General features: G+C 41.5%; 1 protein-coding gene across 1 annotated transcript; it reads right to left on the bottom strand.

Moving 5' to 3' along the window:
* Window positions 1-33,683: 33,683 nt before the first annotated feature.
* On the bottom strand, window positions 33,684-46,188 carry SPRY4 (sprouty RTK signaling antagonist 4). Its single transcript, XM_073620646.1, has 2 exons — window positions 45,753-46,188; window positions 33,684-36,626 (listed from the first exon to the last, which is right to left on the bottom strand). Exon 2 carries the CDS (start codon window positions 36,586-36,588, stop codon window positions 35,695-35,697), a length of 894 nt encoding a protein of 297 aa, XP_073476747.1. The 5' UTR covers window positions 36,589-36,626; window positions 45,753-46,188; the 3' UTR covers window positions 33,684-35,694.
* Window positions 46,189-72,089: the final 25,901 nt, after the last annotated feature.

Here is a 72,089-nt window from a genome sequence, read left to right as displayed (position 1 = left end):
GTATAAATTTAATCAAAATGATCCTACTGCCCAAAATACTTTATGTTCTATGGCATACTCCCGTTTACTTACCCTTGAAACACTTTAAATCTCTAGAGTCCCTCCTAAAGTCATTTGTGTGGGGTAATAATAGGCACAAATTGGCGTGGCAAGCTCTCAAAAATCCAACTGATCTAGGTGGCACTGCTCTACCCGATTTTAATCTATACTACATCGCAGCACAGCTGTCCCAGTTTTTTCATCTAGACAAAACTGACAGTGAGAGATTTCTTACGCTCCTATGTCCGAAGTGGGCGCAGTACACCAAAGACCCGATAGAGATCTGGGATAGATGGCTTCAAGAATCTTCTACCTGTGTCTAATGTAACCATAGGATTACAGAGTGATTTAATAGATATAATTATGGATGGATGGTCCATATAAACCAAATATGTATACCTTGAATAGCATTACACGTCAGATATGTTTGTACTTAATGTCATTTTTATTCAAGTTATGATAATTGTTATACTGTTACAATGACAACATACTAACGTAACCATTTTATGTATGCACCAATTATTTAATAAAACCCTGTTTGATAAAAAAAAAAAATCCAAGGTCCAGAAAGTTCCCTTTTTGGTGGCACCTAGCCCTTTAAACTAAAAAAATAAAAATTCTTTAATAAGGGCCTCTTACTTTCTTGTTCACACTTTTCTTTTGAATGTACACTGAGCTGCACACCAGCAGCTTAGTGTACAGTCCTGGCATCTCCTCATATTGCTAAAGAGGAGGTTAATATAGTTGCTGATATGCAAATGTTGACTAAAGTCAGCAGCTAAGCCCTTATCTCCATCTCTAACTACTCCACCTGCCACTGACAAATTCGGGTAGCCTTGACAGATGCTTGCCATAAGAAGGGCAGAAGGGCAGAGGTATTATTGATATGCAAGCTGTGATTTGCAGCTTGCCAGAGATGTCCCCCAGTTTTTTTGTTACAAGATGTCTCTCAACCCGGAACAATGTGAACTATACTGAGAACGCATTGTGTTACAGGCCAACCCTCTGAGGGGGCATTACCACACCACTCTTTATTCATAGTGTATAGAGGCGAAGAGTGGCAATATTGTCAAAAAATGTCATTAGAGGACCGCCCTTCCCCACAAGAAGGTTAAAGAGAACCCACTGTCACGTGACTTGCCTGAAAATTTCATAAACAAATACATATTAAGTCTTATATTATAATCTATATACAGTATATACAGTATATGTACTGTGCATATATATATATATATATATATATATATATATATATATATAGTATCTCACAAAGGTGAGTACACACCTCACATTTTTGTAAATATTTGATTATAATTTTTCATGTGGCAACACTGAAGAAATTACACTTTGCTACAATGTAAAGTAGTGAGTGTACAACTTGTATAACAGTGTAAATTTGCTGTCCCCTCAAATTAACTCAACACACAGCCATTAATGTCTAAACCGCTGGCAACAAAAGTGAGTACACCCCTAAGTGAAAATGTCCAAACTGGGCCCAATTAGCCATTTTCCCTCCCAAGTATCATGTTACAAGGTCTCAGGTGTGAATGGGGAGCAGGTGTGTTAAATTTGGTGTTATCGCTCTCACGCTCTCATACTGGTCACTGGAAGTTCAACATGGCACCTCTTGGCAAAGAACTCTCTGACGATCTGAAAAAAAGAATTGTTGCTCTACATAAAGATGGCCTAGGCTAGAAGAAAATTGCCAATAACCTGAAACTGAGCTGCAGCATGGTGGTGAAGACCATACAGCAGTTTAATAGGACAGGTTCCACTCAGAACAGGCCTCTCCATGGTCGACCAAAAAAGTTGAGTGCACATGCTCAGCGTCATATCCAAAGGTTGTCTTTGGGAAATAGACGTATGAGTGCTGCCAGCATTGCTGTAGAGGTTGAAGGGGTGGGGGGTCAGCCTGTCAGTGCTCATTCCATACGCAGCACACTGCATCAAATTGGTCTGCATGGCTGTCATCCCAGAAGGAGGCCTCTTTTAAAGATGATACACAAGAAAGCCTGCAAACAGTTTGTTGAAGACAAGCAGACTAAGGACATGGATTACTGGAACCATGTCCTGTGGTCTGATGAGACCAAGATAAACTTATTTGGTTCAGATGGTGTCAAGCGTATGTGGCGTCAACCAGGTGAGGAGTACAAAGACGAGCGTGTCTTGCCTACAGTCAAGCATGGTGGTGGGAGTGTCATGGTCTGGGGCTGCATGAGTGCTGCCGTCACTGGGGAGCTACAGTTCATTGAGGGAACCATGAATGCCAACATGTACTGTGACATACTGAAGCAGAGCATAATCCCCTCCCTTCAGAGACTGGGCCGCAGGGCCCATATTGACACTTTGGGCCCAGTTTGGACATCCTCAAACGGAAGGTGGAGGAGCGCAAAGTTTTTAACTTCCACCAGCTCTGTGATGTTGTCATGGAAGAGTAGAAGAGAACTCCAGTGGCAACCTGTGAAGCTCTGGTAAACTCCATGTCCAAGAGGGTTAAGGCAGTGCTGGAAAATAATGGTGGCCACACAAAATATTGACACTTTGTCCCCATTTTGGACATTTTAACTTAGGGGTGTACTCACTTTTGTTGCCAGTGGTTTAGACATTAAACGCAGTGTGTTGAGTTATTTTGAGGGGACAGCAAATTTACACTGTTATACAAGCTGTACACTCACTACTTTACATTGTAGCAAAGTGTCATTTCTTCAGTGTTGTCACATGAAAAGATATAATAAAATATTTACAAAAATGTGAGGGGTGTACTCAGTTTTGTGAGATACTGTATATACTGTAGATACAAATATATGTATATACACACAGTTGTGTTCATAAGTTTACATACCCTGGCAGAATTTATGATTTCTTGGCCATTTTTCAGAATATGAATGCTAACACAAAAACATTTCTTTCACTCATGGTTAGTGTTTGGCTGAAGCCATTTATTATCAAGCAACATTTTTTTTCCTTTTTTAAAATCATAATTACAACAGAAACTACCCAAATGACCCTGATCAAAAGTTTACATACCCTGGTGATTTTGTCCTGATAACATGCACACGACGCTGAGTGTAATGGCGGGTCCTGCAGACTCAATGTCCGCGGGGATACCCGCGATCGTCTCACGGAGAGGAAGAACGGGGAAATGCTGATGTAAACAAGCATTTCCCCGTTCTGCCTAGTGACACTGACACTGATCACAGCTCCTTGTGATCGGGATCGGTGATCAGTGTTGTGACACACGTAGCCCAGCCCCCCCACAGTTAGAATCACTTCCTAGGACACACTTAACCACTGCAGCGCCCCCCTCCTGGTTAACCCCTTCACTGCCAGTCACATTTACACAGTAATCAATGCATTTTTAATCGCACTGATCACTGTATAAATGTAAAATAAAAGTCGCTGATCGCCGCCATTACTAGTAAAAATAAAATTATTAATAAAAATGCCATAAAACTATCCCCTATATTGTAGACACTATAACTTTTGCGCAAACTAATCAATAAACGCTTATTGCAATTTTTTTTACCAAAAATATGTAGTAGAATACGTATCGGCCTAAACTAAGGAAAAAAATGTTTTTTATATTTTTTTGGGGGGATATTTATTATAGCAAAAATTAAAAAGTATTGTTTTTTTTTCAAATTTTTTTCAAATTTTTTTGTTTATAGTGCAAAAAATGAAAACCGCAGAGATGATCAAACACCACCAAAAGAAAGCTCTATTTTTGGGGAAAAAAGGACGTCAATTTTGTTTGGGAGCAACGTTGCATGACCGTGCAATTGTCAGTTAAAGCGACACAGTGCCGAATTGCAAAAAGTGCTCTGGTCTTTGGCCAGCCAAATGGTCCGGGGCTTAAGTGGTTAAAGGTAACATCCTCACCTGTGATCTGTTTGTAATTAGTGTGTGTGCGTGTAAAAGGTCAATGAGTTTCTGGACTCCTGACAGACCCTTGCATCTTTCATTCAGTGCTGCACTGATGTTTCTGGATTCTGAGTCATGGGGGAAGCAAATTATTTGTCAAAGGATCTGCAGGAAAAGGTAGTTGAACTGTATAAAATAGGAAAGGGATTTAAAAAGATATCCAAGGAATTGAGAATGCCAATCAGCAGTGTTCAAACTCTAATCAAGAAGTGGAAAACGAGGGGTTCTGTTGAAACCAAATCACAGTCAGGTAGACCAACTAAAATTTCAGCCACAACTGCCAGGAAAATTGTTGGGGATGCAAAGAAAAGCCCACAAAAAACTTCAGGTGAAATACAGGACTCTCTGAAAACATGTGGTGTGGCTGTTTCAAGATGCACAATAAGGAGGCACTTGTAAAAAGATTTCCTGCATGGTCGAGTCACCAGAAGAAAGCCGTTACTACGCAAATGCCACAAAGTATCCCGCTTACAATATGCCAAACAGCACATAGACAAGTCTCAAACCTTATGGCACGAAGTCATTTGGAGTGATGAGACCAAAATTTAGCTTTTTGGCCACAAACATAAACACTACATTTGGAGAGGAGTCAACAAGGCCTATGATGAAAGCTATACAATTCCTACTGTGAAACACGGAAGTGGATTGCTGATGTTTTGGGGATGTGTGAGCTACAGAGGCACAGGAAATTTGGTCAAAATTGATGGCAAGATGAATGCAGTATGTTATCAAAAAATACTGGAGGAACATTTGCTTTCATCAGCCAGGAAGCTGCGCATGGGACGTACTTGGACATTCCAACATGACAATAATCTAAAACACAAAGCCAAGTCGACCTGTCATTGGATACAGCAGAATAAAGTGAAGGTTCTGGTGTGGCAATCTCAGTCTCCTGACTTCAATATCAAATCTCAAACGTGCAGTTCATGCAAGACAGCCCAAGAATTTACAGGAACTGGAGGCTTTTCACCAAGAGGAATGAGCAGCTTTACCATCCGAGAAGATAAAGAGCCTCATCCACAAATACCACAAAAGACTTCTAGCTGTCATTGATGTTAAAGGAGGCAATACACGGTATTAAGAACTGGGGTATGTAAAATTTTGATCAGGGTCATTTGGGTAGTTTCTGTTTTGATTATGATTTAAAAAGAGTAAACACAGTTGATTGATAATAAATGGCTTCAGCCAAACACTAAGCATGAGTGAAAGAAAAGTTTTTGTGTTATCATTTATATTCTCTGAAAAATGGCTAATAAATCATAAATTCTGCCAGGGTATGTAAACTTATGAGCACAACTATACAGTATCTCACAAAAGTGAGTACACTCCTCACATTTTTGTAAATATTTTATTATATTTTTTCATGTGACAACACTGAAGAAATTACACTTTGCTATAATGTAAAGTAGTGTATGTACAGCTTGTATAACAATGTAAATTTGCTGTCACCTCAAAATAACTCAAAACACAGCCATTAATGTCTAAACTGCTGGCAACAAAAGTGAGTACACCCCTAAGTGAAAATGTCCAAATTGGGCACAAAGTGTCAATATTTTGTGTGGCCACAATTATTTTCCAGCACTGCCTTAACCCTCTTGGGCATGGAGTTTACCAGAGCTTCACAGGTTGCCACTGGAGTCCTCTTCTACTCTTCCATGACAACATCACAGAGCCGGTGGATGTTAAAAACCTTGCACTCTTCCACCTTCCGTTTGAGGATGTCCCACAGATGCTCAATAGGGTTTAGGTCTGGAGACATGCTTGGCCAGTCCATCACCTTTACCCTCAGCTTCGTTAGCAAGGTAGTGGTCACCTTGCAGGTGTGTTTGGGTTCGTTATCATGTTGGAATCCTGCCCTGCGGCCCAGTCTCCGAAGGGAGGGGTGCATGCATTGCTTCAATATGTCACAGTACATGTTGGCATTCATGGTTCCCTCAATGAACTGTAGCTCCGCAGTGCCGGCAGCACTCATGCAGCCCCAGACCATGACACTCCCACCACCATGCTTGACTGTAGGCAAGACACACTTGTCTTTGTACTCCTCACCTGGTTCCGCCACACACGCTTGACACCATCTGAACCAAATAAGTTTATCTTGGTCTCATCAGACCACAGGACATGGTTCCAATAATCTATGTCCTTAGTCTGCTTGTCTTCAGCAAACTGCGGGCTTTCTTGTGCATCATCTTTAGAAGAGGATTCCTTCTGGGACGACATCAATGCAGATCAATTTGATGCAGTGTGCGATGTATGGTTTGAGCACTGACAGGCTGTCCCCCCACCCCTTCAACCTATGCAGCAATGCTGGCAGCACCCATACGTCTATTTCCCAAAGACGACCTTAGGATATGACGCTGAGCATGTGCACTCAACTTCTTTGGTCAGCCATGGCGAGGCCTGTTCTGAGTGGAACCTGTCCTGTTAAAACGCTGTATGGTCTTGGCCACCATGCTGCAGCTCAGTTTCAGGTTATTGGCAATCTTCTTCTAGCCTAGGCCATCTTTATGTAGAGCAACAATTCTTTTTTTTGGATCCTCAGAGAGTTCTTTGCCATGAGGTGCCATGTTGAACTTCCAGTGACCAGTATGAGAGCGTGAGAGCGATAACACCAAATTTAACACACCTGCTCCCCATTCACACCTGAGACCTTGTAACATGATACCGGGGAGGGAAAATGGCTATTTGGGCCCAATTTGGACATTTTCACTTAGGGGTGTACTCACTTTTGTTGCCAGCGGTTTAGACATCAATGGCTGTGTGTTGAGTTATTTTGAGGGGGCAGCACATTTACACTGTTATACAAGTTGTACACTCACTACTTTACATTGTAGCAAAGTGTAATTTCTTCAGTGTTGTCACGTGAAAAGATATAATACAATATTTACAAAAATGTGAGGGGTGTGCCTCACTTTTGTGAGGTACCGTATATATATATATATATATATATATATATATATATATATATATATATATTCAATCCAGCTCTGTTCTAAGGAGTCTCATCTTAGCTGTCAATAATATGTAGTATATCTTTTATAGCACGGTGTATTATGAGTTCACCATATAACTACATGTAAGACACAACTTCTAGGCTTCCAATTACATTTTACGAACGATGGGAATGCTGACAGGGATCGTATACTCAAAAGGAATGCTGTACCGTTCATTACTTTACTGTATTTTGCCCCACATACCTGTCAGTAAAATACTATTTTATTATATGTCTCCTAAAATGGATGCTAGCCTTCAGGACTAGAAACACGATCTTCTGTCCTGCATTCCACCCATAGTTTTGCCATTGTTTAGCATTTTAACTTGTATTCTTCATTACAGATATGAGGTAAATAAAATAGGTATGAAATTCCAACTTGAGAATGAAAGAAATTAGATTGTATTTGTTTTGAAATACATAAAGCAAAAAGGGACTTTCCAAAAGCTATTCATATTAACTAACCAAAAAAAAAAGAACATTAAAATCAAAATTGCGTCAAGAATATTTATCATATCAAACAAAGGTTCTTTTATGTCTAAAACCAAGTTTAAAAGACCATATTAGAAATACATAGTGTGAGGTATACAATGTTCCCATTTTGAAAGCAGTGGTACACATCAGGAGGAGGATAAATAAGGAAGGCATGGGGTTCATTCCCTATACCCTCAGGCCAGGGAATTTGGAGGATGTGAGTAGATTGAGTGCCCCTATGCTGACTATCATCTAAGGCAAACTCATATGGCACCCTCTTTGGTCATCCCATCTTGCCCTCCTTTTCCCCTTCCCTGTTTCTCTGACCTATAGGGATGTTTATCCTGCACTGCACCCCACTTCACATGCATACCTGCATATACAACATCTATAGATACTTGCTAATAATTCCACAGCTTACAGATAAACCAGGTTCTATCCTGCTAAACTTGTTGATTATTCCAGTGTTTCAAACGCCCTTACCCCAGACCTGGATCATTGTACTTTAAATGTATAATTTAATGCCTTAAAAATCATGTACTGTAATTCTGGCGTTCTGCATGGGCAAATGTCTGTGGTATAACAATATACACTGTGCGCAATGTATTATAATTGGGTTACATCCCAGACTATGTATCTCTAGTATGAGCCTTTAACCTTGATTTTAGACATAACAGAATCTTTTTTTGTTATAAAAAATACGACTGATGCAATAAAGGTATTTTAAGGTAATGTTAATTCGTTTTTTGGTTAGGTAATAAGAATAGCACTTGGAAAGTCCCATTTTTTCTCAACTTTTTCCTGTATAAATATAGGAATTTGGTGCTTTTAATGATGTGACCACCACCCCCTCCCTTTCTATTTTGAATAGATTTTGTTTGTTTTCTCTTTGCTCTATCTATCTATTTATATATCTATATGTGACTATAAACTTGTTTTTTTAATAGGGAAATTTTAAATGACATACATTTCAGCAAAACAAATATGATTAACCTAATGACAATTAACCTAACATGTAAGGCTCCGTTTACATCTCCGCGTTCTGAATCGCGCAATTCGAAAGAGTGTCAAATCACTGGAACCACCTGTGCATTCCCTGTGACTTCCCACGGCACCCCAAACGCGCCACAATTTTACAGCGATTCGGCGGGCGTTAATCGCGGTAAAATCACGCAAAACAGAGTCACAGGACAGAGGACACCTGTTGCCCAAAAGAAGTACAAAGAGCGGTAAAATCATGCCGCGATTGGAGTGCCATTGGAAGTCACAGGAAATGCACGGGTGTCCCGCGATTTGCCGCTATTTTGAATCGCGCTATTCAGAACGCTGAGATGTGAACGGAGCCTAATGCCCCGTACACACGAGCGGAATTTCCATCGGAAAAATTTTGGATGGTTTTTCTGACTGAATTCCGCTCAAGCTTGGCTTGCATACACACGGTCACACAAAAGTTCTCTGAACTTTCGACTGTCAAAAATGCGGTGACGTAGAACACTATGACGAGCCGAGAAAATGAAGTTCAATGCTTCCGAGCATGCGTCGAATTGTTTCCGAGCATGCGTAGGAATTTTGCGCGTCAGAATTGGCACAGACGAAGGGAATTTCTGATTGGAACTTTTTCCGACCGAAAAATAGAGAACCTGCTCTCAATCTTTTGCTGGCGGGAATTCCGCCAGCAAAAGTCCAATGGAGCATACACATGGTCGGAATTTCCACCCAAAAGCTCACATTGGACTTTTGCTGGTGGAATTTCCGATCGTGTGTATGGGGCATTAGCCCCGGTTCACACAGGGGCGGCACGACTTGCAGGTCGCCTCACCAAGGCGACCTGCACACGACTTTCACGGCGACTTGCAAAACGACTTCTGTATAGAAGTCTATGCAAGTCGCCTCAAGTCGCCCCCAAAGTAGTACAGGAACCTTTTTCTAAGTCGGAGCGACTTGCGTCGCTCCTGTTAGAACGGTTCCATTGTACAGAACGGGAGGCGACTTGTCAGGCGGCTAGGTCGCCTGACAAGTCACCCCTGTGTGAACCGGCACTTAGAGTTACTTTATTTACAAATTAAAAAATAACATTTACTAACTGTAAAGTTTGTGCACTTTTATTATCATCATATTTAGCTTAGCTGTACAACATATTTCATGGACTGTGCCACATTAAAGTTAGGGTGTTTTACTTTACATTTTAAGATTTTAGTAGTCTTGGAATTACCGTATTTATCGACGTATAACACGCACCCCAAGTTTAGGAGGGAATTTTAAGGAAAAAAAACTTTTAGGAGGGAAGTTGAAGGGAAAAAAACTTACATTTAAATGCCCATCATTGCAGCCTTCTCAGTGCAGCCTTGCCCCAGTGCAGCCATGTCAGTGCAGCCTTGTCAGTGCAGCCTTGTCAGTGCAGCCTTGTTAGTGCAGCCTTGTCAGTGCAGCCTTCCCCAGTGCAGCCTTGTTTGTGCAGCCTTGTCAGTGCAGCCTTCCCCAGTGCAGCCTTGTTAGTGCAGCCTTGTCAGTGCAGCCTTCCCCAGTGCAGCCTTCCCCAGTGCAGCCTTGTCAGTGCAGCCTTCCCCAGTGCAGCCTTCCCCAGTGCAGCCTTGTCAGTGCAGCCTACCCCAGTGCAGCCTTGCCCCAGTGCAGCCTTGCTCCAGTGCAGCCTTGCTCGAGTGATCCCCTGCCATCCTGGGCTTCAAAATCGCAGACCGCGATTTGAAAATGGCGCCGCCGGCACCGAAATACACAGAGCCGGTCCTCGGCTCTTCTCGGCAGCTCTCGTTCACTTTCGGCTCCACTCGTAGTCCCGCCCAGGATGGGCGTGACTGTGAGCGGAGCTATCCGAACCTAGGCGAGTACACTCGGCTAGGTTCGGGCGGCGTCGAGTGAAGCCGAAAGTGGCCGAGAAGAGCCGAGGACTGGCGATTTTTTAGATCTGTCAGCTCAGGATCGCAGGGGATAGGTGTATAACACGCACCCGCAATTTTCCCCTGATTTTAAGGGGAAAAAAGTGCGTGTTATACGCCGATAAATACGGTAAGTTGGCCATAGACTTTATATAGCGCTCAGGCTCAGGACCACCTTAAAGTGTATGTAAACTCTAAAAATGACCTTAACCACTTACCGACTGGTTCACGCTAATATACGTCTGCAAAGTGGCACGGGTGCACAAAACTACGTACCTGTACATCGCTGCGACATCTGCGGCCAGCGGGCATGCGCCGCTGGAGCGTGCCCGCGGGTCCCTCGGACTCTATGTCCACCGGAGGCCCGCGATTGTGGCACAGAGATGCCTATGTAAACAAGGCATTTCCACGTTCTGCCTAGCAACATGACAGGGATCTACTGCTCCCAGTGTTCGGGAGCAGTGATCTCTGTCATGTTCTAGTGAGTCCATCCCCCTTACAGTTAGAACATGCTGAGGGAACACAGTTAACCCCTTGAACCACTAGTGTTTAACCCCTTCCCTGCCAGTGACATTTACACAGTAATCAGTGCATTTTTATAGCACTGATCGCAGTATAAATGCCAATTGTCCCAAAATAGTGTTAAAAGTGTCAGATCTATCCGCCGCAATGTCCACATCCTGTGAAATCTAATTAGCCATCCTAGTTCTTATCTGGATCTACAGAATAATTAGTGTCTATGTTCTGGAAAATAGGAAGGGGGAAGTTGACAGCACTAAAGCTGAGTATACACTGTAAGAATTTTGCTTGACATTTTTTACACATTTGTTTTTCTAATCATTAGTGAGGTCAAACTGACTTTCATTTTCGACTGCAGTGACAAGAAAATTTGGAGGAGCGGGACTGAAAATTTCTCTTGAATGTATGAGATTCTAATGCCATGTACAAACGGTCGGATTTTCCGACGGAAAAAGTGCGATCGGATTGTGTTGTCGGAAATTCAGATTGTGTGTGGGCTCCATCGACACACAAAGTTTGAGAGCAGGATATAAAATTTTCCGCCAACAAAATCTGATCGGTTAAATTCCGATCGTGTGTACACAAATCCGACGCACAAAGTGCCACGCATGCTCAGAATAAATTAAGAGATGAAAGCTATTGGCTACTGCCCCATTTATAGTCCCGGCATATGTGTTTTACGTCACCACGTTCAGAACGATCTCATTTTCCGACAACTTTGTGCGACCGTGTGTATGCAAGACAAGTTTGAGCCAACATCTGTCGGAAAAAATCCATGGATTTTGTTTGCGGAATGTCCGATCAATGTCCGACCGTGTGTACAGGGCATAACAGCGTATGTGGGTTTCTTGAACAACATTCGATTGTTCAGAGAATTTCATACTAATTTTGCTAAGAATTCTTATAGGAATTTTTGTTTGAACCCAGCTTAAATCTGCACGAATACACTCTGTTGTCAGTTCACAACAGGATTTAGGAGCTGGGTGTATTTCTGGTAGATCAGCACTTTTTTTTTGTATTTGCAGAGACTTTAAAGTGATATACAGTAACATAGAGAATGTTCATGTTTTTAAAAGATGAACAGCATATACGTACTGTTTATTTACATATTCTGTAGGTTAATCTAAGATTGCATTTTTATATCTATGAAGTAATCATATAAACAGCCAGAAACCTCTGTCTCAAGGCTAGACCCCGGAAAACAACAGTGGACTGACAATAATACCCAACCTCTCTAATTGCTGGGCCAGGGGATCTTGCTGCTGTATGTTGCTATCCATTTGCATGAGGATCACGACCCACCTTGTAACCTTTATTCCAGTCTATATAAAATCAGGACAAACTTTCACATGATTACCCATAAATGCTTCCAGTTTAGATTTTCTAGGTCTAAAATATAGTACTTGGTGCTCCTGTTGTAGAAGCTATATCCTTTGTTCAATCCTAAAAACTAAAAACTCACAACTATGGCTTTTTTGGGAGCAAACCTTAAGTCTGTATAAAATTCTAAAAGCTGTCAGCAAACAGAATATCATGACATACTGGGCAATGAATCAACATGTAAAACAGCTTGCCAACTTATAGGGTAATATTTTTTTTACTCAGTATGGGCCCATTCACACAACAACACATAACTTTACCATGTGTTGACATGTGCTGTCACACATTTTTTTTTACAGTGCTGTGCTGCATTTTACTTGTGTTGCAATGCAGATTTTAGCTGCTTTTTTCTTAAAGTGGATGTAAACCCGAAAATATTTTTTTTTTTATGTCATAATGTAGAGTATAAGATTCCCTATCATTTGAGCCCAGTCTTGCCACAAAGAGTTAATCCATCTCTGAGCAATCCTCTTTTATTGTTCAGTGAGATAAATCTTGACAAACAGATAAAAACTTTGTCAAATATTCCCCCTTGCTGTGAGTGACAGGTGATTTACATATCTCGTGCAGTAGCCTAAGACACATGCATTAGTTTTTAATTCCCTCCCACTCCTTTCTTCTGCTGCTCTGCAAGGATTGGATGTTCCACACCTCAGCATAATTGGGCATGCTGAAGTCATGTGGTTACTTTCCTGTCTTTTCACTGGATGTTAGTGATCATAGCAGAAGTTCAGTGTAAGAAATACACAGGAGAAAATGCATATTGACAAGGGGAGTGTAGAGGTGGGCGGGGAGTCTACTGACATCACGACTCCACCCACCGAGCTCAAGACAACAGACCCACCCACAGAATCTGCAGTTTTTCGGCTCTCATAACAGACAGAGGGGAGACATTTGACAGGTAAAGATACATGCAGGAGGCATGTACAGTATATCCTTATAGATAACCCCTATGGCAGTAGTTTAGAAAGGATAGCATTGGGTTTGCATCCATTTTAAACTTTATTTAAAAAAACAGTCTTCATTTGAAGTAGCATTTCCTGTGAGGTCACTTCCTTATCTACCAGGCTTCTCATTGCTAGCTGTGTGTAATCCCCTTGGAGAATCTTCTTTGTTCATTTACAATGTCTGCTTTTGCGTTTGATGCATTTATCAGAGACATTGTTCCTGGGTTCATCCCTTGATAACGGAATGGGAAAGGAAGGGGCAATTTTAGACCCTGTACATTGATCTTGGATCACATCCAAACAAGTTTTATTTTAAATACACCGAGATGTTAATTAAAAGGAAATGTATTGTTTGCAAACAAATAGTGAATTTCTTGCTTCCATGTTTTTATGTGGGTTACACAATTGCCAAATGCTTCAAAATGCATTTAAGTCAGTTCAAAAATACAAAGTATGGTGCCAAGGGGCTTTGGCCTGAAGTGAATTGTATTGCTTGTATAACACCTTCTTGCCTGAAGAAGCTCCAAAAAAGGTTGCAGGAAATCCATTTGGTGATAAAAACTACTACTTTTGGTTTTGCAGCTCTCGCCTAAAGTTTTCAGTAAAGTGTTACTAAACCCACAACAGTAAAATCAGTCTGTATATGCAGTAACGCATGCTTGTTATACTTACTGTGAAACCTAAGGGGTTAATCCTTTGCATTGTATATAAAGGCTGTTTGATCCTGTCTCTCTGATCCTCCTCTTCTTCCGCTGTAAAATAATAACCTGATATTTACAGAGCCAGGGGACGGGCTGTACATGCTCAGTTTAGTGTGTATTGCTAGAGCTTGTTTTTTTTTCTTGGGAGGGTGCATGTGATCAGCACACGGCCAATCAGCACTGTCCAGGCAGAGGGTCAGGGGAGAATGAAAACTCATCCTACAAGCTTTACTAGGAACTGATACAAGTCACAAGATTGCTATATATTGCTGATGAGAAAAGGTATTTGTCAGTTTATATTTACTAAAATAATTGCATTTTCATGTTCTGTGTACTGTGGGAGACAGATATGCCAAACTATCTTTACAGATTTCTTGCTACTGGGCATTCATATGCACCCATGCATTTTAAGTTCTGTTAGGGTAAATCAACCATATATTGTATTGTACAATATGCAAGGTAACCTGGTAAACTTTGTGGAAATTGGTGACCGACTTCCACACAAGAAAGATGGAAAGAATTGATGATTTATATTGGCAAAGATATTACTTTCAAAACTGATTGGACGTGACAGATGGAAAGCATATCAGAATAGTGATGACAATCTGTAGTGAAAGCAAATACTTCAACCATAAGATATAATTTTCCTTGGTACTGTTGGAGGTTTTGGATAAAGATTACCACCCACCTCCATAGATGTTGGGTTTTCCGGAACAGCAGTGATTCCTCCGTCTTTAATTATTTCAAATTTGGGCAGTAATTGAGGAATAATCAACTAAATATTCCAGAGGACAGATCATGGCCTGGAACAACTGAACCAGCATACCTTTTTATTTTTGTGGGTGATGAGGCACTGGGGCTAGACGAACATTTATTATGGCCTGATTCCCAAAAGAGCCTAATCCATCTGAAGCTTATCTTTTATTACAGAGCCAGCTCTCTGAGGAGCGGCCGCCGGTGCCCTACCACTATTTTATTATTTTATCTTTTTATCTGAAAAACTTTTAACCCCTGAATCCCTGACATCACAATGGACTAATGATATTGAGATATTGAGTATTAATGATATAGTTGTGATTATTCATATCTGCACTGTATTTGCGCTGATAGTTACTGTTACCTTTTTATCTTTTATTACAGACTGTGCTTTGCCTGGAGAATGGTTGCATGAGTGCATGTTTGTTACCCTATCAAGTAAATGACAGACATTGAACTCAACCATCCAAATGACACTGGGAAAATGCTATTGTCATTAAGGTGACCTGTGTTCTCCATAACTATGTAAAGGAGAGAGGTGGCCACATCTTTGAGGACTCGTTCCAACATAACCTTGAACAATGACAAAAACAATTAAGTACAACCTGTGTATACCAAAATAAAACATTATGAAATAAACATATATACTTTATTTCAAGAAACCCTAATCCATAATTGCAATAATTATATTCTGTGCAATAAAAAAAATGTGTTTACTACAGGAAAAACTTGTATTTCAGTTCTTTAAAGTGAATCCTACCTTCTTTTTTCAAACACCATTCAGTGAAGATGATTCCAAAACAAAATAGTTATGTTAGCCCAGATGAGTGCTCTCATGGGTGACTCACCAAAGGTAAATGAGCTTTATGTTAAGAAAGATCTGTAGCAGTCTGTGCTCTACTTTCTCCACAACCAGGGAATTTCAGCAGTGCAATAAAAGAAATTAGAATTAAAAGGCTCCATATAGTGTGATATTGTTTAAAAACAACTCTTTAATTAAAGCCAGAAAACCTTGCACTCACTTGTATCTGTGCTACTCAAAGCACTAGTTCATAACATTTAATCACATATAATCCACCCGCCTCTGCTTGCTCTTGCTTTTAGGGACTGCTCAGTGTTTCTCCAACTAGAGCTTCCATGCAATTGAACAGAGTGAAAAGCCCGTGTGTGCCTAAGCTTTTCTCAGCTCATGTCGTCCTATGGACTTTGCCAAGGGACCAAACTCAATAGAGCAGTGCTAGGAGACCATATTGTGCCCTTACCATCAGAGAGAATGTAGCCAAGTATTATATGTTCATTGCAGGTGGGGAACTGTTTGCCATGCTTTTGAATGTTGTGCAATGCTTTTTCCTAAGCTAATGAATGTTTCTGGGGTTGTGTTTTTTGATGTGTTAATTCTAGAAAATGCTAATTTTTAGACACGTGCAGAATGGAAAAAAAAATGTGTTTAATTTGGAATAGATTTGTTATGTTACTAATTTTATTTTGTTGATTTCCGAATTAGTTTTGTATTGTTTTGTTTCATTTAATTTAGTTATATTTATATTTATATATAGTTATATTAGTTAATATAGTTTATTAATTTTCTAATGAATTCAAAATTTTTGGAATGATTCGAATTCAGATCGGTCGAAAAATAATCGACCTATGCATACTAGCTCATTATGCCTTTGTCCTGCAGGGTGTTTTTTTTGTTTTTTTTAGAGAGGGTCTGCTTCCTCTTTAACAACCGATGACTCATCAGCTGTCAGCGGGCTTCCCCACTGACAGCTGAAATGTAAGCAAAAGAATGCCGGCAATTAAAAATTAAGAAAAAAATATAGCGTGGGTTTCTCCCCAATCCATACCAGACCCTTATCTGAACATGCAACCCGGCAAGCCAGGAAAGGGGGAAGACGAGCAAGCGCCCCCCCCCTCCTGAACCATACCAGGCCACATGCCCTCAACATGGGGGCATATATAATATATACAGTATATCACAAAAGTGTGTACACTCCTCACATTTTTGTAAATGTTTTATTATATTTTTTCATGTGACAACACTGAAGAAATGACACTTTGCTACAATGTAAAGTAGTGAGTGTACAGCTTGTATAACAGTGTAAATTTGTTGTCCCTCAAAATAACTCAACACACAGCCATTAATGTCTAAACCGCTGGCAACAACCAACGTTTACCATCCAACCTGACAGAACTGGAGAGAATCTGCAAGGAGGAATGGCAGAGGATCCCCAAATCCAGGTGTGAAAAACTTGTTGCATCTTTCCCAAAAAGACTCATGGCTGTATTAGATCAAAAGGGTGCTTCTACTAAATACTGAGCAAAGGGTCTGAATACTTAGGACCATGTGATATTTCAGTTTTTCTTTTTTGATAAATCTGCAAAAATGTCAACAATTCTGTGTTTTTCTGTCAGATGCACAGACCTTTGGGTCTCCTAAAGTGATTTTTCCATTTTTGAAATACTGGCCTAGAGCATTACACATCTATACAGATTCTGAGTTTTTTTTTTTTCTAACACTGGGACTACTGTGTGTAATTATAGCTTGCAGACCCTCCCACTTAGCATTCTTTTTGATGTGCTCTGGGCTGTGTCTGTATCTACAGAATAGAACTACTTTGATGTTTTCTATAAATCCTTGTTTTGTACTCTATATAATTGTGCTGAGGAATATTGCTTTTTTTCTCTCTACAAAAGTGGAGTTTCCCTTTAAACTTTATGGTTAAATGTCATTACTAGTGAAATACATAGTTATAATGAGGAGCCAATGAATCACCCTCAGGAGCGGAAAACCACAAATGCATTTGTGTTCACAGCTGGAAACAGCACTTCATTCACAACGTGGAAGAATAAGACTCAGGAAATTTTACTTCCCAGGTAAGAATAGCTATTATGTAAACCGTAGTCAATCCTCTTTAAAGGAAACGTATAATGTTATTCTATATATTTTTGTTAAAGTGATACTAAAGGATCGTTTTTTTATTTTTTTTTTAAATAACAAACATGTCATACTTACCTCCACTGTGCAGCTCGTTTTGCACAGAGTGGCCCTGAACATCCATTTCTGGGGTCCCTCGGCGGCTCTTGCGGCTCCTCCCCGCATTAGATAACCCCCCTGGAGAAGCGCTCTCCCGAGGGGGTTACCTTGTGGGCGGGTCTCCCGAGTCCAGCATTCGGTATCCATAGAGGCTGAATGCAGGACTTGGCCCCGCCCCCCACATCATTGGATTTGATTGACAGCAGCGGGAGCCAATGGCTGCGCTGCTATTAATCTATCCAACCAAGAGCCAGGAACCCATGGAGAGAGGGACGGCAAGGACACGCCAACAGAAATTCGGGGCTCAGGTAAGTAAAACGGGGGCTAGGGGGCCAGGGACTGCAAGGTGTTTTTTCACTTTAATGCATAGGATGCACTAAGGTGAAAAAACACGAGCCTTTACAACCCCTTTAAGTTCAGGTCTAAAAATTCATCAGGTCAGCAGACTGGTTGGTGAGTTGAGCTATGGAATTGTCTTTTTCTTGTATGTATATGCCCTCCATGTGCTCCTTACTGTGAAGGCCAGTTATGGGTGTGGGCGGTGACCAGTGTCTTGTTACCGTTTGTATATTTGGGTCGGGGACACACTGGACGCCTCTGCTGCTACTGCTGGGTGTCCAGTGTGTGTCCTGTCCCTTTAAGGGGGCTAGGGCGGCCTCCTGGCTCACCTGTCTCACACCTATCCATTCAATGCATGTGCTTCCACTGTGGAGACACTTATAAATTTAGTGTTAGGACTGCAAGTAATACAGGGTGCCTTGACGAGGCCTTGCAGCTTTCACATGCGTTTGCAAATGTGTGCTAACTAAACCCCTGCTTTTAACATACGGTTAGACAGGTAAATTTGGTTGGTCAGCAGACTGGTTGGTGAGTTGAGCTATGGAATTGTCTTTTTCTTCTAAAAATTCATCATTCTGCCTTTATTTATGTTTAGTTAGTTAGGTATTCACAATGCAGGTGAATATTTCATATTTACCATTTGTAGTCAGGAGGTGGCACAATAGTCTTTGTATGTTCAGGATTTTCTGCACAGTAATTTACTAGTATGTGCAGTTTGATACCGCCTCCCCCATTCTGATTGCATGTAAAATGCACAGAAAAATACAGACAGAGACACCCAACCTATACTAACACATACAGACAAATTTAGTTATTTATTAGGCCAAAGTAGTCAAAAAGTGAAAAGGTAGTGTTAGAAAAAATGATGACTTAGCACCACAGACCAGAAAATAAAATAAATCAGTAAGTGCAAGTCTAGTGGCCAACCAGTTGCGGTGTAAACATTAACTCAATGGCAAAACATCAGTGATATATATAAATATGCACCGTGCTAGGTGTTTAACATTTTCCAACCATTAGTCCATAATTTGAATATATTTAGAGAATTGTTATACAAGTCCCATAGTGCTATATTAGATAAAGTGCTCGTGCTCGTGACATTTAATGAAGGACAAGTGCTCCACATGTGCTCAGATCAGGTGCCCCACATAGATGTAAACTCATCCTGAATATTCATCACCTATCCCAAGTGTGGCCGCTTGTACTTGTTGGGGAATCCTCCCCTGGGTAGTGTCTTTACTGGCAAGCTCCTCAATGGGTTAATCCTCACATATAAATGGAGAAAGAAATAGTGCGGACGCGATCAAGCCTCATCACGACAACACTTCCACCCACATCACGCCCAGGACTGTGCTGAGCCACGAATTGCGGTATTCATTATACGCCGTCCGGAGTCTTTCCCACACACATATGCTGCATATACTGGGTGCCAGGATATAGGCACCTTAAAATGTGAGTTGATATACTTCTGTTTTTATTCTGAATAAATCTTACGGTTTTACGCTGGTGTGGTATCCCACTATTTTTTTCTCCATTTATATGTGAGGATTGACCAATTGAGGAGCTTGCCAGTAAAGACACCACCCAGGGGAGGATTCCCCAACAAGGGCAAGTGACCACACCTGTCTCTCATTGAATGTCAAGAGCACAAGCATTTTATCTAATATAGCACTATGGGACTTACCGGTATATAACAATTCTCTAAGTTTCTTCCAATTATGGACTAATAGTTTATATTTATATATATATATCTATATATATATAGATATATCTATATATATATAGATATATATAGATATATCTATATATATATATAGATATATCTATATATATATATATATATCTCACAAAAGGTAGTTTTAGACTTTATAATAGGAAAGCCCAGTAAAAAAGTAATTAAACAAAATGGTACATTAAACATCATAGTTTATCTTAATATTATAGCTATGATACGGAATACGGATTTGTTTCCCTCTACAGTGGAAAGGATAAAAATATTTGTTTGAAGGCAGAAGTGCTGACTTTGGCTGTACTTCTCCTGCAGATCACAGGAGTGAAGTTTGTTCTGCATTCCTGTGACCCATTTACAGCAGAGAGCGGGCTGACCTCACAGAGCCCATCCAGCCTGGGGCAAGATTATGACAATAAACTTGCCATCCGCCCACATGCCTGGACCGGCACCCGGCTCAGCCTCTCAGTGAGCCGCTGAGAACCTGAGCTGGACGTTCCCGCCCCCTCCACAGCCCAGCGGTCCAGTGAGCGCAAAGCTGAGAGCAGTGACTGACAGTGACCAGCTCTCTGCTCAGTCAGCTCTGAGAACCAAGCGATCAGCAGTCTTTGATCGCTCAGTCTTATGGCCCGTACACACGATCTGAAAATGGGATGACAGATCGTCCATTTTTTTTTTTGCATGCTAGTCGCATATCGAAAATGAAGAGTTTACTAAAGTTATGAAAATTCTCGTACGACAGAATAAGAATTCAGAAGTGATGTCATGTGTTGTAATGTATTTGTATTGCATTTTCAAATGACAACTGTACTCATTAACCTAAAATCGTACGATTTGGTATCGTACTAGAAAAATGTTCGTGCTTGTCCCATCAGATAATATCGGATGAACTGTCGTGATCGGCTCTTGAAAGCTGTGTACTAATGATCAGATTATCGTACAATCTCTTTGAAAGCGGTATTTTTTGTTCGATTTTTGCATTGTGTGTACAGGCCAATAGAGCTGGCGGGGGACCGATGCTGAATCCACCTAGGTAAGTATGATTTTTGAAAAAAAAAAGCCCTACTTCTCTTTTAAATTAACCTGGAGTTTTTTTACAGTGATCTACAAGGAAACAAGGCATGTCAAAAATGTAATTTTAGGGTGAATCTTCAGGCAAATCTAAATACACAACTTATTGGTTTTACCTGACAAAAGATCTGTAATTCTTCACAGCCTGTATTGTGATTTACTCACACTTTCCATACCAGACAAGTAAGGACCATGTATGGATAGCATCATCTCTGTATGTACTGTATACCGTGCTTATTTTTAAGTCTGTTGATCAGTGATAAAGGTGTACATTACTTATGTACATTATGAATGTCTATAATGTTATGTACATTAAAGACTGGGTTACCATGGGTACTCTGTTTTCCTCTTACACTCCAGAGACATGCTAAGAAGTTAATTTGCTGCTGTCTAAGTTGCCCCTATTATGTATATGTATGCATGTGAGGCACAGACCTTAGATTGTAACTTTCTTGAGGGCATTGTTGGCGCTCTAAAAATACCTGTAATAAATAAACAGCATCATTATTTCCTGTGCCTTGAATCTTATTGTTGTATATCTGAAGTATGAGATCATCAAAGGCACTGCTGGCACTTACTGCTACTCTCAGGAGATTTGGAGTGATTTGTTGAGGTCACTACTTATGTCATAGTTCCTAGCTGTAAAGAAAGATGTAGCTGTGGGCTTGCAAACAAGTATTTCCCTGTTTCTGCTTCATTTATTCTGTTCTTCCTGAACTTCTGCGTGATCATTCAATCATCAGATTATCATGTATCATGGGGGCAGCACTGACATGAGTAAGCAAAGCTCTTCTTTTACCAAAAAAGGCTGCCTTCAGGCTCCATGCACTCTAGCGTTTTTTTTTTTTAAGCTCCTAGAAGCTATTATGAGCATTTTTTCTATTCCTAGAAACTCTAGAAGCATTTTTAAAGCTTTAGCGTATAGGAGCATACAACAAATTGTTTGTTGTAGAGTGTTTGGGAGTGTTTTCCCGACAGAAAAAAAAACGCTAAATGCTCCTAAATGCTTTTAACTGCTACAAAAACGCTCCTAACAGCTTTTTTACAAGCTTTTTTTTTCTTCATGTACTGTAAAAACGCTAATAAAACGCTAACGCTCCTAAAAGCAACTAAAATGCTACTACAAGCCAGCACAAAAACGCTATTATCAGCGTTTTTTTCTTGCGTTTTTTTAAAGCTTATAAAAAAATGCTAGTGTGCATGGAGGCTCACAGTGTGGGACCAGGCATGGTAAGTGCAGAAGTGGAGAAGAGTTCTGATACAGAGAGGCCCTAGTCAATACTAGTCCTATGTCCTCTGCTTGCCTGTCTTCAGGCACAGCTTCCACAGTTAAAGCCCTCTTTGATGCACCAGTCCATGTGAAAAATGCCAGACATGCAAGATTCACTCCATTCCTGGAAATATACATAAGATTCAAAACTTTCAAAAGAAGGTTAGCATGAGAAGACTGAAGACATCAGGCAATGGCAACCATGACTTCCACTTAACTTGTTTGTTAAGCCACTATATACACGTTACACTATCCTCTCTGTTTAGTTATGTAAGGTGCCCCAGTATCTGTGCTTTGTAAAAATAAGCTGCTATATACCTGATTTGCGACAGCTGATGGCGCTGACGTGACCTGCCGCCTCTCTCCTCTCGTCATGTGAACGCCCATCAGCGCTAGCAAATCAGGTATATAGCAGCTTATTTTTACAAAGCACAGACACTGGGGCACCTTACATGATTAAACAGCGAGGATAATGTCAAAAATGAACTGTAATTTGAGCATCAGGAGGGGGGCGGTCACGGACACAGAGCTGACAGGCAGGGAGGGAGAGGAGAGAGGAGCACAGAGAAGGACAGAGGAGAGCTGCGGATGATGGAGGCATGTAAACTGACCACGGTGTCAGGGCTCAGCAGCCATGATATACCGTGGTCAGTTTACATAGGGAGAGGCAGAAACTGGCAGGATCAGCCAGGTATTTCAGGTGATAGAAGGGCCAGATTTCACAGCACAAGCACTGTGCTGTGCTGTTATTCATGCTTTAAAGGAGCAGGATCAATTTTTTTTTTCTTTTAGGTTAACAAATGCTTAAAGTCTTATATATATTGCCTTCAGCTTGTATACGAACTTTGTGCACTGCCGGCACACATTTGCACAGCTTTCTTAAAGCTTTAAAAAAGAAGTATGGGTTGTTTTTTTTTGTTTTTTTTTTGCATATTCATACTTATGGTGGATGCAGCATTAGACTGATGCTGCATCTGTCCCCCGGCATCTCTGTACTGAGAACCGAGCATCGCCGATGGCTCGGTTCTCTTACCTCCCCGAGTGGAGAGCTGCTTAGCATCTTACCTGCTCTGCTCCTCCAGGCTCCTTGGAGCGCTGAACTGTGGACGGGCAAGGAGCAGCCATCTCAGCGTCTCCCTGAGAGACTAAGACTGCCATCAGTCCAGGCAGCTGGAGGATCCAGGCTTCCTAAGTTGAAATGACGAGGTGCCTGGACTGATCCTGGTGACATCAGCGGAGAGGGAACTTCAGTTGAAAACGGGTCACACGGGGTGTGGGGGGGGGGGGGGGGAATGGGGGCTGCTGCACACAGACGGTTTCTTATCTTAATGCATGTAATGCATTAATATAAAAAAAACCTTCTGACTTTACAACCCCTTTTAAAGTGTCATTAAACTTAAAAATTCTTTTAAGCGCCAGTCTTAACCTCTTGCCAACCGCCTCACGCCGATATACGTCGGCAGAATGGCACGGGCAGGCAGAATCACGTACCCGTACGTGATCTGCCTCCCGCGGGCAGGGGGTCCCATTGGACCCCCCCCCCCCGGTGCCGAAGGCGGTCGGCTTGTGACTGGGAGCGATGAGAGGTGAGGGGGAGACCATCCGTTCCTGGCCCCCCCCTCGAGATCGCTCCCAGTCAATGAGAATCTTCCTTTGCTGCTGTATGCTAAACAGCAGCAAAGGAAATGATGTCATCTCTCCTCGGCTCGGTATTTTCCGTTCCGGCGCCGAGGAGAGAAGACATCACTGTGAGTGTAAAACACAAACACACTCAGTAGAACATGCCAGGCACATTACACCCCTGATCCCCCCCCGATCGCCCCCCGATCACCCCCCAATCACACCCCCCCCTGTCACACTGACACCAAGCAGTTTTTTTTTTTTTTTTCTGATTACTGCATGGTGTCAGTTTGTAACAGTTACTGTGTTAGGGCAGTTAGGGTTAGCCCCCTTTAGGTCTAGGATACCCCTCTAACTCCCCCTAATAAAGCTTTAACCCCTTGATCACCCCCCGTCGCCAGTGTCGCTAAGCAATCATTTTTCTGATCGCTGTATTAGTGTCGCTGGTGACGCTAGTTAGGGAGCTAAATATTTAGGTTCGCCGTCAGCGTTTTATAGCGACAGGGACCCCCCATATACTATCTAATAAATGTTTTAACCCCTTGATTGCCCCCTAGTTAACCCTTTCACCACTGAAACCACCACTGAGACGCTGGTTAGTTTGTTTATTTTTTATAGTGTCAGGGCACCCGCCATTTATTACCGAATAAAGGTTTAGCCCCCTGATCGCCCGGCGGTGATATGCGTCGCCCCAGGCAGCGTCAGATTAGCGCCAGTACCGCTAACACCCACGCACGCAGCATACGCCTCCCTTAGTGGTATAGTATCTGAACGGATCAATATCTGATCCGATCGGATCTATACTAGCGTCCCCAGCAGTTTAGGGATCCCAAAAACGCAGTGTTAGCGGGATCAGCCCAGATACCTGCTAGCACCTGCGTTTTGCCCCTCCGTCCAAGTGCAGTATCGATCGATCACTGTCACTTACAAAACACTAAACGCATAACTGCAGCGTTCGCAGAGTCAGGCCTGATCCCTGCGATCGCTAACAGTTTTTTTGGTAGGGTTTTGGTGAACTGGCAAACACTAGCCCCAAGCAGCGTCAGGTTAGCGCCAGTACCGCTAACACCCACGCACGCACTGTACACCTCCCTTAGTGGTATAGTATCTGAACGGATCAATATCTGATCCGATTAGATCTATACTAGCGTCCCCAGCAGTTTAGGGTTCCCAAAAATGCAGTGTTAGCGGGATCAGCCCAGATTACCTGCTAGCACCTGCGTTTTGCCCCTCTGCCCGGCCTAGCCCAGCCCACCCAAGTGCAGTATCGATCGATCACTGTCACTTACAAAACACTAAACGCATAACTGCAGCGTTCGCAGAGTCAGGCCTGATCCCTGTGATCGCTAACAGTTTTTTTTTGGTAGCGTTTTGGTGAACTGGCAAACACTAGCCCCAAGCAGCATCAGGTTAGCGCCAGTAGCGCTAACACCCATGCACGCACCATACACCTCCCTTAGTGGTATAGTATCTGAACGGATCAATATCTGATCCGATCAGATCTATACTAGCATCCCCAGCAGTTTAGGGTTCCCAAAAACGCAGTGTTAGCGGGATCAGCCCAGATACCTGCTAGCACCTGCGTTTTGCCCCTCGTCCCGGCCCAGCCCAGCCCACCCAAGTGCATTATCGATTGATCACTGTCACTTACAAAACACTAAACGCATAACTGCAGCGTTCGCAGAGTCAGGCCTGATCCCTGTGATCGCTAACAGTTTTTTTTTGGTAGCGTTTTGGTGAACTGGCAAGCACCAGCGGCCTAGTACACCCCGGTCGTAGTCAAACCAGCACTGCAGTAACACTTGGTGACGTGGCGAGTCCCATAAGTGCAGTTCAAGCTGGTGAGGTGGCAAGCACAAGTAGTGTCCCGCTGCCACTAAGAAGAAGACAAACAGGCCCGTCGTGCCCATAATGCCCTTCCTGCTGCATTCGTCAATCCTAATTGGGAACCCACCACTTCTGCAGCACCCGTACTTCCCCCATTCACATCCCCAACCAAATGCAGTCGGCTGCATGAGAGGCATTTTTATGTCCTCCGGAGTACCCCTACCCAACGAACCCCCCCAAAAAAGATGTTGTGTCTGCAGCAAGCGCGGATATAGGCGTGACACCCGCTATTATTGTCCCTCCTGTCCTGACAATCCTGGTCTTTGCATTGGTGAATGTTTTGAACGCTACCATGCACTAGTTGAGTATTAGCGTAGGGTACAGCATTGCACAGACTAGGCAAACTTTCACAGGGTCTCCCAAGATGCCATCGCATTTTGAGAGACCCGAACCTGGAACCGGTTACAGTTATAAAAGTTACAGTTACAAAAAAAAGTGTAAATAAAAAAAAAAAAAACCACAAGCAAAAATATAAAATAAAGAGAATAGTTGTCGTTTTATTGTTCTTTTTCTCTCTCTATTCTCTCTCTATTGTTCTGCTCTTTTTGACTGTATTCTATTCTGCAATGTTTTATTGTTATTATGTTTTATCATGTTTGCTTTTCAGGTATGCAATTTTTTATACTTTACCGTTTACTGTGCTTTATTGTTAACCATTTTTTTGTCTTCAGGTACGCCATTCACGACTTTGAGTGGTTATACCAGAATGATGCCTGCAGGTTTAGGTATAATCTTGGTATCATTCTTTTCAGCCAGCGGTCGGCTTTCATGTAAAAGCAATCCTGTCGGCTAATTAGCCTCTAGACTGCTTTTACAAGCAGTGGGAGGGAATGCCCCCCCTCCCCTACCGTCTTCCTTGTTTTTCTCTGGCTCTCCTGTCTCAACAGGGAACCTGAGAATGCAGCCTGTGATTCAGCCAGCTGACCATAGAGCTGATCAGAGACCAGAGTGGCTCCAAACATCTCTATGGCCTAAGAAACCGGAAGCTACGAGCATTTTATGACTTAGATTTCGCCGGATGTAAACAGCGCCATTGGGAAATTGGGGAAGCATTTTATCACACCGATCTTGGTGTGGTCAGATGCTTTGAGGGCAGAGGAGAAATCTAGGGTCTAATAGACCCCAATTTTTTCAAAAAAGAGTACCTGTCATTACCTATTGCTATCATAGGGGATATTTACATTCCCTGAGATAACAATAAAAATGATTTTAAAAAAATGAAAGGAACAGTTTAAAAATAAGATAAAAAAGCAAAAAAATAATAAAAAAAAAAAAAAAAAAAAAAAAAAGCACCCCTGTCCCCCCCCTGTTTTTGCGCTAAGGCGAACGCAAGCGTCGGTCTGGCGCCAAATGTAAACAGCAATTGCACCATGCATGTGAGGTATCACCGCGAAGGGCAGATCGAGGGCAGTAATTTTAGCAGTAGACCTCCTCTGTAAATCTAAAGTGGTAACCTGTAAAGGCTTTTAAAGGCTTTTAAAAATGTATTTATTTTGTTGCCACTGCACATTTGTGCGCAATTTTAAAGCATGTCATGTTTGGTATCCATGTACTCGGCCTAAGATCATCTTTTTTATTTCATCAAACATTTGGGCAATATAGTGTGTTTTAGTGCAATAAAATTGAAAAAAGTGTGTTTTTTCCCCAAAAAATGCGTTTGAAAAATCGCTGCGCAAATACTGTGTGAAAAAAAAAATGAAACACTCACCATTTTAATCTGTAGGGCATTTGCTTTAAAAAAATATATAATGTTTGGGGGTTCAAAGTAATTTTCTTGCAAAAAAAATTATTTTTTCATGTAAACAAAAAGTGTCAGAAAGGGCTTTGTCTTCAAGTGGTTAGAAGAGTGGGTGATGTGTGACATAAGCTTCTAAATGTTGTGCATAAAATGCCAGGACAGTTCAAAACCCCCCCAAATGACCCCATTTTGGAAAGTAGACACCCCAAGCTATTTGCGGAGAGGTATGTCGAGTCCATGGAATATTTAATATTGTGACACAAGTTGCGGGAAAGAGACAACTTTTTTTTTTTTTTTTGCACAAAGTTGTCACTAAATTATATATTGCTCAAACATGCCATGGGAATATGTGAAATTACACCCCAAAATACATTTTGTTGCTTCTCCTGAGTATGGGGATACCACATGTGTGAGAATTTTTGGAGCCTGGCCTCGTACGGGACCCCGAAAACCAAGCACCACCTTCAGGCTTTCTAAGGGCGTAAATTTTTGATTTCACTCTTCACTGCCTATCACAGTTTCGGAGGCCATGGAATGCCCAGGTGGCACAAACCCCCCCCCCCCCCCCCCCCAAATGACCCCATTTTGGAAAGTAGACACTCCAAGCTATTTGCTGAGAGGTAAATAGCATTTGTGGGACTTTTTAGGAGCTAGGCTCCTAAAAAGTCCCACAAATGTGGTATCCCCATACTCAGGAGAAGCAGCTAAATGTATTTTGGGGTGCAATTCCACATATGCCCATGGCCTGTGTGAGCAATATATCATTAAGTGACAACTTTGTGCAAAAAAAAAAAAAAATTGTCACTTTCCCGCATTTTGTGTCAAAATATTAAATATTCCATGGACTCAACATGCCTCAAAGCAAATAGCTTGGGGTGTCTACTTTCCAAAATGGGGTCATTTGGGGGGGTTTTGTGGCATCTGGGCATTTTATGGCCTTCAAAACTGTGATAGGTAGTAAAGAGTAAAATCAAAAATTTACGCCCTTAGAAATCCTAAAGGCAGTGATTGGTTTTCGGGGCCCCGTACGCGGCTAGGCTCCCAAAAAGTCCCACACATGTGGTATCCCCGTACTCAGGAGAAGCAGCTGAATATATTTTGGGGTGCAATTCCACATATGCCCATGGCCTGTGTGAGCAATATATCATTTAGTGACAACTTTTTGTAATTTTTTTTTTTTTTGTCATTATTCAATCACTTGGGACAAAAAAAATTAATATTCAATGGGCTCAACATGCCTCTCAGCAATTTCCTTGGGGTGTCTACTTTCCAAAATGGGGTCATTTGTGGGGGTTTTGTACTGCCCTGCCATTTTAGCACCTCAAGAAATGACATAGGCAGTCATAAATTAAAGGCTGTGTAAATTCCAGAAAATGTACCCTAGTTTGTAGGCGCTATAACTTTTGCGCAAACCAATAAATATACACTTATTGACATTTTTTTTTACCAAAGACATGTGGCCGAATACATTTTGGCCTAAATGTGTGACTAAAATTGAGTTTATTGGATTTTTTTTATAACAAAAAGTAGAAAATATCATTTTTTTTCAAAATTTTCGGTCTTTTTCCGTTTATAGCGCAAAAAATAAAAACGGCAGAGGTGATCAAATACCATCAAAAGAAAGCTCTATTTGTGGGAAGAAAAGGACGCAAATTTCGTTTGGGTACAGCATTGCATGACCGCGCAATTAGCAGTTAAAGCGACGCACTGCCAAATTGTAAAAAGTGCTCTGGTCAGGAAGGGGGTAAATCCTTCCGGGGCTGAAGTGGTTAAACAATATTACCTGTACGTTGTAAAAGGGGCTTTTCATCACTCAGTTTGACACAGTTAGAAATGACCTGGTTGATTCTGCTGCTTGCATGGGCTCCCCTCTTGTCTGTGGCAACAACATCACAGCCAGTCGTCTGGCTGCTGCATTGCCACTATGACTGTGCATGCTCCCCCAGCACCCTTAGAGGAAATCGTTCACTTCCTCCTACCTCTTGGAAGACACCCTACATGATGATTTTTACCATTTTGAGGGGCACCTGGTGAAATGTGACAGGGGCTTGTCCATCTACATCTAAACTCCTCGTCCAAAATTTAAAGAAAAATTATTATTCAAATAATATTAATACAATTCTTATTTATGATCTTACAAAACATATTTTCTATTTACATTTTTTTTTTTTATCATGACTGCGACAGCATCGTTGGGCTCAGTGCAGTCAAGGGGAAAGAGAAAGCTTCTTAGAGTGAGGTAAGCATTTATATCTGCAGCTTCATAAGGGCACTTCTATCTCCGCCCCCTATTTTTCAGTGCAGTGGGGAGCAATCTCATAATGTTACTTGACCACAGTGCATGGAGCAGAAAAAAAAAGCATTTGGAAGCATGATATTAAACTGTGCAATAGTGAATTGTTTTTATGGTTTAGTTTGCTGGTGACCCATATAAAGTAAATGTAATAGCACTTTAGATGTATGTATTTAAATGTAAGCAGTGTAAGAACTTGAATTTGATTTGGCACCAGCCTCCTGCAGTTCCTGTACAGCAGAGCTCAAACTTGGGGTGGGGAGAAAGCAGCACACAGAGCCAACCAACTGTGCTGCTGTGCCCATGTAGTAACAAGAGACATGCTGATAGGAGGAGAACGAATGATAGAGAAATTAACTACTTTTGCTTTTTAACTGTCATAGGCTAGGAGAGGGACAGGACCGGTTTGAGGTACTGAACTACAGCAGAAAAACATGAATTCCTCTAAAAAATAAATTAATTGCCTTGTAACGAAAGAGGTCCTATACCCATCTTTTCATTACCCTGCATCTTAAAACACCACCACCTAACTGCCCTCCAGCTACTGTAAGTATGTCACCACATAGATTTTGTCAAATACCTGCTCCCCCTGCCACCAATAATTGGTACCTCCTGCTAGATCATATGTCCAGTGTAAGATGTATGTGCTGGTGGGAGAAACCACTACTTGCAGAGGTAGGAGGCATTCACACACCCACAATTGAGAAATGCTGCAGCAGTTGGAAAACCCTGAATAGGCAACATTTCAAGACATGGGCTGTGGGAATGATACGTTTTATGCCTCTTCTTTTACAAATCTGAGATTTTTTTGGTAGGTGACCTTGCGAAGATTGCTTTAAAGGCTTTGATATAGCTGCTCGATGCTGACTGAGAGTCTTGCAAATGCTTCTTAAAAACTTTATGTACACACAGCTCTTATACAAGTTGAAGCCTAGATCTACAAGGGCTAACTGTATTTGTCACTGGTAGCAGGATGCAATCACTGTGAAATTCAAGTATTGTACAGATTTTGTTTGAATCTTTGGCTGACAGTACCAGGTACTGTGCCTTAAAGTGTATTTCCACTTTTGCAGCCAAATTGGGATAACACCTGCTTTATGTTTGTTACATGTTTCCATTACATAGCATAACTTAAAAAAACAAAAATAGCTTGTTATCTTGTGCTTTTTACTTGCTTAAAAATTCTAACAAGCTCTCCCTGTTTTGTCGTGTTTAGGAGGGGGGCAGTAATTTTTAGCATAATTATCGTCTGTAAACTAGAATTGATCTACAACTGTCCTAACAAAGGTTTACAATTTAGAAATTGCTCTCCAGCATTGTATGTTAGAAGAAACCAGGTGACTTTTGGCCCATGACTTTTGGCCCATGTGTACAGCTGTTTGTCCGACAAAAGCCGATCTCGTGACCATCTTCTGTTGAACGAACATGCTGGAAAACCAGCAGCTGATCGGCATCCAATTAGCACTTGCAGCCAATAGTTGTGAGCGCGCTGACCGGTGTGTTCTGGCAAAGGGGGGGGGGGGGGTCCCCTTGTCAGAACACAACAGCAAAGTGGGGAAGATCACTGTACTTACATTGCATAGTTAATACAGCAACCTCCTGTCTTTTTTTGTTCAGCCCAAAAACTTAATGTGTGTGCCAAGCATTAGGATCAGCCATAACACCTTCTCCTTAGAAACATCTAAAAAAAGGTAAAACATTTTTTTTTTTTTAACTATGTTGTGTGAATAGACATATGAGGTTTTCTCAAAATTTGACTGCAAAATTGGAAATACTCTTTAGGCTTGCCTAATCATTTTTCTAGTCCACCAAGTAGACACTGCCCTAACACCCTATAGTGCATATCCGCAATGCAGTTGCTCAAATTTCGGACCTTATGAAATGTTTTGTGGTATTTAAATTATATATCTTTTTTTTTCTTGTTTTCTCAGATAACTGCTGCTCTTTATATAACAGACGTATAACTTAATTCATAAAATAAACACAGGAGACATTTAATATATTCAACAATATATAATCATATATTTATATTTTATATATATATTTATATATTTCTAGATCAGTACATTCAGTTTTTAACTTGTGTTTATTTCTTCACAAACAGAAGAACTCTTACAATAGAAGACTTTCTAAAATAAATACTATTAAAATAGAGCTTCAAAATAAATATTCTATACAAATGAAACAATTCAGCGTATACATTTCTTCCATGGAGTGAATCTTTCAACAAAAATGTGTTTTTAGAGACATATGCTTACAGCGTTGTTTGAACAAATTACACATTGGTTATGGACAATGAGATTTTCTTAAAAAGCAGATGTGTTATGCAAGCCATCAAAATAAAATTAAAATATATTAATGGATAATCACCACAAAAGGCAGTACAACCAAGCTACATTAAAGCCTTAAAATGTTCTTGTCTTTTAAATGGGAGCCATTTTATTGGCTGCACTCTGATTACTGATTGTATTAGCAAAATGGATCCCACTGCTACATAGAGGAGGTACTATTTATTATCCAGATTACAGTGTATTATTTTGTGCTTAATGGAAGCTACACTGAGATTGTAAAGGCTTACCTAATGTGGCTTCTACACGTCATTACTTCAATTAAAATGGGTTTGGCAGAACTGGTATCTACTTTGGCATAATACAAATAAATAACCAAAATACAACTGATTTGCTAGCATTCGATTAATATATTTGATTCCTGTATTTAATATTGAGCTTATTGACCTAACATTACAACTTCTGTCCAAATAACAAAATAAGATGACTTTTTGGCCTGACAGCCTTGAATGGCCACAACATGAATACTATGGGGTTTATTTACTAAAGCTGGAGAGTGCAAAATCAGGTTCACTTCTGCATAGAAACCAATCAGCTTCAAGGTTTTATTGCCAAAGCTTAAATAAACAGGCTGAGGTTAGAAGCTGATTGGTTTCTGGAGTGCTCCAGTTTTAGTAAATTTACCCCTATGACTCTTGTACTGGCCTTTGTGTAAGACTTCAGCTGACTATGAACATGAGGCGTAACTTGGCTGAACGGGGTTGCAATATCACATCTATGGTCTTCAGCACACATGGATAAATGACCAATCCGTAGTTACATTATTTGGATATTTAAAAAAAAAACATGTCCAAAAGTCTTTGACCCAAGATGAGTTGGTGCCAGAAGAGTCTGGCTGCGGGCCCACCGCCCACTCCACAGACATAAACATGCATGTTTGGGTGCATTGAACGTGCATGTTTATGACAGAAAACCTCTCGAGGATCAGATCAAGTCTACACATTTAAGTTTATTGCAACATCAATAGATATAAATATAATGATTGAGTCTTATCCATCTGTGAGACATAGTGGGCAGTACAAATTTACTAAATAATTCAATTTTTGGTGAATCCACTTTCATCAGATATCTAATCCTAGGCAGGGGAATTTTCTTTTATTTTTAAATTCTCTACACATAGCCAGGTGACCATAGGAAAAAAATACATACTAGTAAATTATCCCCTAGGACATGATTCGAATTGGGAAAGGAAATATAACTGTTACTAAGTAACAATTGTTAAAAATATAGATATTATCCATTAGACAAACAACTATGCCAAACACTCATCCTGTTTTGTCAATTTTGTTCCACACAAGAGAACCTATTCTACAGAGTGACATCTTGAATGTTCTCATGTGCCTGTGACCTACACAGAGGAACTTACATTGTTTGGGTTTGAGCAGGCTTAACATGTCAGAGCATAACAAGTGATATGATAAGGAATACGAGAAATACTTCCTCAGATTTTAACCAGAGTATCATGATGTTAAACTACTGTAGTTTGTTATGGAAAAAAATATGAGATGGTATTATTTATAAGTCCTTAATCTATGTGAAATATGTTCAGATCAACAACACTGGACTGTTTTACTAAAACCGAGTAAACCTGTGTTTATTTCAGACAGCCAATCATTTTTTTTCTAAAAAGGTTTACTTCATTTCAGTAAATCATTACCACTGAGTATATATCTCAACACCAGAACAGTTTACAGCCCTAAAGGGGAAGCTTCATGCACAAAGAGAGAGATGAAGGGTGTCTGTACCTTCTTAAAAAAAACATATTTTATTTCTACCTCCAAAATTAAATAAAAAATAATAAATATACTACCACTAACAAATGTCAAAGTGCTAGAACTGCAGCAAAGTCGAAAGAAGAATTACACAACTGACACCTTTCCCTTTGTATCTGTGAGGGACACATGCATATTAAAAGTGATCTTTTTTTTTTTTTTTTTACAGTCCGTATAAAAATATACATATTATTCTTGCTAAAACTTAAAGAAACTTGCCCAAAAGTTAGTAAATAAATGTAGCTTAAACATTATAGGTTACATCTTGTACCATACATTTTAAATAAGCATGTAACATGGCTTAAATTAAAAGAAAAAAGAAAAAGAAAGTTGAGCTTCATTAAAGTGTGGTTTGGATGCCACTTTTGAATGCAAATGCAAGACATCTGTATGCTAACAAAATTTCCCCTTTAGCACTGAAACTACATGTTACAAAATAGAGACTAGCACCTATTATTTGCCAGAATGCAGTGTAGGGAATGTGAAACTCACCCTATGTGAGTGAGCAACACAATTTTATATATATATATATATATATATATATATATATATATATATATATATATATATATATATATATATATTTATATTCAGTCACACATCAATGAGTTTCTTATGACCCCTTAACCTTTACCTGGTAGTTATATAACACTAAAATAGACCTTCTATGTATCTCTCTATGCATATTTACACAGATATACAGGATGCTATATTACAGTAGGGCCAAGGTAGAGCAGCAGCACAGAAACAAAAATACAAATAAAGTTACATACAACTTTCAATTTCCTTAGAAAATTACAATGAATAAAATAAGGTTGCCATTGGCGTTCACTATGTATAACTGCCCTTCAATGTCACCTCCTTCTTGTGAACAAAAATATTTTCTGTTCTTTCTAGTTAGAAAATGGTTATTGCACTCTAATGAGCCCAGTACAGTAGATTTCCTGAAAAGCTGGAGGAAAGATGCAATGCAAGCATTAACCCTCTATTGCAATGCGCTTAGAGTTCCAGCAGCAGGAAGCGAGGTGAAACTTTGTAACAATTACCTTTTAATTAACATGTTGAGACAGCTGCTGAGATAGCTGAACCTGAAATGTTTGCTGATCTGGGTGTGAGAGTTGTTACTATCAGCACAAGTGATCTTCAGCAGTGCTTTGACTTATTATTAGGGGGACATTGATACAATTTGCCAATACATATTGTTCTGATTGTTTGTTTTTTTTACCCACAGTGCTGACAACCTTTCTCGTGGAGAAGGTGCACAGCTGAAGATGAAAGGGCATTTCCCATTATCAGCAAGAAGGGTGAGACAAGGGCAGTAAGAAAAGGCTAATAGGCAGGCCGGAAGAGTCTTGACACAGCGGAGGAATAGAGGGTTGTGCATTCCTTCCTGTCACCACATTGTGGATTGAATCTGTACCTTTGGCACTCTGGTCTCCCATGTTGCCTTCATTAGCCCAAAAAAACATGTAAGAGAACTAATACATTTATATAAAAATACAAAAACACTAAACCACAGACAAAAGAGTTACGCAACAAAGCCTCAGCAGAGTTTTCCACACATCAATGAAAAGTGTAGACTGAAGCCTTCAGCTTAAAAAACAAACACGTGAGTGTGTGAGGAAGAACTAGAGCTGGCTTGCTTCCATGCTAACTGAGGGATAACATTCTTGGTTCTTAATGGTAGCTGTAAATACAATAAAGGTAACTAGTCCCTTCAAGCTAATCCCCATGGCTATCTAGTTAGCATACAGATCTTCAACACAGGATTTGGAAATGGTTCACAGCAGCAGCCAAACATAATGCATTTCTCTTTTCTGATAATACTAAGTGTTGCTGGACCCCCTTGATCAAGGAATGGTAAATTAAAGCCTCTGGAGAGAATATACTGTCTGGAGTCTTTTTGCTTCATTTTTCTGCACAATGCATTCTTATAAGACAGTTCACAAAACAGAACCTCACAGCAACTCTCAAAATGGCTTTTCTGGTCTGCTGACTGCATCCGGTGCTTTGCACATGACACTGTTTGTGTTTTTGCATCGGCACCCGGGTCGGCTCGCTTGGTCATAACATTTCTGAGAAAGTTTCACACAGCCAGTGGCAGGAAGATAGCAGAGCAAGCAAGGGAGGACCAATGACAAGGCACTCATGAAAGACCAGCGAGCACAGCAGTTGGAGTGAGAGCAAGAACACGGATGATCAGCGCAGGAACCTTCATCATCTTCGTTGGTGCAGTGGTAAAAAACTCCCTTGACTAGACACATGCAAGTTGAATAGTTGACCAGGTTCTGTGCAGAACACAGACATTCCTGGTTGCAAATCCAGCAAGAAGGTAAGGTCCGAGGAGTTGTACAGTCTTTGCATTTACATCTGCCACAGGCCTCACAAAGTAAAAAGTGCTTGTCCAATTCTTGATTCAAGGGTCCTTTAACATCCTGAGGCTTACAATTAATCACTTTAGGCTGTATCCTTACTGCCCTAGGTGGAGACTGATCAACCACAGGAGGTGGGGCCATGTGATCCAAGAGTCTCTGATCTGAAGAGGTGCTACTGCTACTGCTAATTGAGCTGGGTCGCCCACTGAAAGATATCCAAGGGTGCGTAATATCGGCTTCACATCTCTGCAAATGTTGATTGACGAGCAAAGGTTCATGTGAACCCCTGCTGAGCTTTTGATTGGCCAGCTGATTAAGAGCCGGGTTGTCAATGTAATCATTCTCAAGATGAGTAGTCTTCATCTGATCAATAGGCAGGATAGTAAGCGGATGTTGTAATCTCCCATATGGAACACGGCCATCTAGTAGAGGCTGCACCATAACTGAATTTGGTACCACAGTTATGCTGTGTGGAATCCTGGAATCCATTGACCTCCTCTGAAAATGATGAGAACTTCTTAAAAAATCTGTAAAAAAAAAAAAAAAAAGGATTCAATTGGGTTAAGGTTTTCTTAGAAATAACGATTGATGTGCATTATGAAGAAAAAAAAAATATTAAGAGTTATGGTTTAGGAAACATGATTTCAGTTTATGGGGATGATATTGTCTTGTTGCCTAGGACAGATTCAGTGGGGTTGATTTACTAAAAACTGGAGAGTGCAAAATCTGGTGCAGCACGGCATGGTAGCCAATCAGCTTCTAACTTGGAAAAACTTGGAACTTGAAAAGTTGGAAGCTGATTGGTTTCTATGCAGAGCTGCACCAGATTTGGCACTCTACATTTTAGTAAATCAACCTCTGTTGTAGTGATAATGATACTGCATTTACTGACAATGTGAAAAGTGAACTATCTTTTTTGACTTGCCAGGTGCAAGCAAGATAAACAATTCTAATTGTTTTCTAATGTCCAAAAACATGTTAGTAAATTGCAACTTGAGACCTTTTGATGCATGCTGTGCTTACAATCTAAATGGAAGCCAAGTTGCCCTATTTTTAACAGTCATGTTCTAGAGGAAAATAAGGGAAAAAAAAAACCCAAACAAACATAAAAATAAGACAGAACAAAAAAAAACAAAAAACAGATGAACCATTGAATACACTGAGATCCTTAAAGGGGTTGTAAACTCACGTTGTTTTTTTTTTTTTTTTTAAATAACAAACATGTCATACTTACCTCCACTGTGGTTTTGCACAGAGTGGCCCCGGTTCTCCATTTCTGGGGTCCCTCAGCGGCGCTGGTGGTTCCTCTCCGCATCGAGTGTCCACATTTGAGAAGACTCTCCTAAGGTGGACACCCGTGCGGGCGCTCTGTGTACATTCACACAGACCGCAGGACTCAGCCCTGCGTCATTGGATTTGATTGACAGCAGCGGGAGCCAATGGCTGCGCCGGTATCAATCTATCCAATCAGGACACGAGACACCAGCTAGAGATGGATGGTGTGCTCATTCCTGGCCGGAGGGTGACAGTGTTCAGGTAAGTAAAACCATCACAGAATGCATTAAGGTGAAAGAACATGAGGGTTTACCTTTAAAGAACAGACCAGCATGCATTACCCCACAATCTGCATTACTTTAGTAAATAAACACATGAATGCATTTCTTAACTGCTAAAAGTAAATATAAATGCACAATGCAGAACCAAAAAAATATGTTCTGATAAAAGATTTCAACCTACAAATTTTAGGAATAATCATCTTCAGTTAAAAAATTAGCCTGATTTACTAAAGGAGTTGATAATCTTCACTTAATATTCTGAATATTCACTTCAGTAATCCAATCATGTGAAAAGCAAATATATGTTTACCTATTTCTTTTGCACATTATAGATTATTAAAAATAGACAGGAATTAGCTTTTTCGTGTGATTGTACAACTGAAGTGAATATTCAATTTTTTGAGTGAGGATTCTCGGCTCCTTTAGTAATTCAGCCTCAATGAATTTTACTATATCTAGTACATTACCACAGATAAAGTCCACTTACGTTTTTTTTTTTAGTCTGCGAAGAGTAACAGAGTTGTATCTTCACAGCCCTGACTCACACCATCCTAAATGATCCCATTTTACTAGAATGGCTGACTCGCTGTGTTGCTTTAGTTTCTGATTTCATCGAAAGAGAGCAGTTCAGAACTGGAATCTATCCAGTTACCCAACAGCTATGCAAGTCAAAAGAGCACAGGAAGCAACTAAGCTTAATTCAAAGAGCGGATACGGCCCGGCTCCAATTTAGAAAGTGCACATTGTTTTCTATGAGACGTAGGGCTTCCTAGTCGAGCGACCTTTTGTTTGTAAGCGCTATTTGAAAATCACTTAAAGGGGAAGTGCACATGCAGGCTCACATTCACACTGGTGCAAACTAACCAAACTCTTTGTGTTATTAAATAACATTATGTAAACACATAATCCGTTATGGAGAAATTTAACCAACAGGTTTTTTTTTTCCTACACACTGTGGAAGGGGATGTTGATAGCTTCTTGGGAATGGTTGGAAAAGTTTAGTACTAAAGTTTTTCTGCAGATATATAATTATATAGCAATTTGCTCGTAAAACTCATTCAAGAATAAAAGAACGATGTTTGTTAGTTCACTGTAAGCTGCTAAAAACTGTTATTTGATGGTGCATCACACCCCTGCTGCTTACACTATGCTATTAAGTATGTCCGATTATGTGAATATTCAATTTATTGAGTGAGTATTCTCAGCTCCTTTAGTAAATCAGCCTCAATTAATTTTTCCTATATCTAGTACATTGTGGTCTATGCTATTAAGTATGTCTGATTGAGTTCACATTTTTAGAGACTTTTTAGGGTTTTAACCATGACTATAATATAACAGTAGTAGATGAATCAGCTAGCTACAAGCTTATTTAATGAAGGTTTCCTCTATTTAAAATATGAATATTGCTAAGCATCTGTTAATTGTTGTGTTTTGCTTGTAAATGATTGGATGATGGAAATTAACAGAACCTCACCTAAATCCCAACGACTCTACCTCTACCTGCCTGGAGTTTGCATGTTCTCCCTGTGCCTGCCTGGGTTTCCTCCCACACTCCAACGACATGCTGGTAGGTACATTGGATCCTGTCTAAATTGTCCCTAGTGTGTATGAATGCGAGTTAGGGATCTTAGATTGTAAGCTACTTGAGGGTAGGGACTGATGTGAATATACAATGTATATGTAAAGCGCTGCGTAAATTGACGGCGCTATATAAGGAACTGAAATAAATAAATAAATAAATAAATAAATAATTCAGTAGTCTAAGGGAAAACCCCTTGCATAGTGAACAGCCTATGTCTTTAGTAAACCAACCCTATGGTTGCACTTGGTGTTGTTTTATAACACTTAACAAGAGAAACAGGAGCTACTATTGCTGGCCTCCTTTAAATATATTGCTTTAATACTTTCTGATTCACTGACAAGCATTCAGATTAGAAAAGGGCGAAGTCAAAACTCCTGATCTGCATAATTGTTCCTGGCCTATGCCTCAGAAAGTATGGAAGCCATTGGATCAGCAAGATAGCCAGGTACCTAGAGATTTCACAAAGGGCAGCAATGGCAGTCTTCATATCCTTCTTTTAAAATTCAGGGCAGAGCACTATATAACACCCTTGTCTTTGCTTGCCAACACTGCAGTAGATTTTTCCTGAGCTACATAAACAGGAAGCCGCCTCTCATAATGTTTATGGGGCAACAATGCTCTGATAGATTACATATGCAACACGCTGGGCTTATGAGAAAACAGGTGACTAGAAATTCTACTTTCAGTAGTTTTATGATCTGATGCTTCTACTGCAGCCACATCTGCAGTCACAGCTGTTCAAGCTGGGCGCATGGGGCCGCCAAATTGCTCCCCCCCCCCCCACCACCAAATCAAATTTCCACATGTTACCCCTAGAGAGGAGAAAAGGAGACATATTGAAACAGAACTTGCAAATCTGTCCTCAACATTCATCCCAAATGTGAGGTCTAGGACTTCTTGGCTGCCTAACTATAGCTTACTACATTAACTATACTAATTCCCCTACCTTCCAAATACAGACAAAGGGGTTGATTTACTAAAGGCAACTGCACTTCCAAGTGCACTTGTAGTGCAAAGTCAATTTGCCTTTAGTAAATAAACCCCAATGTCCACTATAATCTTGGAGACAAATGCTTGTAGTCAGAACTGATGTATGGATAATAGGACATCAGGTCGGATCCACAAAAGGATATCTGAGTTAAGCCTAATTTACTAAAGAGGTTGAAAATATTCACACAATAAATTGTGTGAATATTCACTTCAATTATCCAATCAAGTGAAAAGCAAAATCCTGTTCACTTATTTTATCTACATTTGATTAGGTAACTAAAATAAAAAGTAAGACAATTTATCATGTAAAGATTTCCCAATTCTTTTGTAAATCTGACCTTTTGTGTATAAAAAGGTGGTCATTTTCTAGTTTCATTAAAAAATAGTTTTTTCCCCAAGGAGCCTGCTCAGTAAACATCTATAACTCTCTCAAATTAATTTGTTCTGAGCAAAGAGTTTTATAAAGGGAGCCGGTTTGTAACATAAATAAATTTCATACTGTGTAATTAACTCTAACAGCAGCACATTTTAAAGTTATGCACAATAAGTTATTCTCTATTTATGCAAACTCTCATTACCCTAACTGGAGGGTTTAAAATTGTATGACATTTTGTTAGGACATCATTTCTCTAACATATAAAGCAGTACATTTTGATGCTTTAAATAAATAATATCAATCATTAAAAAGCCACCTGAGCCAGCAATAATATACATGCCAAATGCATAGTTATGATTCCATGATACTGGACAGTTATCATGATAGGCACTTGAGTTGAGTAACGCATTCTAAGCTTCTAGGCTTATTGAAAAAGCCCATGCAATAATGGTGTACAAAGGTGCAGTAAGTTATAGCAATCAAACTGCATCTATCATCAGTTTAGAGAAGTGAGAATAATAAAAGATATAGGCTGGTATCTAGAAGTAACTGCATCCTGAAAATTGCTATCTGCCTTAGTAAATACACCTCTATAATCTCCTTTGTACAAGTTGTAAGGCAATGCAAGTACATAAAAAAAAGAGGAAGGTCAAATAGCAGCCACTGCAACTGTGAAATGAAGTAGACAATGATGGGGTTAGAAGTGCTGCTGATATTCATGGTCTTTTAACAATCTTGGTTTTAATCTAGTTTAGCCAGGATTGTCCAGGCTAGCAAGGAACCACTCACTTTAATTGAGCACTTCCTATTCTCCACTGGTCAATCAGGCAAGACTGCAGCAGCTCTGACACCTACACATCCTTTTAGCAGATGCCTGATAATCTGCCAGACATTGATAAGGATATAATATCACCCCATTCAAGTACCACTCACCACACAGCACCTATCTGTGAACCATCAGTCTTCACAAGCCTGATACAGAAGCCTGACTTTCCTGTTAGTTCTAAGCAATATGCAAAAGCAATTAAATGTAATCTCCGGATTAAACAGGAACTGGCAACCAGGAGAGGAAGAAAAAATGCATACCGTTTATTTGCTATTTGGACACAATTCATTTGTATGCTTTAAAGACTTTTTGGTCACTTAGGTAAGGGTAGAATAAAGCCCAAGTACAAGACTGCCGGTAATCTTATAAAATGACTGTTGAAGATTAACTATTGGGAGGCCGTTCTACAAATTCTTTCTGGTCCTGAATTTTACACAATCTTCTCCTGCTTTGACCTGATGTTCTGGTAGACACTGTCTGCTACTAATTCAGAAGGCTTTGATTATTGGACTTAGGAATTGGTTATAGTTTCACTTCAAGGCTGCAGAAGGTCATAGATTATACAGCTACCAATTAGTCCAAGCTAGAAACATCAAGAACTTTTAGGGAGCCACCAACAAAGTTGGCCATCAGCTACCATTTTATGCAGACTGGTGGCAGAGCACTTAGAATCTGTCCAGCCCTGCTTACTGTAACCACTGCAAGAAAGCTATCAGACTTGGTAGTCATCAACTGTTCTATAAAACTGAAGAGAGACCAGATTTGTTTTCTTAGAGAACAGATTCCATTTTAAACAAACACTCAAGGCAGTGATGAAATTCCAATGTTTTCATTTCCCCTTACTCCTATCATCTTCTGTCCTTTATCAAATGACCCACCTAAACCATGAACTTCTGGTGCAATATTTAAAAGGAGTCATCTGTAATTCTACACAGTGTGTGTGAAAATCTTGACTGTCAGTATTCCCTTGCTGGTAAATGGGCTAATTATTATTTGTGATGTACATATTATGACCATACAGAAATCAAAAATACCCCCCATTAAACATAGCAAATATATATTCAAACTGCAATTGGCCAAACACAGCACTTGCTAAACCTTACAAAACAAAAAAAAAAAAAAAAAAAAAGCTAAAATGTTCATGCTGTTCGCTTACTAGGGATTTTTACCAAGCCGAACTGTTGCCTTTAATACAGTCAGGAAAAAAATGCTTACTATGAAAAACACAGTAAAAGCCCATGAATGAATCTCTGCTACGGATAATAGCAGAAGAGCCTGCAGTAAATTATGTCGTGAATGACTCTATAATTAGCTATATGCTGAATGGATGTGCTACTACACTGCTGCAAATACAAAAGTCAAAATAAGAAGGAGGAGGTGACAGTAAATCAAAATGAATTATTCCTCTTTTATACAAAGAGGTCAACTGACCAAAAGGGTTAAGGATTTTTGCCAACCATTCAGATTAAGGGGTAACTTCCAGTATTACTATCAGCTTTCCTTGATACAGTCTTTAAAATGAAAACAGGTTCTAGAAACTAAAAAGTATACCACTTGGCAAATATCCCCTCTGTTTTTTTTAATGACGCTGGAAATGGCACATTAGCATCCACACCCAAAAAATGTTACGCAAGAGATATAACATCCATCCAGCTATCCTATTGATATCAATTGACACAGCATATGGAAGAATTCTAGCACCCTAAATTTCAGGTTTAAACCCAACACCCTCATCACTTAGCTACAAGATTTTAATCAACTTGTTAAAACCCAGCTCATATTTTATCATTACACCTATATCAATAAATATGTGTATAATCTAAAAATGTGTTAATGATATTATACCTTGTACCCTACTTGATCTGACAGTTTACTACATAAAGTAGAAAGAAATAGATTGTAAGCTCACCAAAAAACATAAAGGATAGATAGCATGTTCTCAATTGCACAGATATCACCTTGTGTACATGCTGCAGTAAGTAAACATCAAGAAAGTAAAAACACAACATAATAACAAAGTAACAACTCAGAATCATGTACAGTGCAGCAGTCTATTTGTAAACGTTTAAACATTTACTCAAGATAAAATGTGTTGCAGAACATCTGCTAGGGATTTCATAAGAATACATAGAAGGCCAGACGGGTACTCTAAAGAGAATAAAAATCTAACAGGGCCTTCTTAGGAACAAGTATGTGAGTGGTCCATTATACATTACAAATGTCAGATTAATCAGTTGTGGCCTCCCTGCCTCCAATTCTGCACCAGAGGTTGGTCTAACTAAGAAGGGATCTACAGAGATCCCATTTCATGTATAAAAGGTCCAAATATTCTAGCTAGCAAGGAATCTATTTTCTCTGGTATTCACAAGTGACAGGTCTAAATAAGATGGATTGGAAGGGATCTATAGTGAATCCATGGATTTCATGTATGACAGGTCTAAATATTCTAGCTATAAAGGGCTCTACCACCCATGGCTTTCATGTAGGACAGGTATAAATCTAGCTAGCAAGGGATCTACGGCTTCTGGATTTCATGTATGACAGGTCTAAATACTTCAGCTAGGAAAGGATCTACATCCCATGGATTTCATGTACGCCAGGTCTAAATATTTCAGCTAGGAAAGGATCTACCCCCCATGGATTTCATGTACGCCAGGTCTAAATATTTCAGCTAGGAAAGGATCTACCACCCATGGATTTCATGTACAACAGGTCTAAATATTTCAGCTAGGAAAGGATCTACCCCCCATGGATTTCATGTAGGACAGGTCTAAATATTTCAGCTAGGAAAGGATCTACCCCCCATGGATTTCATGTACGACAGGTCTAAATATTTCAGCTAGGAAAGGATCTACCTCCTATGGATTTCATGTAGGACAGATCTATGTAATCTAGCTACAAAGGGCTCTACCTCTCATGGATTTCATGCATGGCATTACATCCCATGGATTTAATATATGACAGGACCACATAATCTAGCTAAGGGATCTATAATGATCCCATGGATTTCATGCATGACAGGTATTAATGTACCTAGCAAGGGATCTATCGTCCCTAGTTTTCATGTATGACAGGTCTAAATAATTTGGCTAGTGAGGGATCTATGGATCTGTAGTTATTTCATAGAAGACATGTCTAAATATTCTAGCTGAAAGCAATCTATTTCCATTAGATTTCATGTAAAACAGGTAAAAAAAAATCCAGCTAGGAATGGATCTACCTCCCATGGATTGTATATATGACAGGTTAACATAATCTAGCTAGAAAGTGATGTATAGTGTTCCCATAGGTTTCAGGTATGACAGGTCTACATAATCTAGCTAAGAAGGGATCTATACATTTTCCCATGGATCTCAGGTATGACAGGTCTACATAATCTAGCTAGGAAGGGATCCATAGTTTTCCCATGGATCTCAGGTATGACAGGTCTACATAATCTAGCTAGGAAAAGATGCACTACCATTAGGTTTCATGTATGACAGGTGAAAATAATCAAATTAGGAAAGGATTTATGGTGATCCCTTGGATCTGATGTAGGTTAGGTCTAAATAATAGGGTCATAAACCATGATGAGAAGGTTTATTTGTCCCCTGATGCTCTGTCATTGTCATCCTCCATGTTGCTGGAATGGTTTGCAATGTGTCTGCGTAGTTGCAGAACATTGCTGGGCCGGATCTCCGGGATTGTGCCTTGGTTGCCTCCAGATCAGCCCCGATCCCCCCTAAACCAAAAATGCCCAGCTCTGTCCTGTCCGTTGACGTCACGCCTGGCATTGCAGGCTCTGCACCGTGCACACCGACCTCCACATACATGACGGTCTGCTCTAAAGGCATAGTGCGTCATCACCACTACAAAACCCAGCAAAACCGCAGCAGGCAGCCTGATGGGGCAAATGCCAATGTAAATGGATAGCAGAGGATTTTCTGACATCGCAATACCCCAGCGATCGGTAAATGAAAGCAGAAGGAGGCGATCGCAGGCCGATCTGTCTGCTGGAGAGTGACAGGGAGGGAGTCTTATGATGGGAGCGATCGGCTTCTGTAACGAGGAAGACAGGGGGGGGGGGGGGGGGCTGGGTGCCCCCATTCCTCCCCAGGCACATTGCATGCATTGCACCTCCAATCCAGGCAGCTGGGATCTCCTGCAGCATTGCACCCCCACCCACCCCCTTTGACAGATCGAAGAAAGGCGATGTGCATATGCCCACCGATCTCCAGCCCTGACCTGGACACCACACTCCCAAAATAATAATAATAGAAAGGAGGCATGGTGCCCTGTGCATTGAGCATGGTACACTTGAATCGTGCCAATTCAGGGGCTTACTTGTAAGACTGGAGCCAGGCTCATTTCCCAATAATCCACAAATCACAAGACGTCCCCAGCCGTGCACAGGAAAGCCCTCAGTACAAGCGCTGACGATCCAGGCTGCATAGCTCCTCTGCTGTCAGATCGCTTTCGATGTTGCAACTCCCTGGGAAAATGGCTTTTTATGAATGGGAGGGCTGCGGCCCACGGCGCCTGCGCGCTCTGCCCGCACAGTTCTTGTGAATGGGAGGGAAGAGCCCCGGCGCGCCTGCGCGCTCCACCCCCTCCCTTCATCGCCGTTCTTATGAATGGGGGTGGGAGCGGGGGTGCCCGGCGCGTGCGCAGAAGCCGAGGCTTTTTTTTTTTTTTTTTTTATGAATGGGGACCGGAACCTAACCTGCTGCGCTCATTGCAGAGCGAGCTGTTCTTTTATGAATGGAAGACAGCTGAATAAACCGCGCGTGTACTGCGAGCCCTGGAGAGAGGGAGGAGGGGGGAAGGGAAGCTTGTACAGTCACATCCAACTATATGGAAAGCAGATGAGCCCATCCGGCCTTCTATTAATATATATTCTGCACACATCGCAGGCGCTTCATTCCTCGGAAAATACATGCACTAGAAAAAGCACTGGATGTCACGATCCAAAATAAAATCTTTGCTGGCATTTTTTTTAATCCTTTGTTGCATCTCAGCCCTGCCTATCTCCTGTAGCCCTTTTACAGCCACTTCCTGATGGCGTTTTTCCATGATGGCGACATAGCTGCCAACTGTCCCTGATTTAGAGGGACTGTCCCTGATTTGAAGCAATGTCCCTCTGTCCCTCTTTCCTGATCGTTTGTCCCTCATTTTGGTCTGATCTATATAGATGTATATAAAATGCACTATTTATCTATCAAAAAGTGTTTCCCAGTGCTAAACGTTTCATCTAAATTCTAAATTGCTGCATTTGTACATTTTAAAAGTCAAAATAAAGGAATAGTAGTGGTGAAAAAAGTCCTTGTGGGTTCATTAACCTTTTTTTGTTAATTCTCCTTTAGTGGGGAGTGGCAGGGGGCGTGTCCTAAGCCTACATACGTTTGTTAGTAGGTGTCCCTCATTCCCATCTCAGAATGTTGGGAGGTATGCAGCGGTGGACCAAGGCTGTGTAATGCATGTTGGAAATAGCCAAACTCAAAAGACTAGGTGACAACGGAGAAGCATAGCCTGGGGGTGGTCAGAGCGTTGTCACTCCACAACAAGAGGTGCCTGAACAAGGACCGTCATAGCAGAGACAACAGGTGTTATGTTAGCGTCCTGCCAACCGCTCACAGGAAATATACTGCAAGCAGGTAGCAGGTAAAGGCACTGTCACATACATGTACATTGTGACCCCTGCCGGGCCGTGCTGCAATTGGACACAGCACAATTGGCAGCAGATTCCAGCCAATGATTTCGGCTGATGTGATGTTTTGCTGATGTGTCCAATCACACACAGAGTTCTTTGTTTACAAACACACAGGACTCTGTGTACAGTGAACAGCGATCTGGCTGTTACTTCTCCCTGAAAAGCAGGGAGAAAAAAACAGCCCAGATCTGTGAGTAAGGGCGGCCATAGACAGAACAAACTTCTTTCCTGCAGGAAAGACATTTGCTTGATTTCCCCCCATCAACACAGACAGTGGAATCCCTTCTGCCGAACCACTGTATTCTCCCAGCGGGTGATTATTGTTAGCGGCTATAACAGCCACTTAAAATAATCGCATGTAAAATACAGCAGGCTGGTTTTACTCAAGTTGATCAATCGATTAACGTAGATACAATCAGCCTGCCCATACATGGTTGGAATCTCAGCCGGGTTCCTGCCGCACTTGTTAGGCACACAGCTCCTTGATGGGCCCTAGATGTTAACCCCTTCCGCGCCAGTGTCATTACTACAGTATTTATCATTTATTTATTACAGGTACTCATATAGTGCCGTCAGTTTACGCAGCGCTTAACATGTAGCACATTCACATTAGTCCCTGCCCTCAAGGAGCTTACAATCTAAGGTCCCTAATTCACATACTAGGGCCGATTTAGACAGGAGCCAATTGACCTATCAGCATGTCTTTGGAGTGTGGGAGGAAACCGGAGTACCCGGAGGAAACCCACACAGGCACAGGGAGAACATGCAAACTCCAGGCAGGTAGAAGGGGTGGCCCATCCATTAAGGGCGCATGGGATCCACCCCCCGTCAATTGCCGCCTCCCTAGCCATGCATCTGGCCCCTTTCAGGACGAGTGGATTCCAATGTGGAGGAGCTGTTTTTTTGAAGCACTGAATAGAGCCATAAGCTCTAGTAGGCTTCAATATAGGGTGGGCTCGGGTCGCAAAGAGTGCGCTCCAAGCCCACCCAGGTGTGTTACAACAGCGAATCAATACTCGCTGTTGTATCACTGATCTTCCTCCCGGCCAATCAGGAATCGGGTTTTGACACCGGTCACCCGATTGGCTGAAAGGACAGGCAATCCTATTGGATGCCTAGGAGGAGGAAGGGAGGAGCTTTAAGCTGCCATGGAGGAAAGGACTCTGAGCCAAGGCAGCCACGATGGGGTAAGTTCTGGGCCGACCGGCAAACAGCGGGGGGGTGGATGCCGCTCGGGGGGGAGGGGTGGTTGTTTGCCACCCCCCCCCCCAAAAAAAAACACCAGCCGCCACTGGCAGGTAGTGTCACAGTATTATCACTGATCACTGTATTAGTGTCACTAGCAACGTCAGTGTCAGTTAGTCACCCTCCCAGCCAGCGTGTTAGTGCCAGATTGCCCGCTATTCTTTCACAGATACACTATAAGTCGCTGATCAGCGATATTACAGTATAGTGTCTATAGATGTGTAAATTCCAGTATATATACAATAGTTTGTAGACACTATAACTTTCACACAAATCAATTAATATACACTTATTGGGATTTTTTTTTATGCCAAGGACATGTAGCAGAATACATTTTGGCCTAAATTTATGAAGAAATTAGATTTTATTCGATATGTTTTATAACAGAAAGTAGAAAATATTTTTTTTATTTCTAAATTTTTGTTCTTTTTTTTGTTTTGTATAATAAAAATAAAAACAGCGGTGATGCGGTGATGAAATACCACAAAAAGAAAGTGTTGCATAGTGTTGCATAACTGAATAAGGCCCCTTTCACATGATCGACTTGTTCGGATCCGCCTGTCCGTTTTTCAGGCGGATCTGAGCGGGCCACCTATTGACTTCTATGGGCAGGGGAATGTCAGCGGAGATGTGTCCGCTGACACCCGCCTGCCATCCGATCCGACAAGATCAGCTCCAAACAAGCGGATGGCGATACGATCGGCATCCACCGATCGGATGGGATCGGATGAAAATGGACAGGCTGTCCGTTTTCATCCGATCTCCCCATAGAGGACAGCAGGGCTCTGACAGATCTGTCCCTGCACAGTGAGCAGAGATGGACCTGTCATCCACCTGCTCAGCGGGGATCAACAGATCGATCTCCTACTGAGCTAGTGGAGTCCATCCAATGCATCTGCTCTGTGTGAACCCAGCCTAATTGTAAGTTAAAGTAGCACAGTGCCGAATAGAATATAAAAAAAAAGGACTTTCTGGAGGATAAGTGGTTAACAAAAGCTGCAGATGTAGTCTTTACCGAAAGACCATGTGACAGGATGACAACGTGGGAGCGCAGTTGGGAGATGGGCAGAGTGTGGTCACCCCTTAACAACAAGTACCAGAACAAAGACCGTCATGGCAGGAACAATAGGTGTTATTTTAACGAAAGCTACAGGTACAGTATAAGAATCTTAAAAGCAATGACTATTGAAATTGATTGGTTTTTATGCAAAGCTGCACCAGATTTTGCACTCTCCAGTTTTAGTAAATCTCTCCCTGTGTGTCAGGGTGACAACGTAGAAGCATGGTTGGCAGATGGACAGAGCGTTGTCACCTCACATGAAGAACCTTACCAACCTGACCTGGATCACAAGGTATTGTTTATATGAATCTTAAAATGACATTAACATGGTAACACTTATATGAGATTTTAGTGATTACATTTAAATAAACGTTATATCGGGTGGTGACAGGTAACATGCCAAGTTTATTTATATTCTTTTCATTTGGATCCAAAATAATGAGATTTGTGTGTGATATGTATTTGGTAATGAGGATATGAGTTTGATGTGATAAATAAATCCAGCCCTCCCCATTACCTCCCATAGGGATTTTCAGCACACTACTACTGAATCCTCATATATCTAACTTGCGGAATTTCGATCCATGTATGGCCGGCTTAACCTCTAATGACTGTGTACAGTCAGAAAACAATCTACATACAATATGTCTGTATTTATATGTGGACAGGGCTGGAGGATGTCTGCTCCTGTGTCTGAATGGCTCAGGCTGTCACTACCCTTTGTCTTCCCATTCAGTTGCTAGTTTCCATACTGTTCTCTATGCCATTTCCTACAAGGATTTAACTACGCATGAAATTTTGAATCACATAGCAACAGCTTAACCTCCTCTTGACAACTGCCTCTCTGGCAGTATGTGGTTTTCATTGTAGGGGGGTTAATCGCATGCTACTTAATGATTACACAGTTCACACAGAGTTAACCCTTCATTTGATTATTTTCATAATGTTAATTATTGTTTAAAGTATATGTAAACCCAACACTAAAATATTATATAAGCTGTGGCATGTCATTGTCATTTTAAGTCTTGTCTTTTTAATCTGCAGCTTGTATTTACTGAACACGGCCCACTAAACTCAATGGAGCTGCATCCCAACCACGTGCAATGCGGTTCTGAAGGCTTTTGGGGGTTAAAATGGGCAGAACGGAGGGGACATATCACCTCCATAATACTTGTCAAACGCCCTCTGAAAAGCAATCCACTTTTCCGAGGGCAAAGCTTGTGTGAATGAGTTTATACAAGGCTATATACCGTAGGTCACTCGCCCTCCACCTCTCACATCCATAAAGACTTGTTTTCTTTTCACTGAATAAAAGGTCTTCTGTGATTGGAAAAGGGGAGAATGAAAAATTCCTTTAAATATTATGTCTGGGTCAGTGATGTCACATGGGGGGGGGGGGATGTGCCACCAGGTGATTACACCAGGTGGCCCCGCCACTTACCTATTTAGGAACCGTCAGACAGCGGAGCAGGCAGTCGGCAGGGAGCCTTCGTCGTGGGCGGAGCTTTATTTTTTTTTCCATGTCTGGCAGTCTGGCAGTGCAGCGGGTGTCGTGATTGACGATGGATCTACGTTGGGGGACGTTGTTTTTTTATTTTTAATAAATGAATTGTCAAAAACTGTGTGTGGGTTTTCATTTCTTTTTGACCCTTTATTTTGGTGAATGAGTAGGGGTACAATGTACTCCTACTCATTCACATAGGGGGTTGGGATCTGGATTCCGATAAGCCCCCTGCCCACAGACCCCCACAGCCACCTCCCAGGGTTGTGGGGAAGAGGCCCTTGTCATTATCAACATGGGGACACGGTGCTTTGGGGCGGTGGGGCAAAGCCCCCCTGCCCTAAAGCACTCCCCCCATATTGAGAGCATGTGGCCTAGTATTGTTTAGCGCTGGAATGTTTGTCCCACCCCTTTCCTGGCCTGCCAGGCTGCATGCTCGGATAAGGGTCTGGTATTAATTTTGGGGAAACCCCACGCCATTTTTTTTTCTGAAACTGGCGCGAGGGTTCCCCTCAAAATCCATACCAGACCTAAGGGTCTGAAAAACCATTCCTGACAGTAAACTATTGCTTATTACATTGATCATCACTGTTATAAATAGGGATGCACCGATACTCTTTTCTATTGGCAAGTACGAGTACCGATACTTTGCGGTGCGATTTATGTCCATACAAAATGAATGGGCGCAAATTGCACTGCAAAGAATCGCATGCAATTTGAACAGGAATGCAGTGCAATTCCTGTTCGAATTGCATGCAATTTCCCCCACCACTCTTGTGTGTGAATCCAGTAAAGAAAGCGAAGCGCCATGTAGTGCAGCTATAGGCAGTTTATTAAAATGTTATAACAACTCACAAAGTAAATATCTAGTCAAATCCATATCTGCAGTGTCCTCTTCTTGCTGATGATAGCAAACCACAACCGCTGGAGGTGCTCACAGGGCTGGAGGAGAAGTTCTGGGACTCATGTGGGTATAAGGCGAAAGTCAGCTTGGGGGCGGACCTCTGATTATTTCCTCCAGCCCTGTGAGCACCTCCAGTGGCTGTGGTTTGCTATCATCGGTGGGCCAGGGACACTGCAGATATGGATTTGGGTAGATATTTACTTTGTGAGCTGTTATAACATTTTAATAAACTGCCTATTGCTGCACTACATGGTGCTGTGCTTTTTTCACTGGGTTCACACACACACGAGTGGTGGGAGAAATCGCATGCGATTCGACAAGAGTCACACTACATTCCTGTTCAAATTGCATGTGATTCTTTGCAGTGAGATTTGCACCCAGTCATTTTTTTATGGATGCAAATCGCACCGCAAAGTCTCGGTTTCGGTATCAGGAGCATTTTCACGAGTAAAAGTACTCGTGAAAGTACTCGGTATCGGCACCGATAAATAAATAATAGTAAAAAAAAAAAATCATCCCCCCCGAGTAGTAAAGTGTCACTATCGACACTGAACTACTCTGATGAAAATATTTTAAAAAGAAAAATAGTAAAAAGAAAAAAAAAAGTTAGTTAAAAAAAAAAAAAAAGAACAAATGTTTAAAAAATTTAATTAAAAAATTATTATTTTTTTTCTTTTTTCACATAATGCCACCAGTCAGTATCCCTGATCACTGCAACACCAGTCATTTGATGATGCTGTAAAAAAAAAAAATAGTGTAAACAAATTTTATATAATTTCCTTCTTTTCCAAAAAACTGTGACAAAAAAATTACAACTTCAAAAAACTCACCATGCCTCTTACTAATTACCTTAGACCATAGGTGGCAAACACAAGGCCCGCGGGTAGGGTTGCCACCCTTTTCTTCAAGTCAAACCCGAACACTTTAGCAGTGCACAGCAATTTTTTAATAGTATAAACTATACATATATTTTGCTATTAAATAACATTTCTAATCATATACAGTTAATAACAAGAGTTACCCCATTACATCAGAGTCCACAGAGTTCCCCTTTTACATCTGAATCCACAGAGTTCCCTTTCACTGTAAGGGGGGACTCTGCAGACTCTGATGTAAGGGAGAACTCTGGGGACTCTGACATAAGGGATGCTCTGGGAACCCTGAGAACTCTGATGTACGGAGAAGACTCTGATGTAAGGGGCAACACTGTGACCTCTGGTGTAAAGGGGAACTCTGATTAAAGGGGTGCTCTGAGAACTCTGATTTACCTTAGTGTACTCACTCAGAGGCAGGAGAGAGAAGGGGGGAGACTTCAGTCACAGAGAGAGATGGATGGTGAGCTCACTCACCCCTTGGCATCAGCACCTCTCATCCAGATGTAGCTGAGGCTGCTGGACTTCAAATTTCTGGCCCCCACTTACCTTTTCTGAGGCACAGTGCCGGAGATTGAAGTGTGGGCAGACACAGAGGGGTAGGGGTGGGAGGAAGAGGAGCAGATCGAGCCCTCTCTCCTCTCCCACCTGTGTGTGTGTGTGTGTGTGTGTGTGTGTGGGGGGGTTGTTAGTTCTGGCTTTGGGCAGTGTGAAAGAGAGTGTAACAGACACTCTCAGTTTAGACAACGTGAGCCAGCAACCCTGCTGGGAGGCCATAGTCCAGTCTGAATAATGTGTCCGGGTTTCAGGCAGTTTGAAACCCGGACACATGATTCCAAACCCGAACTGTCCGGGTGAAACCCGGACAGGTGGCAACCCTACCCGCGGGCCGAATCCGTCCCGCCAGGCCTTGTCTTGTGGCCCGTTCAGTGGCCCCCGTCTGCTACCTCTTTTTGTCGCCGCTGTCTATTTTTTTCACAGGTCTCCCAGGCAACAAGGTTAAACCTCCTCTATCACGCCAGCAGCACCGGCTTTGTGTGAGCGCATGCGCGGCCGGCCGTTCGGTCTCCAAGGGAACATCTCCCGCTCTCTCTTCTCCTCAGTCCCTCTAGCAGCGCCGGCTGTTTGTGAGCTGAGCACATGCGCGGTCCTCCCGGTATTGCTGTCAGTGTCCGAGGTTCCTGACAGCTCTGATGGCTATGTTTTTATTTTATCCAACAGGCTGCAGCCTAAGAGTTGGGTCAGGTAGGAAGAAAAGAGCACAGATGTCAGAGTTTGTTTTTTTTTTTGGAGGGGGGGCGGTGAGGTCAGAACCCAGGAGGAGGGGTGAAAATCAATTGTTGCACACTGTGCATAGCATACTCCTGAACCCTGTGCTCCCTACGCAGCACACTCTTGAACCCTGCGCTCCCTACGCAGCGCACTCCTGAACCCTGCGCTCCCTACGCAGCACACGCTTCAACCCTGCGCTCCCTACGCAGCACACTCCTGAACTATGCACTCCCTATGCAGCTCAATCCTTGCACACTGTGCATAGCATACTCCTGAACCCTGCGCTCCCTATGCAGCACACTCTTGAACCCTGCGCTCCCTACGCAGCGCACTCCTGAACCCTGCGCTCCCTACGCAGCACACTCTTGAACCCTGCGCTCCCTACGCAGCGCACTCCTGAACCCTGCGCTCCCTACGCAGCACACTCTGAACCCTGTACTCCAAGAAAAATTTATTGGAGAAAGCTCAGACTGAACACTATGGTGGAGTGCAGATACAATGTGCCCTTTGGGGGCAACCAAACTGCTGATGCGGCCTCCGATGAATTTGGGTTTGACACCCCTGCCTTAGACTGTCTAATTTTCAAATAGGTGTCATTTTCGGAGTATTTGTACAGTCCTTGCATTTTAGGGCCTCAAGAAATGAGATAGGCCGTCAGTACATCAGCATATATAACTTGCACACAGCGCTGTCACAAAAAATATTTTGAAATTAGTGATACTGTTTATTATACAAAAAACATAAACACCAATGAAATTAATAAAATTAATCCAACAGTTCTGACTAATAAGTGTAAAGTCACATCCATCCAACATGCAAAAAAAAAGTACTCCAATGCTATAATATAAGGTGTGATTTCTTCTCAGTGTCTCATGCAAATCACTGTGCTCTCCCCATACTCACCAAATGGTACTGACCTCATGCCTTTCAGCATAACAGTCAAGATGCACTTTTGGATTTCACCCACCCGGGTAAAGACAGTGGTTGTCAGGCTCTCCTTCACTCCTGCCTTCCCTCTCTCACTCCTCTTTTTGCAGCAGTGGTAATGATCCTCCAGGAGACTTGAATCTCTCAGATGTATAATAAGGGGACAGAAAGGGGAACCACCATAGTGTAATACAGCTTTATTAAAAAAAAGATTTAATTGCCCTTGCACACACATGTAAACAATGAAAAAACGTTTGTAAACCTGGAACCATCCTTGCTATGTGCGCTCCATGGGCCAGAAGTGACGTCACTGGAAGTCTCCTCCAATGTGTTTCACCCAACCAATCAGATGTCTTCAGTAGCATCTCATCAAATTATTGTGGCATGTTGGTTTTTGACTGTTTTCCCAGTCTGATTGCTGGTGTACATGGGATTACATGAGCCAGATCTAATTCAGGTGCTCACAATGGTTGAATTTAAAAATACATTTAATTATTTTTAATGCGTATATAAGTACATTAGTTGTTTTTTTTTTTTTTTATATTCATATCTGGCTGGAGCTTAAATATACACATGCTACCCATACAGAAAAAGCTGAAGTTCACATTCAGTAATACGTGACTTTCTTGGATATTATTTACTGCTGATGCAGTTTATTTTTCCTTCAGCTGAAGACAAAGCTTGCTGACTCGATGTATATATTTGGAGGCCTCAGAACGTTTTGGCTCCCACATTTCTTTAATAGTATGTTTTGCTGATTAAACCTGGAATCACATAATTTATGTGAATGATTCAGTGGGAAATGTTTCCTTGAAACCCCCTCGCTTTAATAATGGTCTGACTGCAACGTTAGCAGTGTCTGGGGGATTACTTTGTTTGTCAGTTACTTATAACTTATTATTCATTTTTATTGAGACCATCCAGTTGGCGGAATGTTGGCCTAGACGACAGATGGATTTCATACCGTATGTACAACTAGTAAATTGGATATTGTCAGTTATATGCTACTAGCAGTTACTTTAATCATGTTAGTACAAGTATTTTGCTTACTCTTATGAATAGGGCACCAGTGTGTCCCCTTTGTTTTAACCTCTTGCCAACTGTGTAACGCATATATGAGGCAGCAAGCACATTGACCAAACTGTCACCAACAACTCCTTGGTCAAGGCTTCTTATTGGGAGCCAGCGGTAAGGGCTTCTGATCATGTGACCACTGTGACAGCGGTCACAATGGTCACATGATACAGAAGCCACACAATGTCCCCAAGGAATTATAGACCACCTAAAGAGCCACTGGAAGGCGATTTTAAGGGGTTAATAAGGGTAGCAAATGACAGGCAAATATCTCCCCAAGTAAAAGTTTGGATACTTGTCCTTGAATAAAACATCCAGAAAAGAGATGATGAACATGTGATAGTTTAATCTTCCACGCTTCTACATTCACACTTGAGCTGAGCGTCTTTGGCCATTTTTTGGGTGTTTTTTTGTTTGCTCAGGCATTTTTGTGTGTTTCAGGCTTGAACATTTTTTCTGTTTTTAACCAATGGAAAACTAGTACCTAGGCAAGAAAACATGCAAACAATTGCATTATGTGGAATTTTGAGCCTTTTTGAGGCCTCCCAGTGAAGTTCATTGGCACCAAAATGTGTGATTCTGCCCCTAAAGAAGCTCATGTGCTTTTTCAAGTGATGAACTTCTAGGCAACACTATGCTCAGATATGAATAGGCACCATTGATCATAATGGAGATCCCAATGTTGAGTGTTGAAGCGTTTATGATGAAGCTTCAAGTTGTGCTTCAACTCACTCAGGTGTGAACAGGGCCTTAAAGTGGAGCTCCACCCAAAAGGGGAAGCTCAGCTTTAATGCCTCCTCCCCCCTCCTTTTCCCCAAATGGCACTTTTTTTTTGGTGGGGAGAGCTGATACCTGGTTTTGACAGGTACCCATTCCCACTTCTGCTTAGACGGGCTAGGCGATCCGACTGGAAGTTCCCCTCTCCCCTCTCCCTCCCCTCAGTCATCTGGGACATGTCACAGGTCCATTCACAATGTGCAGTGTGGCTCAAGCATGCGCAGTGGGCACCTGGCTGTGAAGCCGCAAGCTGTCACAGCCAGGTGCCCACAGTTGAGATGCTAGCGCCAGGGACAGAAGATGGAGGGAAGGGATACCTCGGGTGAACATATCGCTGGATCCTGGGACAGGTGAGTGTCTGTTTCTTAAAAGTCAGCAGCTACAGTTTTTGTTTTTGTAGCTGCTGTCTTTTAATAAACACAAAATATAAACACAAAAAATCTCTCTAAAGAGTAAAAGAACAAGCCTACTCAATGAGCAGTTTTTCAATAGTTTGGAAAACTTTCTTGTCAATAATGAACATTTACACTTGCCACAGAAAAGATAGTAATATTTTCTTAGGCATGAAAGCATTGAGAGTCTAAAGTGCATTGGTCCAACCTGGTTACATGCAATTCTTCATATCTTACATCTGCAGGGGTTCAGGGGATGCAGAAATTCATTGTAATAGTCTGTGCAAAATAGAGTCAGCTCTGGTCTCTGGTCTCTTCTAGGTGCTGCTTGAGTGACTTGCCATCTCTATTTTGAACACGGGGGGGGGGGGGAATCATTCGCTTGACATCTCTGACATTTAGAGAACATCTGGTATTTTTTCAATGAATACTAGGTATTTACCAATTTGATAAGGCAGAAATCATAACATCATCCACCCCTCCTTTTCCACTTCTGTATTGCCTTGTATTCCTTGAAAAAAAAAGACATTCTCTGAATAATGGAGGTGCCCGGTGAGGCCCCCCCCCCCAGTGTTCAAGTGACTTAAGCAGCAACCGGAAGAGACCATTGTTACCTGTATAGATCACAGGCTACTATAATACATTTTTGCCTCCCTTGCAGCCCTCCAGATGTGAAATAGGAAGAATTGGATGTAACCAAGCTGGACCAATGTAATAAAATACCTTGCTATCTGGGATTGTGTGTAAAAAGGCAGCTGGTAGCAGAAGCAATAACACCAAAGAACTTACTAGCTGGGTTCTGTGAGTTATGTGACTACTATGTTTTTCTGTGTTTTTACCAAAGATGCACACAACGGTCACTCCTTTTTACACAACATTAAAGCTGAAAATGGGTGAATCTTGCATAAAAACATTGATAAATTGACCCTATAGTGTGCTGGGCCATAAAGAACCAAAAAAATCCACTAAAATATTATAACTTCTGTCACATATCCAAACAATTTTAGAATGGTGAGAAGGGACGTGAAAATAATTCCATTATGCTAACCTACTGTACACTTGGAACCGCTGATTTATTGCTTAAATATAGAACTGTTATCCAACTTGCATACGGACTTCTTTGAGGTTACGTGCTTTGGTTTAAAATGTGTTGGTTTTAGTCTATCGCACCACAACTTCTAGCCTAGCTAGAAACCCTGTTTTCCTTTAGATGTAGTGGCGTACAGTGTGCTTCACTGTACATCATACACAGCGTATAGTAGTCATCTGATTCTGTCACAATATCAAATATTGGATGTACCCATTTTAATGATAGAACTTTCACCCATTATGCTGAAAAGCAGATACAGATAACTTTAACTAGCAACTTTTAGTAAATGCATACTTATCAGGCCAAAAAGTCCAGTGCTGTCTTTCTACAAGCCAAAGTCTTCAATGGTTTTTGGATTTCGGAGCTAACTGTGACTTCACGATGACTAGGCACGGGGGGAGCCAAAGCGTGGCAGACGTCATCTTGCCTAGGCGAGGAAGAAGGAGTGGGAGCAAGTACCTGTTAGAAAGGCCAAATGTGCAAAATGGGTTATATCAGTTTTCTATATAGGAAAAATTTCACAGAAGTTTTGTGTAGCACCCTCTAGTTAGGTAGGTGCTAGAGTGAGGATTTTTCTAGCAGAGTAGGAAAATTTAGGCAGGCCTAGCTGGTGGCTAGGCCTGTTTGTTTTCATTCTGGGCTGGGAGTGGCTCAGGACAGGTCTGGGTGACTCACAGGTAGCATCACTGTCCTTTCCCTCTTTTTTCTAAAAGGTGCTAGAAAGAGAGGAGAGGTGAAGCTGCCTGGGGTATTTTTAGGAGCCTTAACCAACCCCCAACTTGGATTGGCAGGGGACAGGCCTCCTTAATTACCTGGGTTCAGTCCAGCTGGGGAGGAGTTGTCGGGGAAGAGCTTGAGTGAGAGATTGTGGAGGCTGTCAGGGCCCACGGGGAGCTCCCCAGTCTGTGGGTGTGACCCTGGGCCGGGGCTTGGGTGCATCCAGAAGGAGAGAAGAAATCCTGGAAGGAGTGGCGCATGAGAGAGCAAGTAGAGGACATCAGGAGAGAACACTGCTAAGAGACTCCAGGGAGGACAACTGGTCTGGAGGGCTGGTGACTGAAGCACAGTCAGGAGGACTAGGAGGCACGCCTGAGAGAACTGGGAGATTTCAGTTTGAGATGGGTGCAGAACCAGAAGAGAGTACTGTGGGAAGGGCAGTGGAGAGAGGTCATTACAGCCAGGCTGGCTGGCAGGGCCTGAAGAGAGCTATCTGGGATGGGTAGCTGAATAGCAGAGAGTTAGCACCTGAACTATTTCTACACCACAGGGGCCTAAGGTCCCTGCCCGCAAAGTCAGTTCACTGAAGCCTGGTTGAATTAGTGTCAGGCCTACCCATGCGGTGCTAGCCTAGTCTGGAGGAGTAACAGTCTGCAGCAAGTGAAGTGCTGGAAGAGTAACGGTATGCAGCAAGTAAAGTGCTGGAGTAGTGAAGGATAAGAGGTCTTAAGCAAGAGTTTCTGCTGGAGAGAAGACTGAAGTGTATATACTGGAGTGTATATAGAAGTCCCAAGCAAGTTGCACTGAATGTTCCAGGGAATCCCATAATTTCCCATTTCCCATTCAAGTTCAATCCCCTCAATAAAAAAACAAAAACAAAGCTTATGGCTTGTTCTATGTCTCTGAGCATCTGAGAGATGGATGCCGGGTTGGGCAGGGTGATGGGTGAACCACTACATTCAGCAACCCCTGCGGGGGCATGGCTACATTTGTATTTATGTAAATGTGTTATTTTACAAGTATACATTTAATACCTGGTATACTTGTAGGCAGGTTGCTTACATGTATGCTGATTTTAGTTAGTGGCTGGCCCAGGCTGCGGAGGGGGAGAGAGTTATTGTGTGTGCCGCAGTTCCCAGTTTGGATCTAGCCTATCTACAGGTGCTATAAATTTGGGGGAAGCCTGGGTTTGGGGCTTTTTGGTACCGCCACACTAGCAGGACATGCTGTGACTCCTGTGGAGCAGGACTGCTGTGCCTTGCAGGCCATCAGAGGAACAGGGGATCTGGAGATCAGTCAACACTTGGAAGAACACCAGCTATGGACTACTACATTGTAGAGATATGCCTGGGCAGCCAGTTAGAGATAGTTAGGGATATTCTGAAGCTAATGTTCATCTTGGGCTGTAATGCTGAAAGACTTTTAAGTAAAGTTGCATCAACTATTTTGAGTGCATGCATAAAGTCTGCGCTGTGGAAATTTGGGTGGAACCCCGCTTTAATGTTAGACTTTCACATGACCGCAGTCTCTGCCTTGTCCTGGGGCAGTGATGAGCGCATGCAGGGCAAAATGTACCCTCATTTGCAGCCTCCTCCAAATCTCCAAATTCTTGCTGTGATTCAACTTTCTGTTAGAGGGTGTCTACGTTGTACTTGTTTAGGTTTTAGCTCTTATTCATGACTATTTCTATAAAAAAGGAAAAAAAGGGGGGGGGGGGGAGTCATCTCTAAGTGAAGGTGGGAAGGGCTTCCCTGATGAGATAATTTTTCAGTGATCCTTGGACAGAATGGGGGATAGCTAGAGAGATTGGGGTAGAGGGGTCAAAAGGATGTGAAAAGTTCTGGAGAAATCCTGGACGCAAGATTGGGAGGAGGTGACAAGGAAGTTAGAGAGGAATAGGAGCAAAGAGGACAGCTTGGGTGATCTTTTGACACTAAGTTGGTGATGTAACTTGGGGCAGAGTTGTGGAGAGCTTTGACCTCTTTTAAAGATTTTTACAGCAGGGAGGAGGGCTATGGCTACCACCTGCAGTGCTTGCTAACAATGTTTTCTCTGTTGATAAGGGACAGCTGGCAACCCTACAATAACTTGTATAACGGTAGAAAACAAAGCTCGGTGTTTCTATGAAATGGTTAAATGTTTAGGTAAAAGGCACTATGCTCCAATTTAAGACACATTGGGGATTTTATTGAGTTGACAGGTCAGGAGTGATTGACAGTCGAATGTCTGACTCAGTCCAGCTTGTGTACAGGACCTTCAGCACTACATGGCCTGTAAGAACATGGAATTATGAATTGGATTGGACTATGTCAATGTTAACTTATATCTTATCATAAATAGGAAGCAAATCACGTTTGGTTTGTTGAAGGTCAGTTATGCGGCCAAAGTGATAAGCTTTGCCAAAGTTGTAGAATGTAAATAGTCCCCGCTCTGTTGTATTGTAGGAGAAACACTTACCTTTACAAGCAATTATGTAGACTTTTTGGATTTATTTCTTAAGATCTGCAAAATATATTTATATTTTTTAATGTGAGATCCTTTACTGAATTTGCTGCTAAATATATCTCTATATATAGATATAGATATAGATATATAAATGAAAAGACTTACATGGAGTTAAGGCAGCACATGCTGTCATTGGTAGAGAAGCAGTTCTTATCCTTCCTGGAGCAAGGGAAAGAGGTGAAGATTTGGCTGTCGGATGTTGTGGAGTTTCAGGAGAGGCTGCATCATGTAACATGTGACAGCTACCTTGTGGTCCAGCAGCAGCTCTCCCAGATGCAGGTTTTGGGAAACAGAGTAAAATGATTACAGGAAAGATGGAAACATAAGAAAACACAGCGAAACAACAGCTACACTACAGCACTTTGTGGAGCTATCCTTATTGGAGCTGGTATACTAATTAAGGAGGACCAAAGAGGACGATCAGCGTTTAGTGTGTGAGACATTATCCTCTTAAAAGCTGTGTTGGCCCAGCGATGGCTCTTGTAATAAGGTGAGCGTCCATTTCACCTGGTGGGGGAGCACTAGTGCATGCCTTGTTGGAGCACAAAAGGGATCTAGGAGTTTCTTATGTATTATTGTTATTCTTCTGTGAAGAAAATATACTGGACTTTTTGTTTGGACTTTTGGGATTTTTTCCTTTTCTCCCCGTTTTTTGTTTTTATTGGATTTGAACTTGATAAGTTTTTTGCACTAATATTTATTTATCTGATATGGTAAATTGTATTTGTATTCTATTGACTGTAGTTTGTTAATTGTCACGTTATTTGGTCAGCGCAATCATATACCTTCATGTATATTGGCTGCTAAATATCACTTCCACTCTCAGCCAGACATGGGAGTTTGCAATGTAGAAGTGAGGTATGATAACATGGTGAAAAGTTTCACATTGAGGAAAACCTCTTCTCCATTATCTCAGCATTAAGCCTTATTCCAACCATTTTTTTGTTTGTTTTAATCAAGTGGGTAAGAATTAGAAATGTATTTTTATTGTTTCTCTGTGACTCCGTTGGATATTTCTTCCTATTTTTCTGCCTAAGTGACAACTGTACAAAAATGGGGGATGTGGTTGTCATCAGGAGAGGAAAGGACACAATGCAATAACAAAGGTATCAAAAGTCCAAACCCTTACCCCCTCTTCCAAAAATGTACGTTGCATTTGCCTGTGTCCCATTTGGAGAGCTTTCTTTTTAACAGAGATGTAGAAACAAAAATTTACCAGAAGCTAACCGTATTCAAGGGCTCTATCCCGAACAAAACATTTTGGCTGAAAGGTTTAGGTTAAAAAAAAAGTAATTTTCCAAATATCCGCACAGAGGTTTAACTAAAATTACAGGCATCCTCATGTATTCAAATTGTCATATTCAGTGAGATATTTTCAAAGATATGTAAAGGGACAGCAATGTTGCAGATCATCCCACTTAAGCTATCCATACATGGCTAGATTTGTTTCTCTCAGCCTCATGGTCTAAACAAGAGGAATAACTCGACTTTCTTATCCATACTAAATAGTGTTAATAGAAGAATCTCCACCTGCAGGCTGTTGTATTCACACAGCCTTCACATGCAGCCTTCTGATTACCTGAACAGTGATTGCATTTGATTGGAGGCAGTCATTGTTCGACTAACAATTTTCCACCCACCTGACAGGACCACCCACAGTTCAAATTTTGTCTAAATAAGCAGAAATCAGGTGAAATTTAAGCCACGTATGACTAGAATTAGCATTTTGTTTTTGAAAAGGTCAGAGTAAGACATCGAAATGAGGACGAATGTGCACTTGGCAAGTAAATTCCTAGCAATGTTTATAGTTCTCCTGGAGGTTTCCCCTTTAAGAAGTTCCACTTTAAGAAGAATATAAATAGGGGTTACATTTACTGTATTCCATTATAAAATGTTTGAATAAGAAATAAGAAAGAACTTCGTTTAACGAAAGAGTTTTTGTATAGTCTAGTGCATTGGTCTCCAAACACGGCCCTTTGCTAGCCTTTATCCAGCGCTTTGAGCACTATTCCTCCCACTGACACCAATGCTGGGGCACTATTCCTGGTGGGGCACTATAACTCCCACTGAGACCAATGGTAGGGCACTATTCCTGGTGGGGCACTATAACTCCCACAGAGACCAATGATAGGGCACTATTCCCGGTGGGGCACTATTCCTTCCACTGACAACAATGATGGGGCACTCCTCCTTCTCCTAGTGACTACCAACTCTGAGGCAATGCTTATTTTCACTGAAGCTGGGCATGGGGCATTTTCTACTCCCACTGGCCACAATCAAGCCCCCTAAAGCCGAAATGACAGTAAACTGACCAACTATTTGAAAAGTTTGGAGACCCCTGGTCTAGTGGCTCAGATTAAGAATATGATCTGCAGTATTAGTAAAAAATATTGCCATGGATAACAGAAGGAAGTCCCAAAGAGCAATTTAGTATAGTTGTACTAATGGCAGCTGGTTTCTGATTGGTTTCAGTAGTTATTGCACATAATAGTAGTATTTTGCACCATTACCAGTGTCAAAAAATCTTCTGCTTATCCATTTCAAATAGAAGTCATGATATTTTACAGTATTTTTGTGACCGGAAAACATTAATATTTTTACCATTTTCCCTTTCTAATCCTTTTCTTGTCTTCAGCATTTGTAATCAACTGACAATTTCCTATATACTTAGGTAAACTGTACTTGAGACCTAGAGGTTGTTTCAGCTCACCACACTCTATATATAAAACTAAAATAACTTTTTCTGGACTGGCCTGTTAGAACATTATTTTATGTTTTGAACTTGAACAGTCTAGCATTTTTTGGATGTGAAGATTAGCCACAGAACCTACCTTTAGATGACTCTGTGCTCATAGAAGTGCAAAATACTTTATTATTGCAGTAAACTGATATGATAACATATCAGGATTAAAACAACTAAAGCAGCAAAAGATGATGGCATTAACCACTTCAATACCAAGCCTATCCTGGCACTTCTCTCCTACATGTAAAAATCATAATTTTTTTGCTAGAAAAATACTCAGAACCCCCAAATATTATATATGTTTTTTAGCAGACACCCTAGGGAATAAAATGGCGGGCATTGCAACTTTTTGTCTTGCACGGTATTTGCGCAATAATTTTTCAATTGCCTTTTTTTAAAAAAACGGTTTCATGAATTAAGAAATAACAAAACAGTAAAGTTAGCCCAATTTTTTTTTTATAATGTGAAAGATGATGTTATGCCAAGTAAATAAATACCTAACATGTCATGTTTTAAAATTGTGCACATTAATGGAATGACGCCAAACTTTGGTACTTAAAAGTCCCTATAGGCGACGCTTTGAAATTTTTTACAGGTTACCAGTTTAAAGTTACAGAGGAGGTCTAGTGCTAGAATTGTTGCACATGCACTAATGCACGTGTTGATACCTCACATGTGTGGTTTGAACGGCGTTTACATATGTGGGCAGGACTTACGTGTGTGTTCGCTTCTGAGTGCGAGCTACCGAGGACAGGGGCGTTTTAAATTTTTAAAAAATTTTTTATTTATTTTAATTAATTTTTTTTATTTGTACACTTTTTTTTACATTTTTTTATCACTTTTATTCCTATTACAAGGAATGTAAACATCCCTTGTAATAGGAATCTATTGTGACAGGTCCTCTTTATGGAGAGATGTGGGGTCAATAAGACCCCACATCTCTCCTCCAGGCTGGAAAGCATGAGATTGAGAAAAAAAATTCACTGATCTCATGCTGACAGCCGCAATTGCGGCTTTATTTACTTCCGGGAACCCGGGCGTGACGTCATAACATTGTGCCCGGGCCTCCGACGGTCATAGAGATGACTGGTGGCCATCTGGTCATCATCCGGCGCACCGGATGGCGGCAGGGGGGAGGACGTCCCCTCCCGTCGCCTATAAGAATGATCAAGTGGTGGAACTGCCGCTATGATTGTTCTTATCGTACACAGAATCGGTGGCTGGAAAGAATGATATCTGAATGATGCCTGTAGCTGCAGGCATCATTCAGATATCCCTGCAGAAAGTCAAGGACGTCATATGAAGCCCTAAGGTATTGAAGTGGTTAATGTAATTTAAGCATAAGTTACATATACTAAACTCACTTCTATTAAAGGTAATGGGCAGAGTGAGCCTAAAGTGAACATGTGCTTTGGCCATGCTGGGCAAAGCATAAGTTTACTAAGATACCTGGTCCACTCTCTCTTTATATGCTTACCTTCCCTTTGCTCTACTGCCATTCTATTCAGCCACTTGGATTGAAGGTAAATACCTTTCTGAGCACTCTGAGATTCCTTGAACCAAAGAAACTCACTTTGCTAAAGTTGGCTTTAGCTGACTTTTCCAAACTTGGAGCTTTGGCATATCATTGACCTATAATGAGGCATTACTAAATTTGAGGCGCAAACAAGAGAAATTGCGGAACCCAGGTTTTGAAGAAGTAACTGATTCTCAAACCATCTTCTGAAAATTTAAAACCACGCTTCACCTGCACTTACATTAATGTGAAAATATATAAAAAATAAATAGACACAATAAAGAAAGCAGCTAGCACAATTTACTGGCGATTAAACAATTGAAATAATATTGTAGGTGCAGCGCTTTCCTATAAACAAATAAAATAGAGTCCTTTTCAATTAGATATTAAAAGTTCCAAAATGTGGGATCCAACCCATGCAAATTTCACACAGAAGAGGTGCTGTAAAGGTCATGCACCAAGAGCAAAGCACACATTGACACTTACCCTCTAAATGTATTTAAAAATTTGCCAAAATACACACAAACATAAATGGTAAAAATCGCCCGATGACGTCTTTATGACGAAATGCGTTGGGTGGAGCTTGATCACATGCCGTTGCCATGCAGTGGAAGTCGGCCATCTTAATGGTTGGAAACATTCTTGACAAAATCGGGATTGACATGCGATTTTTACAATTTGTGTTTGTGAGTACTTTGGCAAATTTTTAAATACATTTTGACTATCGGTATTACTGCACAATGAAGTATTTTTTAACTTATCCTCAACCCCGCATGCTCTGAGGTCTTGTTTGGTGGAGTTCCTTATGTCAATTGGGTTACAGACATCTGATGTCCCTGTGGATATGGTGGTTTGGAGCTGGGTTAACTGAGCATGTTTGACCGCTATATACAGAGTGGTCCACTACTGAGGGTAAGGGTCAGTGTGTACTTTGCTCTTGGTGGAGGACCTTTACAGCACTTCTTATGTGTGAAAATTACACGGGTTGGATCCCACATTTTGGAAGTTTTAAACATCCTATTGAAAAGGACTCTATTTGATATGTTTACGGGAAAGCGCTGCACCTACGATATTATTTAATCTTCTAAAAAGCCTTGTTTGTACTTGACACAAATGTAAATTTAAATGTGTTATTTGTAATAAGATGATATATGGGGACTTCCAGTTTTGTAGTAGGGACAGGATCACATCCATAAAATTACTCACTGCAAATGATTTTGCTCAAACGGTCCAGTTTTTCTGTTTTCAGAAAATCAGTATCATCTAAAAAGTGACCTCTGTGTTGGATAGTCTAAAAGGAAAGGATTGTGCATGTGTCTGTCTGAGTGGTTTTAACTAGAACAAATATTTCAAGGGCAGCCTAGATCTATACTACAGCTCTCTGTGTTGCTGACAGGGAAGAGGTTAATGTAACATGCTCTGGAGGTTAAGCCATTACACAATAGATCAATACAAGCACCTTTCTAACACTTCCGAGCCTGAACTACATTCCTGCTCTGTTCCGGAAGCAAAACAGCCAAGATTAACTCCTGGCAATATGCGCTTTCCAGCTCTGACAGCTTGGGCCAAAACTGACTGATTACATTTTTTATTTTAATATAAACCAGCATTCACAGTACAGATCCAGTGGGACATAAAATGTTATGAAGATATGTGCCATACCCCAATAATCCTAAAAATAAGAGCATTTATATTCTGTGTAATTTATGCATTGAATCCACATATGTACAGTAGTTTGACAAAACTGGCATTGACAATCGGAAGGGTGTAGCTACATCTGTGATTAGTTTTAAGGTAAGCTGCTGGGATATTTTACAGCATATGATACACCTTTGTATGGTAGTAGACTTCCAGGTATTATTGATTATGGTTATTATTTTAAACAGGCCATTTGAAATTAAAGTGTTACTAAACCCAGGACCCTGCATTCACTATATCTGGTCTCCCACAGTACACAGAATATGGAAATGCAATTATTTTAGTAAATATAAACTGCTAAATGCCTTTTCTCATCAGCAGTTAGAGCAGTCTTGTGACTTCTGTGAGTGTCTGGCCAGGCACTGGTTAAAGCTTGTAGAAGGAGTTTTCATTCTACTCTGACTGTACTATGTGGCTGCATGACCCCACATTTTCTGTCTGGACAGTGCTGGTTGGCCCTGTGCTGATCACATGCACCCTCTCCAAAAAAAAAAAAAAAAACTCTAGCAATACACACCAAACTGAGCATGTGCAGAGTGACTCCAAGGCTCTGTTCTATCACCAGTTGGATCGGGACAGTAAAAGAAGAGGAGGATCAGAGATGACAGCATCAAACAGCCTTTTTACACAACGCAGAGGCCTTAGGTTCCACAGTGAGTATAACAAGCATGCTTTACTGCATATACAGACTGATTTTACTGTTGTGGGTTTAGTAACACTTTAATTACACATTGCTATCAGAGTATGTTTTTTTTCCACCCTAATCGCCCTTCACGAAATTAGTTGACGCAGCCAGGGAAGTCATTTGTGCTGCATTTAGACCATGAAACCAAAACTCCACCATGATCAAAACAATGCATGTGGGCAAGACCTGTATATGGGTACCCTAATTGACACATGGTGAAAATCTCAAGACCAGACTGCATTACTATTTATGCTGCAACTGTATGCACCAAAGTAACAGCTACACAGAGCTAGCGCACATTTGTATTTTGCACTGCTAAAAAAACAAATTTTTTGTAAAGTTTTACTGCTCATACTTGGAAGTACAAGGGAATATGCTGGGCAGGGCATTCACGTGGGCACAGCTGGGAAGCCTTTTAACAAGCCACCAGGTCATCTAGGCAGGAATATCTTGCTGGATCAGGCATGTGTGAGACAGTTCAAATCTTAGCCGGTTCAACAGGACGGGGCGAGATTCAAACTATGTATGGGCAGGCTGAATGTACCCAAGTTGATCAATCAATCAACTTGGGTACAACCAGCCTGTCCGATTTTACATGTGATTATTTCTAGCAGCTCTTAAAGCCACTAGCTATAATCACTGTGTTCTACTGGCGGGGATGTACAACACAATGGCGGGGACGCACAAAACAATAGCTAGGATTCCTCACTCAGTGTTGATGAGGGGGAATCAAGTGATTTTCTTTTCTGCAACCTGTGGTTGCAGGAAAGAAATTATCTCTGTCTATGGCCGGCCTAAGACTTGGAAAGAGTTACTCTGAGAAGGGTGTACCTGTACCAAAGGTGATCTTACATTTCAAATACTGTGTTCTCTAGATTGCTACATAACAGTATGCAGAAACTGCCCTATTTTGGGCATATGCTACTTCTAAAACACACCCTAAGCTTGGCACACAAGTTAAGTTTTCTTTCTTCAACCAAGCAGGCTGAACAAAAAAACCCCAAAAAACAGAGGTCGCCATACTTACTATGCAATGTTAGTGCGGCAATCTCCCCCACTGAGCTATTGTGTTATGACAGGGGGTCTGTCATTAGCTGTGAGCACAGATCAGATGCTGGTTTTCCAGTATCCTTATTTGACAGAAGCCGGTCTCACAACGGTCTTTCCGACAAAGAGCTGTACACATGGCTGAATGTCGGTCAGTTCCTGCAGAGATTTTGGCTCATGTGTACCCAGCGTAAGACCTTATGCACACTGGGCATTTGCCCAGCTCTTCTGCATGCCTTTTGTTCTGCCTAAAGCCGCATTTTGCAGATGCACTTAGGCACGTCAAGCGTTTGGGCATTCATTCATTCCATTGGCCAGAATATTAAAGCGGTAGTAAACCGCAATTAAAAAAAATTAAAAATTGGACCCTGGGCAGTTTAAATCATAATGCGCTAGTATGCATCACATATTGGAACATTATGACAGACTTACCTGAAAACAAATCTCTTCAGCAGCATGCTGTCACTGCTTCCATCTTCACCAAGTCTTCTTTCCGGGTTTGTAAGCTTTTCCAATATGAATGACTGAGCCGACGATGATGTCACTCTGTCTATGGCACGGCTTTGTAGGAACAGCATGGGTATGCCTTTCTTTCAGAGCGAATGTGTCAGTGATATCACCAACACATTCTGCATCTAAAGTAAATATCTCCTAAAGGTGCACATAGAGGCAGAAAAAAAAAATCAAATGACCTTAAAAGTGCCATCTTTGACACACATGCGCATGAGGCCTAAATGATATCTCTATGAAATATACCTATAAATTGTTAGGTTGATTTACTAAAGGAGCAGAAAATGCTCATTTAGCTAGGGAATACGGTGAAGTTATGTTCACTTTTAATACTCAATTACTTGCAAGCAAAATTAGAAAGCCAGATTTTTGTAGCTTCATCTTGTTTACTAAGCTAAGTAATCATTTAGCTTGCAAAGTGAAGATTACTATAGCAGCAGAGCATCTTCACTTTGTATAGTAAAAAAAGATGAAGCTTTGTTTACTTTTGATATCCAATCAAGTGCAAGAAAATTTGGTTTTGGCTTTTACATAAACTAAAATGATTAAAGTGAACATAAATTCACCCTTTTTTCTATAAGAGCATTAACTTTGCTGAGTGAACAGCCTATACTTCTTTAGTAAAACAAACCCCTTGTCGACCCCTTTACTAAATAAACCGCTACCCATAGCTCCCAACTAGGGATGAGCTTCGAGTTCGAGTCGAACATCGGCTGTTCACAAGTTCGCCGAACAGCAAACAATTTGGGGTGTTCGCGGCAAATTCGAATGCCGTGGAACACCCTTTAAAAGTCTATGGGAGAAATCAAAAATGCTAATTTTAAAGGCTTATATTCATGGTATTGTCATAAAAAGTGTTTGGGGACCTGGGTCCAGCTGTTTTTTCGGGAGCAGTGATTTTAATAATGCTTAAACTGAAACAATAAAAGTGTAATATCCCTTTAAATTTCGTACCTGGGGGGTGTCTATAGTATGCCTGTAAAGGGACGCATGTTTCCCGTGTTTAGAACAGTTTGAGAGCAAAATGACATTTCAAAGGAAAAAAAGTCATTTAAAACTACTCGCGGCTATTAATGAATTGCCAGTCCGACAATACACATAAAAGTTAATTGATAAAAACGGCATGGGAATTCCCCGCAGGGGAACCCTGAACCAAAATTTAAAAAAAAAAATGCCGTGGGGGGGTCCCCCTAAATTCCATACCAGGCCCTTCAGGCCTGGTATGAATATTAAGGGGAACCCCGGCCAAAATTTTTTTTAAAAATGGCGTGGGGTCCCCCTCAAAATCTATACCAGACCCTTCAGGTCTGGTATGGATTGTAAGGGGAACCCCACGCCGAAATAAAAAAAACGGCGTGGGGTCCCCCTCAAAATCTATACCAGACCTTTGATTTTAAGGGGATCCCCGCACCAAAATTTAAAAAAAAAACGGCGTGGGGTCCCCCTAAAAATCCAGACCCTTATCCGAGCACGCAACCTGGCAGGCCGCAGGAAAAGAGGGGGGGACAAGAGAGCGCCCCCCCTCCTGAACCGTACCAGGCCACATGCCCTCAACATTGGGAGGGTGCTTTGGGGTAGCCTCCCAAAACACCTTGTCCCCATGTTGATGAGGACAAGGGCCTCATCCCCACAACCCTGGCCGGTGGTTGTGGGGGTCTGCGGGCGGGGGGCTTATCGGAATCTGGAAGCCCCCTTTAACAAGGGGACCCCCAGATCCCGGCCCTCCCCCCTGTGTGAAATGGTAAGGGGGTACTTACCCCTACCATTTCACTAAAAAACTGTCAAAAATGTTAAAAATGACAAGAGACAGTTTTTGACAATTCCTTTATTTAAATGCTTCTTCTTTCTTCTTTCTTCTACCTTCCTTCAGTTTCTTCCTCCATCTTCTTCTTCTGGTTCTTCCTCCGGTGTTCTCGTCCGGCATCTTCCTCCGCTGCGTCGACGTCTTCTTCCCTTCTTCTCCTCGGGCCGCTCCGCATCCATGATGGCATGGAGGAAGGATCCCGCTCTTCTCTTCATCTTCTTCTCTTCATCTTCTTCTCTTCATCTTATTCTTTTCATCTTCTTGTCTTCATCTTCTTTTTGGGCCGCTCCGCATCCATGATGGCATGGAGGGAGGCTCCCACTGTGTGACGCTTCTGCTCTTCTGATGGTTCTTAAATAACGGGGGGGCAGGGCCACCCGGTGACCCCGCCCCCCTCTGACGCACTATGACCACAGGGAAGTCCCGTCAAGTCACCGTGCTTCAGAGGGGGTGGGGTCACCGGGTGGCCCTGCCCCCCCCGTTATTTAAGAACCGTCAGAAGAGGAGAAGCGTCACACAGCGGGAGCCTCCCTCCATGCCATCATGGATGTGGAGCGGCCCGAAAAGAAGATAAGAAGATGAAGAGAAGAAGATGAAGAGAAGAAGATGAAGAGAAGAGCGGGAGCCTCCCT

The sequence above is a fragment of the Aquarana catesbeiana genome, linkage group LG03 (genome assembly GCF_042186555.1).
Source record: "Aquarana catesbeiana isolate 2022-GZ linkage group LG03, ASM4218655v1, whole genome shotgun sequence".
In the NCBI taxonomy this organism is placed as follows: Eukaryota; Metazoa; Chordata; class Amphibia; order Anura; family Ranidae; genus Aquarana; species Aquarana catesbeiana.
The sequence above is the reverse complement of the archived record's forward strand: the minus strand, read 5'-3'. Positions and strand labels throughout refer to the sequence as shown.

What these genes read in the sequence shown, in the direction of transcription:
- SPRY4 (XM_073620646.1), bottom strand. Translation starts at nt 36,588, where the DNA reads ATGGATTCCAGGATTCCACACAGCATAACTGTGGTACCAAATTCAGTT.